The following is a 72,089-nucleotide window of genomic DNA, read 5'->3' on the forward strand; positions in this document are numbered from 1 at the left end:
TGACAGGAATACTGTAGTAATCATTGCAATGGTTTAACTGTATTTTTCAATTTATTAATTTATTCATTTTTAGTTGTCAACATTCACTTCCATAAGTTTTGAATTTTCTCTCTCCTTCCCTCATCCCTCTCCAAGACAACATGCAATCTTATGTGTACTCTACACACACATTCCTTTCAAACACATTTTCACATTAGTCGTGTTACATAGAAGTATAGCGAATGAAGAGACCATAAGAAAGAAAAGACAGAACGAACCAAAAAGGAGAGTAATCTGCTTCACTCTTCATTCTGACTCCACTGTTCTTTTTCTGGACTTGGATGGAATTTTCCATCATGAGTCTTGTGGAATCATTATAAGATTGCTGAGAAGGGCCAAGTCTATCAAAAGTAGTCATCACACACTGTGGCTATTACTGTGTACAACGAGTTCTTGGTTCTGCTCACACTACTCAGCATTAGTTCATATGTTTTTCTAGGTTTTTCTGAAGTCTGCCTGTTCATCATTTTTTTATAACACTGTATTCCATGACTTTTATATGCATCCCCTTGTTCAGCCATTCCCCAACTGATGGACATCTCCTCAATTCCCAGTACTTGTCCACCACAGAAGAGCTGATGTTTTTATTTTTGTACATGGGGGCTCTTTTCCAATTTTTATTATCTCTTTGGGATACAGCCCTAATAGCAATATTGCTGGGTCAAGTGGTATGAATATTTTTGTAGCACTTTGGGCATAGTTCCAAATTGCTCTCTAGTATGGTTGAATCAGTTCACATTTCCACCAACAATAAATTAGTGTTCCAACTTTCCCATATCTTCTACTACATTTATCATATTCCTGTTTTGTCATGTTAGCCAATTCGATAAGTGTGATGTGGTACCTCAGAGTTGTTTTGATTTGTATCTCTCTAATCAATAGTAAGATTTAGAGCACTTCTTCGAATGACTATAGATAACTGTAATTTCTTCTTCTAAAAACTGCTTGTTCATATATTTGATCATTTATCAATTGGGGAATGACTCATATTCTTGTATATTTTACTCACTTCTCAATATATTTTAGAAATAAGGCCTTTCTCATAGACACTAGTTATAAACATTCTTTCCCTGTTTTCTGCTTCCCTCCTAATCTTGGTTGCATTGGCTTAGTTTATGCAAAAACTTTTCTATATAATGTCAACAAAATTATCCATTTTGCATCTTACAATGTTCTCTGTTTCTTGTTTGGTCATAAATTTCTCCATTCTCCATAAATGTGACAGACACACTATTTTTTGCTCCCCTAATTTGTTTATAGTATCAGCCTTTACACCTACATTGTGCCCTCATTTGGACTTTATTTTGGTATATGAAGTCAGACTATGCCTAGTTTCTACCATAGCATTTTCCAGTTTTCGAAGTAGTTTTTGTCAAATAGTGAGCTAGGGTCTTTGGGTTTAATAAATAGTAGATTGTTACAATCATTGACTACTGTATCTTGTGTACCTAATATATTCCACTAGTCTACTCCTCTATTTCTTAGCTATTACCAAGTAGTTTTGATGATTGCTGCTTCATAATACAATTTAAGATCTGGTATGGTTAGGCCACCTTCACTAGCATTTCTTTTCATTAATTCCCTTGATATTCTCTAACTTTTATTGTTCCTGATGAATTTTGATATTATTTTCCTAGCTCTATATAATAATTTACTGCATAAGAAATTAATTTAGATAGATTTGTCATTTTGATATATTAGCTTGGCCTACTCACAAGCAGTTGATGTTTTTTCAGTTATTTAGATCAGACTTTATTTATGTGAAAAGTGTTTTATAATTGTGTTCCTATAGTTCCTAGGTTTGTTGTGGCAGGTAGACTTCCAAATATTTTATAATGTCTAAATAAAATTTCTCTTTCTATCTCTTGCTGCTTCACTTTGTTCATAATATATGAAAATGCTGATGATTTCTGTGGGTTTATTTTATATTCTGCAACTTTGCTAAAGTTTTTTATTATTTCTAGTAGTTTTTGACTTGATCTCTAAGATTCTCTAAGTATATCATCATATCATCTACAAAGAATGATAACTTAGTTTCTCCTTTGCCTGTTATAATTTCTTCGATTTCTTTTTCTTCTTTTAATAGTTTAAACTTTTGATAAGCTCCCTCCTACTGTTCTTCAGTGTAAGATACAGGAAAAGACAGTAAAGAACAGTGTAATAAATTTAGGATTTGTTGAATCCTGAGAACTGAAATGGAGACAATAATGGCTCCTTGACCACTTTGAAGTCCACCTGTCCTAATCCCCTGCCTGCTAGTATTGCAGACACTGAAAAATAATTTTGCTTTTAATATTTAATATTTTATCTTCCCTTACAAGTATATATGTAGTTTCACCCAATAAAATTTGAGTCTTGATAGACATACTACTTTCTTTGTGTCTTAGAATACACAGAACTTACACTGGGCCTAGTGAATTTGATGTAATATTTTCACAAACTCCTAAATTGTGTACGTGATCATATTAGTTACAAATTGCTACATAAACAAGCCCAAAATGCTTCAAACATGTGCATGCTTGTGGTCACCAAAGATAAAAAGATTTGTAATAAAGTTGAGCAATTATTTTATTGCTCTGGCCTCAATTAAATTTTTTAAGCTCTAACTCCTTGCATTATAGTTGTGAACTCATAGAGACATTAAGAATGACTAAAGGGGAAACAACACACTAAATCATTTTAGCTTTACCCTTTGGAACTATTCTGGTTCCTAGTACATTGTTTAACAAAAGAGGTGCTTCATAGACATGTTTTGAATTTCCTGAACAAAGTGAATGGAAGCTCAACTCTGACCCAAATACCATGTATGGGCTGTAGTGGTATCTACAGTATGTACATTCGTCAAAACATTTAGAGTATCCCCTGACAATAATCGCTCTGATTTTCCTATTAGGTAAACGCCTATTGTGCTTACTGAAGGGAATCATGTGGTCTACCATGTATGCTGTACTGGCAACTATAAAATGTTTTAATGAATAAATGAATGATGAAGAAGAATTTATTCCATTCAAAGTGTTCTGTAAAGTGCCAGGAATACATACTGAAAGCAAAACAGCACCTGCTCTCAAGGACTTACATTGTAAACAGGGACAAGACACATATAGGTCGTTTCAGATGTATTTGTCATATATACAACCAAGCTGCATCAACAAAGCATTTTTCCATAGGGGTTACAGTCCTTGATAATATCTGAAAAATTACAATTATCAATTATTTCCTACATTAGTTTTGCAACAACAATATGAGTAGTAGCAGTTTCAGAGCAGAAAACAGCAAGGGTGAATTTGGAGTGGAGTAGAAAATTTGCGTCGGTGCATTCTCAGTGTCTTCTGTACGTCTGGAGTATATCTGTTCTGAATTTCCAAGAACTTATAGCCTGATCTGTCCTTTTCTGCCCTACCACTCCTTGTACTTCTGCTATTACCCCAACTTAATAAATGCCTGCACACACAAGCAAACAATAATCTTTTTTCAACATTTTTTCCTTTTTTCAAAGTATTTCATTTTTTCCAGTTACACTCAAGAAAATTTGTAACATTCAGTTTTTAAAACACTTGAGTTGCAAATTTTCTCCCCCTCTCCCTCTTCTTCCACACTCTCTAAGAAGGTAGGAATATTAACTAAGTTATATATGTGCAATCACATAAATATATTTTCATATTAATCACGTTGTGAAAGGAGGAACAGAACAAAGGGAAAGAAAAACATGAAAAAGATAAAGAAAGTGAAAATAAACTGCTTCAATGTACATTCAGACTCCATCATTTCTTTCTCTGGATGTGGATAGCATTTTCCCTCATGAGTTCTTCGAAATTGTCTTAGATCGTTGCTCAGAAGAGCTAGCTAAGTTGTTTAAAGTAGATCATCACACAATATTGCTTTTACTGTGGTACAGTATTCTCCTGGTGATGCGTCGAGCCACACACTTCTCTACCCTCCCCTTCTCTGTCTCCTCTGCTCTGCCGGCAACTCTTCAGGTTTGCCCCTCACTCTCTGAGAATGTACACCTGCACCAAGTTTATCTCTACCTCTGCCTTTGTGAGAAGCAGCTCTCAGCTGCTGAGTAGATCATTATCTGCAGTGGTGCTAAAACGGTCAGAGTTTCTGACAGATGAGAACCTCAGCATTTTGGCAGCATCAGGCCCCTTGACCTCACTTGTCTCCAGATGTGAATTACAAACTAGCGCTGTCTCAAGGAACATTGACACAGCAACCAAGTTCATTGTGGTTGGGGCTGCCACTGTGGGGATGGCTGGCTCTGGAGCTGGTACTGGGACTATGTTTGGAAGTATCATTGGTTATACCAGGAATCGTTCCTTGAGGCAGCATCTCTTTTTGTACGCCATCCTGGGCTTTGCACTGTCTGAGGTCATAGGGCTTTTTTACCTGATGATGGCTTCCCTCATCCTCTTCACCATGTGATGGAGCCATTTCTATCCCCCAGTGTTTCCGAATGCCTTCTTGTCCTCCTGGTCCTTCCACTTCTCTTGCAGTCTGTGAATACCACCCCACTCTCTTATCAGGTAGCCCTAGGTAAAGTCACAGGCTCAGGGTTTGACAGAGGGAAGATGAATAGATACTGTATTCATAAGCTATTTAAAAATATTCTCCTGGTTCTGCTCATTTCACTGTGCATTCATTTATATAACTCTTCTCAGGTTTTTCTGAAGTCTGTCTGCTCATCTTTTCTTACTGCACAAGCGTATTCCATTACATTCATATATCACAACTGTTCAGTCATTCCCCAATATACAGGCATCCCTTCAATCTCCAGTTCCTTGTAATGGCAAAAAAGAGCTGCTGTAAATATTTTTGTACATGTGGTTAATTTTCTCTTTTTATGATTCCTTTATGATAGAGATCTAGTAATGATATTATTGGATCAAAAAGTATATACAGTTTGATTGCCTTTTAGACATAATTCCCACTTGCCCTCTAGAGTGTTTTTTTCTGCATCGATTATAATAATCATATGATTTCTGTTGCTTTTGTTACTAATGTGGTCAATTATGTTGATAGTTTTCCTAGTATTGAACCAGTCCTGCATTTGTGGTATGAATCCTATCTGCTCACAGTGCATGATCCTGGTGACCTATTGTTGTAATCTCCTTGAGACTATTTTATTTAAAATTTCTGCATCCACTTTCATTAGGGAAAACATTCTAATTTGCCTTTCTCTCCTTTGATTCTTCCTAGTTTAGGTATCAGCAGCATATTTGTTTCATAAAAGGAATTTCTTAAGACTTGAAATAATTTATATATATTATTGGAATTAATTATTTGAATGTTTAGTAGAATTCACTGGACATTGAGATTTTTGTAAGGAGCTCACTAATGCCTTGTTTGATTTTTTTCTAAGTGGCGTTATTTAAGTATTGTATTTTCTCTTCTGTTAACCATCACATTTTATATGTCCATTTCATCTAGATTGTCAAATGCATTGTCCATTTTTGTCCATTTCATTTAGATTGCCAAATTTATTGGCATTTACTTGGGAAAAAAGTTTTTAAGTATTGATTTAATTTCTTCTTCATTGATAGTGAATTCACCCTTTTCATTTTTGATACTGATAATTTTGTTTTCTTGCCTTTTTAAATCAAATTAATAAGTGGCTTATCTATTCTATTGATTTTTTTTCATAAAACTAGTTCTTAGTTTTATTTATTAGTTTAATGATTTTCTTGCTTTCAATTTGTGAATCATTTCTTTGATATGCAGTATTTTCTACTTAGTGTTAAATTGGGAATTTTTAATTTGCTCTTTTTCTAGCTTTTTTTGGTTGAAGACCCAATTAATTGAACTGTTCTTTCTCCATTTTATTGATTTAAGTGTTTAGAGATATAACATTTCCCCGAAGTAATGCTTCGGATAATTCCCATACATTTGACATGCTATCTCATTGTTGTCATGCTCTTTGATGCAATTTTTGATTGCTTCTGTGATTTGTTGTTTTACCCACTTATTCGGTTTTTACTTTAAGTTATTTTCCCCAATTACATGCACAATTAGTCCTAACATTTGTCTTTCAAATTTTGAGTTCCAAATTCTTTGTCACATTCCCCTCCTCCCCTCATTGAGAAGGCAATTAATGTGACATAGGTCATACATGTTTCATCATGCCAAATATATTTCCATGTAAGTCATGTTGTGAAAGGAAACACAGACAAAAAATCCAAAGAAAAACAAAGAAAGCAAAGAAAAAGTATCTTCACTCTGCATTCAGTCTCCACCAGTTCTTTCTCTGGAGATTGACAACATCTTTCACGATAAGTCCTTCACAATTGTCTTGGATTCTTATATGACTGAGAATAGCTAAATTATTCAAAGTAGATATTCATACAAGAGTGCTGTTTCTGTGCACAGTCTTCTCCTGGTTCTGCCCATTTCATTTTATATCTCTTCATGTAAGTCTTCTAAATTTTTCTGAGAGCATACTCTTCATCATTTCTTACAGCACAATAGTACTCCATCACAATCACATGCACCAAATTGTTCAAACATTCTCAAGTTGATGGACATCCTCTCAATTTCCAATTCTTTGCTACCACTAAAAGAGCTGCTATAAATATTGAGGCTAGAGGCCTTATTTGTGGCCCACTGAGCAGCTGGCCTGCTGAGCCACAACCATGGGACCTTAGCTGCTAATCTGTGCTGATGTACAGGCCTCTGGCTGGGTTGCACCAATACCTTCTGCACTGGGCTACCCTTTTCTTTTACTCAAATCAGACAGATCTTTCCTGCAGTCCTTCTAAGTTATCTTGGACTGGAAAACTGTTTCACCCCACTGTTTGTGGTTTCTGTTGCTCCAGAATTTGTGTTGAGGCATGATTTGACGTTCTTTCAGGGGAAACTTGGGAAAGCTCCGGCAAGTTCCTGCCTATTCTCCACCATCCTGGCTCCATCCCGTGTTCTTCTAACCTTCTAATGTGATCATCACCACTACTGCCTTTGAAAAAGCAATGGATAGCCCTATATAAGATCAAGCACTCTAGCACGTTCAGGATGACCTGCTAGCACAGATTCTTGGACTGGCTTGTCTCAAGGAAAGCAATTTTAAAGGGGTCAACAATCTTATTTAATTGCATTCAATAGTTCAGGGGAAAAGTCAGCACCCTGGACGTCAGAGAAAATACAGAGAAAAAAAGGAGATAAATTAACATAAAATCCAAAAGATAGTGTTCTGTCTGCCTGATTCAATGCAACATTACTGTACACTTTACATACACAACTAGATCTAGAGAGTTTTTATATCTGAGCAGTTGGACTGTCCTAAACATAAGGCTTCTCAGAGGCTCAATGAGGAAATCAAAGGGTCTTTCTCATAAGTGAACCCTCAAAGCAAAATACGAACTCATAGTACATTATATATATACATAGGCATCACAACCCTAGTGATTCAGTGCCTAATCAACTTAGTACCTAAAGGTGTGGAAGCCTTTATAAACAAGCCTCTCTCTAAGCAAGCTCCTCCTTAGTCAATTCCCTCCCCCTATAGCACCAATGCAAGATTCACAGCACCTACTGTCATCATGAATATCCCAGTGCAATTCTGAATCACAAAATACCAGACTCTCCACGTGGAAGGCAGAACCAAAACATTTATTCAGACAACAGAAAGCCAAATCTCCATCATAACAAAAATCTTTACACAATAACAATGCAGAGAACAACATCATCCCCAAGCCTTTCACCCAATAAGTTTCCCACAAACCAAGTCCATAAACAAATCACAAGCCAGTTTCCCTTAAGCAAAATCATTCATGCTACCTAGGAGTCTGCACACTTCTTAGCTGACTGCTCTCAAGACTAACTTCCTCTCAGCTCTGCTACAGTTCTGCCTCTTTCTGCTCCACCCATTCAGCAAACTCCTCCCACCACAGACTCCACATGACCCTGGCAGTCCACATGGCCCTATTAATGAATATGGAAGATCTCTCCAATTAATTTAAGACTACACCCCCATTGGGATCCATATTAGACCTCTTAATGGGCAGGGAAGATCTTATTAATATTATTATTATTATCAACATTAATATTACACCCTATATTTCCACTCATTATTTCTATAGCCTCCCAGAACAGATTATTCTTCTCTGGTCACCACACCCCTCAAAGTGTTTTCTCCCTGCCACAATTATACTCAAATTGCACCCTTATATTTCTGAAGCAATTTACATTTGCCTCCTCATTAGATCTGAACAGCAACAAATAAGATGAATGGTATTATTTTCCTTATTTTAAGCATGAAAAGCACTAAAGCTGAGTGAGGTTAAATGACTTGACCAGGGTCACATAGCTACTTAATGACTATTGAAGGATGCAAAAGTGGATATCCTTGACTTCAGTTACAGATGTCTATCCTCTGTATGACCAAGCTGCTTATTGAATCATAAAGTTTTTGAAGACAGAGATTGTCTTGTTTTTGTGTTTATTTTCTTACTGCTTATATGTATATTTCCCTTTTGGGACTTTTGAGTCCTTTGTCAAGTGGAGGGTGTACTCTAAGGACCTGTAAGTTCTCAGTTCCTCCAAGGTGGCATGCTCAAGGAAGAGTTTACCCATCTCCTGGACTGTACTCTGGTCTGGGAGCAACCACAAGCTTTTCTGCCCATGATCTGTGAGTGGGAATAGCTCTCCAGAGCCTCCACCAACTCCACCTCACCAGTGCTCCTCTTCACCCCAGGACTACCACTCAGGACTGAGACCCACATCAGCTCCTCAATTCTCCCAGGGTCTTTGCGCCGAGGACTCCAAAAATGGACACTGCAGCTACAGTGGTGTCACAGCGCTGGAAATGGGACTGGGGCTAGACCTCACTCCCTTCTCACCCAAGTGAAAGAGCTTTCTCGCTGACCTTTGAAACTATATTTGGTGTTTGTGGGTTGAGAAATCTGGGAACCACAGTTGCTATCTGTGATTCTATACCCTGAAACCTGATCCACTCCTGTCTGTGCTACTAGACCAAGAATGGGTAGGCTCCTCTCCAAGCCTAGTGAAATACATCTTTCTTGTCAGCCTTCCAGGTGGTCTTGGGCTGGAAATTTCTTTCACTCTGTCATTTCATGGCTTCTGCTGATCTAGAGTTTGTTTAGAGTCGTTTTTTACAGGTATTTTATGGGCTGTGGAGGGAGAGCTACATCAGGTCCATCTTTCTACTCCACCATCTTGGCTCCACCCCCTCATGGAGGTTATAAAGTGATTAAACACTACGAAATAAGTTGATCTCATTTAATTAATGCAGAAAGATATTAATATTTTAAATATACCTGAATATCCTGATAATTTCATATTACATTTAAAACTTGTTGGGGCAGTGGTGGGGTGCTTGACTTTTTTATGTTTTGCATTCCACATTCCTGATGACATGTGAGGATTTAGACTAACGAAGGAAAACGTTTGCTACATTCCAATAGGGCCCCAGTTATCTGGAAGCAATAGTATTATGTAAACATCAGGCCAGAATCACAGAATTTTAGATTCAGAGAGCTCCCAGGGGTCATTAAATCTAATCCATGCTTGAAAGTTACATGCAATAAGTATTTATATGTTGGGACTGGAAGCTCAAATCCTTGTGGACAGTCTCGGGCAGGTAAAAGTGGGACTTCTAAATCTTAGAGTCTTACGAGGCCCTCCATGAACAGCGGGGGTTCGAGAAGGTCAGACCGAGCTAGCTCGGCTAGCTCGGGTATTTCCGCCTCTCCCCCGGAGATACCTGATGGGTGGAGTCTCCCTGCCCTCGAGGTCGTCCCGGATTGGAGCACACCTAGTTACCTAACAGCACGGTATTGAGATGCAAACTGTGTGGCTGAAGATTAAGTAGGATTGAGGAAGCCTAAAAGCTCTCTTAGCACGTGTGGAGCCAAAGAGAAAAGTAGGGCTCCGCTTCTTTTCTTTTCTCTCTCCCCTCCCCCTCTCTCCCCGCTTGTACTTCTACTTCCAATCCCTTAAGCTTAGCCTCCTTAGGAAATCTCCCCCTCTTCGTCCTAAGAAAGAAGATCCCCCTGCACTTGTAACCGAAACCCTGTAATAAAGCTCAACCCCTGTTTGACTCTGGAACATCCTTTCTCTCATACGTGCATCCGGCGTGGCCAGCCGAAGACCTCGGGAGGTGAGGTAAGGAAGACTCGGGTAGCCCAATACAGGCCTCTAGGCTTGGCATTTATATCTCATAAAGACCCAAAGAACAAGAAAATTCTTCTGCTAAGTTTAAACAGGATCATTTGTTTGGAAAATTTTTCCTTGCATTGAGTCTAAATTTAACTCTGAAGATTCCAGTCTTTACTCCCTGTTCTCCCTTCTAGAGCTAAGCAGAATGTTTCTAATCCTTCTTCCACAAGGTATATCTTCAAGTACTTCACCCACCAACACTTAAATTTTCATTCTCCAAGATGAATATACTCAGTTCTTTAACTGTTCATCATGCAGAATGGTATCCAAAATATGAGCCCCTGAGGACAGAATAAAATATTCAATTATATTCTGAAAAGGATAGCAATATAATCACCTCCCTCATTTGGGGCAAAACATTTATCAATCTGTTCATGTATGGCATTAATATTTTTGATTTCGAGTACCCCTATTGATTAGGATTATACTAATAACCCATTAATATCAACTGACCAGTTTTTCAGATGAAACATGCCTTCTTAATAGCAACCTAAGACAAGTTGATTTGACTTCAAAACAATTAAAAGCCCAAAGGGAGAAGGTATGGAGTTGGGGAAGGAGTACCAAATACTTACAAGAGCCCTTCATGCCCCACTCTGGACTCAAATGAACCAAGTTAAATCCTAAAAATTGATTTGCACAAAATTATTTATTTCTCTCTTATTAGCTTATTATTGCCACAAAAAAATCTACAATAAAGAGAAAATGAGACCCAAAGATTTGAACACAATAAGTTTATTAGCAAAGCCAGTAACAGTAAATAAAAGGAGTGTAAGAATGGTCATTAGCCAAGTATTTATGTGACTGTCAAAGAAACTCCTTTAAATAGTTGGTTACATAAGGTACCAGATGCAGTCCAGTTATGGAGACCTAACTAAGACTGCTATTGGTCAGGCAAAGATTAATGATGAGTTTTGCTTAACTCAACTGAGAGCAGGAAGATCCATAATCCATAGGGAAAACAACATTGACTATCATCCCCTGGAAAATCTGGTGGTTGGCAAGAAGACTATAATCAGATTGATTAATCTACCTGGAAGGTCAATAAAAGTTCACAGATTTGAGTCTTTGTGGATGGACTTTAGGTCATACGACCAGGAAAATGAGAATCTCGCATTTTTTTTTTAATACAAATTAGGGCTCCACAATTAAGTCTAAATTTTTACAAACTAGGGTTTCATAACTAAGTCTAAATTTCACACACATGAATTGATTCTAGTTATTAGATTCAATTCTCAATAAATAATTTATAAATAATATTAAATAAAGTGGGGTATCAAGGGCTATACAAATGAAAACATCTGAGATAATATTTAAGTTCATGTCTCTCCTTAATTCACTTCTATGACATTTTCTCCCATGTGATGCTCCCTCCAAAAACGTTTGAATTACACTTCTCTGTGCATAAGTAAAATACAATGACTTGACGGCTGGAACCCAGAGTGGAGAAAGTACATACTTGATTTTCTCTCTAAGAAAAAAGATGATCTAATTGAGGTGGTTTTCCTCTCACAGCTTTCCTGAAAGCATTCTTGACATCGTTGTTCCTCAAACTATATACTAGAGGGTTCAACATGGGGATAACCATGGTGTAGAAGACTGACACCATTTTATCCGAGTCCATTGAATGGCTTGCACTAGGTTGAAAATACATGAAGATGATTGTCCCATAAAATATGGACACTGCTGTGAGATGGGAAGCACAGGTGGAGAAGGCTTTCTGGCGGCCTTCAGTAGAATTAATCTTCAGGATGGTGATGAAGATTAAGAAGTAGGAAGCAAAGATGATAAGAAATGGGAAAAAGGCAGTGAATGATGCTATGATAAAGACTACTGACTGAATGAAGTGAATATCAGAGCAAGAGAGAACCAGGAGAGGGAGAATATCACAGAAAAAATGGTGGACTACATTAGATTTACAGAAGGAAAGGCTAAAAGTGTTTCCTATGACTATGGAGGAGGCTAGAAAGCCACATATATGAGCAGTACTGGTGAGATACACACATATTGTTGGAGTTATGGTAGTGGTGTAATGCAGGGGCTTACACACAGCTGCATGGCGATCATAGGCCATGGAGGCTAAAAGAAAACTTTCAGTAGAAGCAAAGGCCCCAACAAAAAACAACTGTGTAGCACATCCTTTGTAAGAAATAATTTTGTCCCCTGTGAGGAACCCAGCCATTACTTTGGGAGTAACAGCAGAGGAGTAGCCAAAATCCACCAAAGACAGGTTACTGAGGAAAAAATACATGGGAGTGTGGAGGTGGGGATTCCAGGAGATCAGAGTTATTATTCCCAGATTTCCTACAAGGGTGATGAGGTAGATGAGGGTGAACATGATGAAGAGAGGAACCTGAAGCTCTGGGACATCTGTTAATCCGATAAGGATGAATTCATTCACTTCAGATCTATTCTCCATATATGTCATTTGAGAGTGATATCATTCACCTGCAACAAAAGCGGAACCATTAGAAAAATCTATTCTACATTATGGATGACTCCAAGACATAAAATATGAGCAGAGACATAACTTATGTGAGGGGCAGAAATAAGGGATTATTGAACCAAAAGAATAAAAAAGAGTTGTCACTGTAGTGACTCAATTTCCTCAATATCCATTGATCCAGTTTCTCCTAGAATCCTTTGTGTATTAATTTCCCCTTATTTTCTGTCTATTACAAACTTAATAGTCTCTAAAATAGTATTTCTGACTTCAGGAAAAAAAGATGCTTTCTTATCTATCAAAAATCTGCATAAGAAGGTGACTTAGGATTGGAGAACTAGCAGTTATGAATATCCTTCACTCTGTTAATAAGCATAAAGACTAATAAAGGGCAAAAGGGAGCAATAAGATAAGAGGAAAGTTAAAAGACAAAGAGAAGAGAGGAAAAGATCAAAGAAAGTTGGCTTAGATTTCCTGGAATTCCACTAAGTCTGGGTTTCATTGTGGCTGTACGGTCTATATGGTGGACTGAAGTTACATGTTCCTGAAGTAGAACAGTTACTGATTAACACCAGTTGAAAAGTTGTGGGAATCACTTGCCCAAAAGGCCATTGGTGGATCACTCAAAAATATGTGTGATTTCTAAATCTGTTTCCTTCACACAGCTTATTCCCTTTTCAATTCTCCACCACTGCCACCATGGAAGCAAAAGGTGACCACAAACAGGGACACTTTGTCCTTTCATTCACTATGTGATTTTCTGGGTCCCAGAGAAATTGTTGATCTTTGGTTTTGACTCTTTAAAGGCTGACTTAAAACCTCACCTACAGGATGCCTTTCCTGATCCATATCAACTACAGGGCCTTTCCTCTTTTGATTACCTCTAATTTATTCCTTGATATAATTTGTTTATACATAGTTATTTGAATGCTGTCTAGTGATGTTGAGCACCTTGAATGCAGGGATTCCGTTTTTACTTTTCTTTCTATTCTTAATACTTACTATGGTGCTGGGCATATAATAGGCATTTAATACATGTTCAAGTGCTCGCTGATTATCCACTAGTAACCCTCCCTGTCTTAAATAAGCCAAGATGACCTTTGGGCATCTGACAAATGCACAGTCCCTCAAAACATACCACCACAAGCCCTTACACCTTGAAAGGACCTGCCACAGTTATGTTTCATTAATCTAGATTTAGAATACTTAATTTCATCTCTACCACCATGAGACTTGAGAAGAAAGAAATACAGCCTAATTTCACTCATGTGTCAAAAGATAGTAAAATTCATAACACCTACATAATAGTGGTCTTTCGATAATAGGACATAAGTCTGTAAATTGCTCTGAAATTTCTTTTCTACATTTATAAGTAGGCTACCATATGTTTTCTGTAGTAAGTTGTATCTCAAAAAAAGAAACAAACCTGTAGAAAACAACACCAGAGAATCTGAATTCATGATGGTTCTTCAGAGGTCACCTTCCTCAACTCACATTTGACCAGAAGTCACTTCTACAAGTCTCTCATGTCATGTTAGATTGGAAAAAGAGAAGAACATTTTAAGGAGGAATGAAAGGCAAGAGTTGTGTAAGTCTAGTAACCTATTTGAGTCTCCCATGAATTATGTCTAATAAACAAGATGAACTAGAATCTCTCATACAAAAAAAAACACATCAAGTTGGCAAATTAACATTTAGACTAGAGGCATGGGACTCAGGGAAAACAGAATTCTGGATAGGTTTCTCCCTTATTTGAATGAAAAGAGATAGGTAAAAGAAGGTTGTTCTAGTTTTAAAGAATGACCTCTATGAGGAATGTGTTATATGTATGAATGAAAAGGAGGGGAGAGTCCTAACTAGAGACAAAATGGATCTAATTCTCATTTTATGGGAAATTTGACACCTAGCTCTTCTTTATTTTCACTGTGACCATGGGAAAATCTCTTCACCTCTGAGCCTAATTTCACGCATGTGTCAAAAGACAGTAAAATTCATAACACCTACATAACAGTGGTCTTTCGATAATAGGACATAATTCTGTAAATTGCTCTGAAAACCTTAAAGCTCTTTATAAGTTGTTTTACTATTGTTGTTTTAATTACTAATTCTACTGCTACTGCCAGTATTCTTTGTCAGAAATCCCTTTGAGGTCTTTTACTCATAGAATGCCATGGACTTCAGTTGCTCATCAATAAAGAAAAGATATTAGACTAGATTACTTCTGAGATACTTTCTAGTTCTAAATATAATTTTAACCTGTATTGATTTTAAAGTTATTCATTAGTCTTCATAACACTACAATAAAAGAATCCTTTTTTTCCAATACAGTTTATTTGGGACTTCTAGGTAAGAACAAAATGAATAATTACAACTTTACATCATGGACTATTAGAGAAGTAGAAATAAAATCTATTGTTTCGACTAACAACAATGAAGACTTTCTTTTAACCTAACAGGCGTTATACCAAATAGAATACAAGCAACCAAATTCTCTCTGTCTCTCTCTCTCTCTCTGTCTCTCTCTGTCTCTCTGTCTCTCTGTCTCTCTGTCTCTCTGTCTCTCTCTCTCTCTCTCTCTCTCTCTCTCTCTCTCTCTCTCTCTATATATATATATATATATATATATATATATATATATATATTAATGTTAGTCTCACACATGGTAATCATGAGCCATTTTGACAGTCAGTACTATTGAATACTTGTAGATATATTCTATGTCTCTGATAATCCTTCTTACTGATGTGTTCCTTGTTGAATCCTCCTGATGTTCCATGTCTAAAGAGAGTCTTTATGATAATCAGGGCAGACAAGTGATTTTGGTTCTATTCAGAAAAGCCTAAGTGTTGCTAGAGGGTACTATTTTGGAAAGAACACTTGATTAGGAGACTGAAGACTTGGGCTCTTATGTTGCTTGAATTTGAATTAATTTTCTCTGTGATTTCAAAAAGTCAATTAATCCTCCTGGGTCACTGTCTCATTTGAAAAATGAAGTATTTGGGCATAATGCTTACACATAGTGAATGTAAGGGAAATGTTTGCCAAGAATCAAGCGATAGATATGTGAGAGTTACCATGATTGGCACAGATTATTGAACTTGTTCATGAAAATGGGTGAGTGGATGCTCTGAGAAACAAGATATAGAGAAAAGAGGACAGAGGTGTTACCATAATACAAAGTACTAATGTGGCAACGTGGTGTAGTGGAAAGGGCTTGGATCTTTGAGTCAAAAAGATGTAGATTTAAATCCCATCTCAGATCCTTATCAGTTCTATATGTCTAGACAAGATACTTAAGTAATTTAGCCTCAAATTACTTACCTGTAAAATAACGTTAGTAATATTTATGTCATGGAGTTCTTTGGAGATTAAAGGAAGAAAATTGATGTAAAGCTCTTTGCAAATGTTTCAGTCCCATATGAGCTATTATCACTGAGGACAAGGACTATATCTCATCTAAATTTTGTTTTCAATGCTCTCAAGAATTTAATTCAGTGCTCTTTACACAATATGCCATTAATTAATATTATTTAATTAAAGTGTTTATTAGAACGATACACTCGTCCGTCCCTCTTACGAGTTATTAAGTTACTGAAGGACGGAAAGTTCCAAGTAGAAAAAAATAACTGATGTTTAAAGATCACTTGCATATTTCAACACATTTTCGGTACATGACAACTCTGTGAGAGAAATACCACAAGTTTAATTATACACATTTGATGAAGAAATCAAGTGACTTACCCATGGAGAAACAGTGAGTTGGTGACTGACACAGAGAAAGTTTTTCTCCAAGTCTTCCTGCCTCCAGGTCCTGAGATGTTTCCACTGAAGGCTTGTACTGGGTATCCTAGAATCTAGCTGACTTGATTGACATGGAGAAAGGTGGTCAAGATTCCAAAGGGGAAAGTTAGTCAAGAACTTAAGATTCAAGATTTGACCTTGAAGTCCCAAGTCTAGGAACCAAGAGATGCTATTGGAAGAACTCTTTATTCATCACTGGGACAAGGAGTTCAGACGTTCCTAGTAGTAGAGATATAGCTTCTGGCCATTACTGCTTTATGGATAACAGTAGACTTTATAATGCCAACCTTTGCCCTCTATTTAGCTCAGCACCACGAAATAGGAAAGGAACTGGATAAACAAATGAATGACTCAGGGAATTTGACCCACAAGCTAGTTACCCAGCATTGAGGCCTATAATGAAATGCTTTGATATCAGTAGTCAGAGCCAGGGAAAAGGCTGGGACTTTATGCAGACCTGGGAGCCCTGCAGCTCTTGGGAGATGCTGTTCCCTTAGAGACACCTGGCAGCTCTGCTGCCAACTCATGAGCAAAGCAAGCCATTAAAATCTGCTCTGATTATGAGAAAAGAACGATTTCCTCATAGGTACTTTGGATTTCTTAGCTTTTTGTTAGCAAAGTAAGGAATAAATGGGTCAGGACAGGGCAACTGACAAAAACTGGATGCTAGTCTTGCTTCTATCACCTTTTAGCTATGTGACATTGGACAATTAATTGAACCTCTCCAAGTTTCAGTTTATTCATTTTGTACATGGGTATAGTAACCTCATTTCTGAATATAATCAAAAAGTTTTCATGAATATCAAATATGATTCTACACATGAGAGATAAGGTACTGATCTTTATGATGTGGAGTAGTGAAAAGATCTCTGAAGATAGTGTTGGAAAATTGTTATGGAATTGTTAGTCATTGTGAAACTTTAGGCAAATCACTAATCCTGTACAACTTTGATTTACTCATTTTAAAATTGCAAATAAATATATTTTCATGCTCCAATTCTCAGGACCATTGTGAAAATAGTAATTTGTAAGTTATAAAGGATGCCCTTATCGTAAATATTACTGTTTCTTTAAACTACTTAGAACTGCCAAATGACCTGTCTCCCTAAACAAAATCTTGTCCTGTCTCACTCTGCTTCTTAGTTGTGGTCCCTGAGGATCCATGACCTACATATTATAGTTAAATGGTGACTGGTGAGAATACAGTGATAATCTTTTGTCATGGTTAAACCTTTTGACAAGTTACTTCCTACTATTTTTCAATGTAAGACACAGAAAGAGAGTCAAGAGCACAGTGTGATAAATTCAGAATTTGTTGAATTCTGAGAACTGAGAGGGTTATAATAATGACTCCCTGTCCACTTGGAACCCTGACTGTGATCAGTGCCCCAAAACTGAAAAACAATTTTGCATTACTCTTAATATTTTGTATATTCATTTACATGTGTATATATAGTTTCACCAAATAAAAATTGGCTCCCAATGGATGCACAACATTTTTGTCTCAGTATGGCCAGAACTTGCAGTGGAGCACTGGGTCTAATAGGTTTGATGTAATATTTTCACAAATTCACAAATTGTGTACATAGTCACGTCAGTTTCAAATTGCTGCAGAAACAATTCTAAAATGCTTCAAACATATGTATGCTTTTGGTCACCAAGGACAAAGAGATTTTCATCGAAACTGAGTAATTATTTATTGCTTCTGGCACCAATAAAATTTGGCAAGCTCCAACTTGTTTGATTATAATTGTGAACCACAGCAGAAGTTGAGAACCACTAAATGGAAAATGGCACACTACATCATTTTAGCTTGGATCTTTGGAACTATTTTGACTTCTAATCCAGTTTTTAAGAAAATAGGTACTCCATTGACATTTGTTGAATGATTTGAAAAAAAATGAATGGAAGCTCAACTGTGAACCAAATGCTCCATGTATGGGTTGTAGTGATGGCTACAGAATGTACCTTCTTCAAAACATTTAGATTGTCTCCTGATAATAATGACTGTGGTTTTCCTGTTAGTAAAAGCCTATTGTGTTTAACCGAAGGCAATTTTTTGGCCTACCATGTATGGGGTACTGGCAACTATAAAATATCATAATGAACAGATCAATGAAGTAAAATCTTTTATTCCATGGGAAGTATGATGCAAAGTGCTGGAAATACTTATTGAAATCAAAACAGCCTCTGCTCTCAAGTTCTTACATTCTAAACAAGGACATGACACACATAAGTCATTTCAGATGTGTCGTATAAAGGACCAGGTTTCAACGAGAAAACATTTTTCTGTTTGGGAACACATCATTTTCCACAGGAGTTACACTCCTTGATAACATCTACAACATTACTACTATTAATTATTTCATAAATTTGTTTTGCAACAACAGAGCAGAAGCTATTTCAGAGCAGAAAATGGCAAAAGTGTATTTGACCTGGATTAGAAACTGTGTAGGTGCATTCTCAGAGAGCTTTCAGTGTGTCAGGGTAACTAAGCTACTCTGTTCCAACTTCCAGGAACATGCAGCCTCATCTACACCTCTGTCATTTTCTCCCTTTTCTACCCTGCCACTACTTCTACTTCTGCTATTGCCCCAACCTCATAAATGCATGCATGCATAAACACCCAATCTTCTTTCAACCATCATTTTCACTTTTTAAAATAATATTATATTTTTTCCAGTTCAATGTAAAGACAGTTTGTAACGGTCATTTAAAAAATTGAGTTCCAAATTTTCTCCCTTTCTCCCTCCCCTTCAACCCTAAGAAGTTAAGAATTAAAAACAAATTATATATGTCTAATCACATAAAACATATTTCCATATTAACCACGTTGCAAAAGAAGAAGCAGAACAAAAGAAAAAAGCATGAGAAAGATAAAGAAAATGAAAATAATATGTTCCAATGTACATTCAGTTCTTTCTCTGGGTGTGGGTAGCATTTTCCATCATGAGTGCTTTGGAATAGTCTTTAATCATTGCTTAGAAATGTTAGCTAAGTTATTTAAAGTACATCATGACACAATATTGCTGCTACTTGGTATAGTGTTCTCATGGTTCTGCTCACTACACTTTGCATCAGTTTGTGTAAGTCCAGGTTTTTCTGAAATTTGCCTACATATCATTTCTTACAGCACAAATTCCATTACATTCATATATCACAACTGTTCAATAATTCCCCAATAAATGGGCTTCACCTCAATCTCCAATACTTTGCCACCAAAAAGAAGAAAAGAGCTGCTATTTTTGTATATGTGGGTCACTTTCTCTTTTTGTGATCTCTTTATGATACAGACCTAGTAGTTGAATTGTTGGATCAAATGCTATGCACGGTTTGATTGACCTTTGGGCATAATTTGGCATAATTCCAAATTGCTCTCCAGAATGGCTTTTTCTGCATCTATTGAAATAATCATATAATTTCTGTTGATTTTGTTACCGATGTGGTCAATTTATGTTGATAGTTATCCTAATATTGAACCTTCTCTGCATTGCTGGTATGAATCCTAACACTGAACCAGCTCTGCATTCCTGATATGAATCCTAACAGGTCGTAGTGTATGATTCTAGTGACATATTGCTGCAATCTCCTTGCTACTACTTTATTTAAAATTTATTTAAAATTATTTATTAATTATTAAATAAATTATTTAAATTAAATACTTAAATATTAATTATTATATATCAATGTAACATGCCATATGATATATAATTAATTAATATGATATTCATAAAAGTAATAATTTCATAAGGGAAATTATTATGAAGTTTTCTTTCTCTCCTTTGGCTCTTGATGGTTTAGGTGACAACAGCATATTTATGTCAAAAAGAAATTTGATAGGACTCCTTCTTCACCTATTTTTTAAAATAGTTTTTATACTACTGGAATTAACTATTCTTTAAATGTTTGGCAGAATTCACTTGTGAATCCATCTGGCCACGGAAATTTTTTGTAGGCAACTCATTAATGGCTTATTCAATTTCTTTTTCTAAAATGGGGTTACGTATTCTGTTTTCTCTTTTGTTATTTGGGAAATTTATATTGTAAATATTCATCTATGTCACTTAGATTGTCAGATTTATTGTCAAATTGTTGCGAAACATCCTTTTAAATTATTTCTGTAATTTCTTCTTCGTTGGTGGTGAATTCACCCTTTTAATTTTTGATACTGATAATTTATTTTTTTTTACTTTTTTAAATCAAATGGATCAATGGTTTATCTATTTTATTGATTTTTCATAAAACCAGCTGTTTGTTTTATTTATTATTTCAATAATTTTCTTAGTTTCAACTTTGTGAATCATTCCTTTGATTTTCAGTATTTCCAATTTTGCTTTTAAATGAGGATTTTTAGTTCATTCTTTTTCTGGCTTTTTTGGTTGAAAGCTCAATTCATAGATCTATTCTTTCTCAAGTTTATTGATGTGTTTCTGGATAGAAACTTTCCCCCAAAGACTATTTTGGCTGATTCTCATATATTTTGGTGTATTTTCTCATTGTTGTCATTATCTTTCATGAAATTAGTGATTTTTTTAAATTTGTTGCTTGACCCAGTTATTCCTTTTTTTTTGCTTTAAATGAAATATTTTATTTTTCCCAATTACATGTAAAAACAATTTTATTTTTTATCAAATTTTGAGTTCCACATTCTTTCTCACCTTCTCCTCCTTCTCTCATAGAGAAGGCAATTAATTTTACATAAGTTATACCAGTATAGTCATTCAGAACCCATTTCCATGCAATCATACTGTGAAAGAAAACACAAAGAACCCCATGAAATATAAATAAAATAGAGAAAAAAGTACCTTCAGTTTACATTTAGGCTTCACCAGTTTTTTTCTGTAGAAATGGATAGAACTTGTCATGATAAGTCTTTCAGAATTGTCTTGGATTATTGTATTGCTGAGAGCAACTAAGTTATTCAAAGAAGAACATCATGTTGTTGTTACCATTTAAAATTTTCTGCTTGTTCCTCGTTTCACTTTATGCCAGTTCATGTAAGCCTTTACAGATTTTTCTGAGAGCACCCTGCTCATCATTTCTTTTAGGACAAGAGTATTCCATCACAATCATATATGACAACTTGTTCAGCTATTCCCTAATCTATGAACATCCACTTAACTTCCAATTCTTGCCAGTACTAAAAGAGATGCCATAAATATTGAGGTTAGAGGTCTCACTGCTGGCCCAGTGAACAGTTGACCTGCTGAGCCACAAATGTGGGGCTTCAGTTGCTAATCTGTGCTGGGTACTGGCCTCCTGCTGGGTTGCTCCAACACCTCCAGCACTGGACTACATTGTCCTTTTACCCAAGTGAGACAGATCTTTCCTCTAGTCCTTCTAAATTATCTTGTGTTGGAAAATTGTTTCATGCCATCTTTTGTGGGTCCTATTGTTCCAGAATTGGTTTTGATTTAAAAATCTTCCAGGGCAAATTTTGGGGAGCTCAGTCAAGTTCCTGCCTGTTCTTCAGCATCTTTTCTTCTGCCCCATCTTTTTCCAACCTTTTATTCAGTTAATCACCATTACTGTCTTTGGAAAAGCAATGGATAGCTCTATTATTCTACTCGTTATATCTAGGATCTTCCAGAATAAATCATTCTTTTCTGGCCACCACATCCCTCCAAGTGTTTTCTCCCCCCTACAATTACACTCAAATTGCACTTTCATGTTTCTGAAGCACTTTATATATACCATCTGATTAGATCTAAAAAATGACCATATAAGACAGATGCTATAATTACTTTAATTTTTCAGATGAAGAAGCTGAAGTTGAGAAAGTTCAAGTGACTTGACCAGGATCACACAGTTACTGAATAAGTATTTTAGCATTCAAGCTTTGGCATCTTTGACTGCAATTCCTAATCTCTTTCCTCTATATGACCTAGCTGCTTATTGAATCATAAATTCTTTCAAGCCGGGGAGTGTCTTGCTTTTGTATTTATTTTCCTACTGCTAAGCATAGTGCTTGGCATTTAAGAAATAGTTAACCAATGTACCTTTATTCATTCATCAACTGTGAAGCAAGCATGGTAAGGGCTGGGAAATCAGAAGGAAAAGTCCATAGACTCCACTCTTCATGGAGGGTATAAAGAAATAACACTGAGAAATTAATTGATTTCATTAGATTAATATACAAGGTTATTAATATTGAAAATATATCTGAATATCCTAATCATTTCACATTCCATTTCAAACTTGCTGAGGTAGAGTGCTTTACTTTTTTATCTTTTGTAACCCATACTCATAATTGTGTGTGAGTATTTAGACAAATGAAGCAAAAAGTTTTCTGTGTTCAAATAGAGCCCCATGTATGTGGAAACGATAGTATCATGTAAAGACAAGGTCAGCCACCAAAAGCTCAGGGGGAAATCTTGAGAGTGATAGAGTAAAGAAATCACAGAATTTTAGAGCTATAGAGGCTTCTCGGTGGTCATTATATCTTATCCAGGCCTAAACCTTACATGCAATAAGTATTTACTTCATATGAAGACCTACAGTGAAGGAGAATTCTTCTGCCAATTTTTAATAGCATCGTTTGTTTGGAAAACTTTTTCTTACATTGAGCCAAAGTCTATTTCTGAAAATTCCAACTATTACTACCTGTTTTTTCTTCTAGGGCCAAACAGAATAAGTCAAATCATTCTTCCATAAGATACATCATCAAGTGCTTCATCCACATACACTTAAATTTTCATTCTCCAAAGTGAATATATCCAATTACTTAACTGTTTTTCATGTACAATAATATCCAGTACACATTCTTTGTCCAAAATGTAACCCCCCTCTCTCAGTACTGAATAAAATGCTCCTATGTACTCTGAAACATATAGCAATATCATTACCTACGTCATTTCCATCTATATATATATGACATACATATATGTATATGTGTGCGCATATATATGTAAGTATATACATATATATGGTCATGGATGGCATTACTATTTTTGCTTCCAAGTCATACTACTGACTGGTATTATGCTAGTAGTCCACTTATGTTAATTGAAGTTTTTTTTTCAGATAAATCATGTCTTTTTAGTAGTAACCCACGGCAAGCTGATTTAAGTTCAAAATAATTCAAATCTGAAAGGGAGATAAAATGGAGTGGGGAAAGAAATGCCAAAGACATACTAAAGATCTTCATGCCCCATTAAGACTTCTAAGCTTACATGGACCAAATTTAATCCTAAAAATTGATCTGCACAGTACAATTTCTTTCTCTCTTATTAACTCATTACTATCACAATAAAAATGGCACAAAATTTTGAACACAATACATTTATTGACAAGGCTTACAAAAATAAATGAAAGGTATGCAAAAAATAATCATTACGCAACGATTCATCTGACAGAGAAGCTCTTTTATATGGTTTGTTACATACGATACCAGATGCAGTCTAGTAACTCAGACTAAACTAAGACTGTTATGGGTCACGCAGATTAATGATGGGTGTTACTTAACTTGGCTGAGAGGAGGAAGATCCATAACCCAGGCAACAGGGAAACCAATATTGACTAACATCCACTGGATAGTCTGGTGTTTGGGAAGCATCCTATGACCATGTTGACTAATCTACCTTAGAGGTGAGTAAAAATTCACAGATTTGAGTCTTTGTGGCTGGATGCCATAGGAATATGGAAATTAAAATTAAAATCTTACAAAGTTTTTATAAACTAGGGTTACACAATTAAGTCTACATTTGATATGCAGATATTGATTTTGGTTAATAGATGCAGTTCTCAATTAATATAGTATAAATAATACAAAATAAAGGGGGGATATCAATTTTCCATTCCACTTTACCCTTAAAAAGAACTGTTCCTAGAAAATTAGCTTACTTCTTACTAGTGTAGTATGTTGCTAAGGAATGAAGATGGCCCCTCCAGCTCCTATAATTCAGATTAACAAATAACAGAGAACCTTTATTTCATCCCAGAGAAAAATCACAAACTTCTTTAAAAATTCTCACAAAAGCTCTCTATACATACACACATAACTAAAGCATCCAATAACCTGTTAACTAGAATGCAATTGATGTTAAGGTGAACATCAGAATACTACATTAATGTTGCAGTAAAATACTTCTTTCCTACATTATCAGAGTTCTTTCCAGGCTCTAAGAACCACACTGGTTTGTATTCCTTCCTAAAGGCAGACATTCTACAATTATGTTCTGGAGCCATCTCCAAGTGGCTCACAAAGAGATCATTGTATTTTAAGTGGGAATATTTAGACCATATAAATCAGTAAATTCTATAAATCAGCAGTTATTTTATTGTTTTGTTGATGATCTAGATTTTAGGGAGTGATGGAGAAAATAATAAGGCAGGTTACATTTCAAAGTATGTCATGGCTACATTTTTTTCCCAGTCAGCTTGCTCTTAAACATTTAATAACACACCTCTCATTTAGGGGATGCTAAATAAGCGATGATCATTAATATCAAAGTTACACCTTCTAAAAAAACTCAGTGGATTTTCTCTCCAAGTACTAAGTTGTTAAAAAAAAAAGATGGAACTGATCTTCCTCTTTCTAGAAGGGTATCAGCGAGCATCACAACATTGCACTTAGATGTACGTGTGTTGACCTAAATACTTATCATTAATTCCACATAGCAATCTTATAAGATAAGGGATAACATTAAGACACTTTAAACATGAGGAAACAGGCTGAGACTTTAAGTGATTTACCAAAGGTTATATAAACAAAAATAACTGAGAAAGAATTTATATTCATGTCACTCCTAATTTCAAATCTATGACACTTCTGCTTTGCCATGTTCTCTCTGAAAAAGGTTTGAATTACACTTTGAATTACATAAGAAAAATATTCTGACTTGGCGGCTGGATGCAAGAGTGGGGAAAGTACAATTTAATTGTCTCTGTAAGAAAAAAGATGATCTAATTGAGATCTTTGTCCCCTCACAGCTTTCCTGAAAGCATTCTTAACATCTTTGTTCCTCAGACTGTAGACGATAGAGTTCAACATGGGGATGACCTTGGTGTAGAACACTGACACTATTTTGTCTGAGTCCATTGAATGACTTGAGTTGGGTTGAAAGTACATGAAGATGATTGTCCCATAAAATATGGACACTGCTGTGAGATGGGAAGCACAAGTGGAGAAGGCTTTCTGGAGGCCCTCACCAGAACGGATCTTGAGAATGGTGATGAAGATGAATAAGTAAGATGCAAAGATGACAAGAAATGGGAAAAAGACAGTGAACGATCCTATTATAAAGACTACTGACTGAATGAGATGAATATCAGAGCAAGAGAGAATGAAGAGAGGGAGAATATCACAGAAAAAATGGTGGACCACATTGGATTTACAGAAGGAAAGGTTAAAAGTGTTTCCTATGACTATGGAAGAGGTTAGAAAGCCACAGACATGAGCACCACTGGCCAGATGTGCACATACAGTTGATGTCATGGTACTGGTGTAATGTAGGGGCTTTCACACAGCTGCGTGGCGATCATAGGTCATGGAGGCTAAGAGAAAACTTTCAGTGGTAACAAAGGTCCCAACAAAGAACAATTGTGTAGCACACCCATTGCAGGAAATAATTTTATCCCCTGTGAGGAGCCCAGCCATTATTTTGGGAGTAACAGCTGAGGAGTAGCTAAAATCCACCACAGACAGGTTACTGAGGAAAAAGTACATGGAGGTGTGTAGGTGGGAATCCCAGGAGATCAGAACTACTATCCCCAAGTTTCCTATCAGCGTGATGAGGTAGATGAGGGTGAACATGATGAAGAGAGGAACCTGAAGCTCTGGGGCATCTGTTAACCCTGTAAGGATGAACTCATTCACTTCAGATCTGTTCTCCATAGTTGTGAGGTCATTCACCTGCAACAAGAGGAACCATCAAAAAAATCCACCCTACATGATTAATGTCTCCAAGACAAAAAAATATGTTCAGAGATTTATCTTATGTGACGTGCAGAAATAAGGAATTAAGGAATCAGAAGCATAAAAGTAGTTGTCATTACAATTACTCTAGTTCCCCAAAATCCATTGATCCATTTGTTCATAGAGTTCCTTGTGATTTAATTCCCCACTATTTTTTGTCTACTAAAACCTTAACAGCCTTCAAAATAGCATTTCCCTCTTTAGGAAAAAACAAATAATTACCTTCTTATCTGGAAAATTTCAGCACAAGATTGGGGGTTGTGACTGTTGCTTAAAGTTGGAGAGCTAACTCTTTCCTTATGAATACCCTTCACTATGATAGTGAGAGAAAAAGGAATAAAGGAGATGAGGGAGGAAAGTTTAAAGACAGAGAGGAGAGAGGAAAAGATCAAAGATAGTTGGCTGAGATTTCCTGGGATGCAACTTAGTCTGGGTTTCGTTGCAGCTGTAAGGTCTATGCAACGGACTGAAGTCAATTGTTATTGAAGAAGAGCAGATGCCAGTTAAGACCAGTCGCATATTTGTGGGAGCCTTTTGTCCAAAAGGCCTTTGGTAGATCACATAACAATATGTGTGATTTCTTAATCTTTTTCCTTTACACAGCTTTCCCCTGTTCAATTCTCCCCCACTGCCACCATGGAATCAAATGTGACCACAAACAGGGATCCTTTGTTCTTTCATTCACTACATGGTTTTCTGGGTCCCAGAGAAATCATTGATCTTTGATTTAGACTCTTTCACGGTTCAGCTAAAATTCCACCTACAGGATGCCTTTCCTGATCCATCTCATTTCCACAGATTCCCTCTTTGAGTCATATTCTTATTAATTCTATGTGCCCAGACAAGTTACTTAGTTCATTTAGCCTCGAGCTACTTATCTGTAAAAAGGGAATAATATTAGTAGTATTCATTTCATGGAGTTGTTGGAAGACTAAAGAAGAAAATTGATTAAAGCTCTTTGTAAATGTATCGGTCCTATTAAAATGTGGATTTTATATCTCATCTAAATTTTTTCTTCAATGCACTTTCAGAAATTTATTACTGTGTTCTACACACATTATCCCCTAAATAAACATTATTTACTTAAGTGTTCAATAGAACTATGCAGTTACCCATCCCTCCTCCAGTTACTAAAGGATAATGAGCATGAAAAGCTCCAAATAGAAAACAACAACTGATGTTTAAAGAGCACTTCTTTGATTGAAAACAATTTCCAGACATCATCTCATCTGAACCAAAGACAACATTCTGAGAGACATACCAGACATGTAATTATACACATTTGATGGATAACGAAAGAGAAGAACTCAAGAGACTTACCCATGGGGAAATGGCAAATTAGTGTAGGACAGAGAAAAAAATTTCCATCCAAGTCTTCCTCTGTATAGGTCCAGAGATGTTTTCACTGAAGTCTTGGACTGAATATGCTAGAAGCTAGCTGGCTTAAAGTGGAGAAAGGTGGTCAAGATTCCAAAGTGGAGTTAGGAACTTTATATTCAAGGTTTGGCTTTGAAGTCCAAAGCTTAGGAAACATGTGATCCTGTTAGAAAACTTCTTCATTAGTCACTGGGGCAAAATCTTCAAGGGTTCATAGAGGTAGAGATGTCACTTTTGGCCATTACTGCTTAATGGATGGCAGTAGAGTTAACAGTGCCCCACCCTTATCCTCCATTTAGCTCAACCCCAGGAAGTAGGAAAGGAACTGAATGAATGAATGACTTGGGGAATTTGACCCACAAGCTTGTTCCCCAGCACTGAGATCTATAATGAAATGTTTCAATGTCAGTAGCCACAGTCAGGGAAGAGGCTGGGACTTTATGCAAACCTGGAAGACATGCAGCTCTTGGGAGATGCTGTTCCCTCAGAGACACCTGGCAGTTCTGCGGCCAACTCATGAACAGAACAAGACATGAAGTTCTGCTCCGACCACTAGAAAAAATCCTTTTCTCATGGGCACTTTGTCCTTCTTAACTTTTTGTTAGCAAAATGAAGCAGAAAGGGGCCAGGAAAGGGAAATTGACAAAAGCTAGATAACTAGTCTTGCTTCTATCACCTACTAGCTATGTGACACTGACCAAGTCATTGAACCTCTCCAAGTCTCAGTTTATTCATCTTTTAAATGCATATAATTATCTCAGACCTGAATATAATCTTTAGGTTTTGTGAAGATCAGATATGATACTAAACGTGAAAGAGAGACCAAGAACTGAAAAGATCTCCTTGATGTAGGGTTGTGAAAAGTTCACTGAAGTTGGTGTAAGAAAATTTCTTATGGAATTGTTGGTCATTGTGAAACTAGGCAAATGTCTTATCCTGAATGAACGTTGATTTCCTGATTTGTAAAATACAAATGAGCTTTTTTTCACGTCCTAATTCTCAGGACCACTGTGAGAATAGTAATTTGTAATTTAGCTGATATTCTTATCATGAATATTATTGCTCTTATTTTAAAATTCTTAGAACTTCAAAGAACCTATCTTCCCAAACTGAATCTTGTCCTATCTCACTGCACTTCATAGTTCTGGTCCCTGAGGACGCATACCCTTAATGTTCTACTTAAATATTAACTGACAGGAATACTGTAGTAATCCTTTGTCATGTTTAATCTTTTTATCCAATTAATTAATTTATTTATTTTTAATCTTCAACATTCACTTCCATAAGTTTTGAATTTTCTCCGTCTCCCGCCCACCACCCCTCCCAAAGACAGCATGTAATCTGACGTGGGCACTATATGTACATTTCTACTGATACATTTTTATTAGTCCTATTGCAGAGAAGAATAACAAATGGGAGAGATCATGAGAAACAAAACAAAACAACCAAAAACTAGTCTGCTTTCTCTACATTCCGACTCCATAGTTCTTTCTCTGGATGGAATCGCATTTTCTATCATGAGTCCTTTGGAATTGTTTTAGATTCTTGAATTGCTGAGAAGAGCCAAGTTTATCAAAATCAGTCTTCTCACACTGTAGCTGTTAATGTGTACAATGATCTCCTGCATCTGCTCACTCCACTCAGCATCAGTTCATTTAAGTCTTTCCAGATTTTCTGAAGTCTACTTGTTCATCATTTCTTATAGCACAGTAGCATTCCATTACTATTCATATGCCACAACTTGTTCGGCCATTTCCCTATTGCTGGGCAGATGTCCTCAATTTCCAGTTCATGGCCACCACAAAAAGAGCTGCTATTAATTTAGGTAGAACTCTTTTTTATTATATTAGCTCAGTCTACCTATAAGCAGCTGAGGTTTTCTCGATTACTTGGATCTGACTGTATGTGTGTGAAAAGTGTTTTGTGTTGATATAGTTCCTGGGTTTGTTTTCGCAGGTAGACTCCCAAACGTTTTATAAGGTCTACAGTAACTTTAAATGGACTTTCTACTTCTATCTCTTGCTGTTGGTCTTTGTTGATGATATATAGAAATGTTGATGATTTACGTGGATTTTATGTCCTGCAACTTGCTAATGTTTTTTAAGTAGTTTTTTTTCTTGATTCTCTAAATATATCATCATATAATTTGCAAAGAGTGAAAACTTAATTTCTTTGTCTATTTTAATTTCTTCATTTTTTTTCTTTTTTTAATGGTTTAACCTTCCGACAAGCTCCATCCTACTATTCTTCAATATAAGATGCAGAGAAACACTATAAAGATCAAAGTGTAATAGATTCAGAATTTGTTGACTTCTGGGAACTGAGAGGGCTTCAATAATATCTCCTTGCCCAGTTGGGATGCCTCCTGTCCTAATCTTCTGCCTGCAAGCTTCGCGTGACACTGAAAAATAATTTTGCATTTACCATTTATGTAATTTATGTCCACTTACAAGTGTATATGTGATTTCAATGGGGACAGAACCACCATCCAGAGTAAAAGCAGGGACCTGCTAGAGCTCTCCCCCCAAACCCTTTAAAAAAACCTCTAAAAATAACTCTAAACAAATTCTAGAGCAGCCTAGCTCTCAAAATGAGAGAATGAAGCAAATTTCCAGCCCAGGACACTCTGGAAGGTCAACAGAAAGGATCTAACACACTGGTCTGGTAGTGGAGCTCAGTTAGGAGTGGGCCATGCCAGGCAAGAACAGAGTTGGAGCAGACCTTATGGGACTGAACTGTTATTGGCTGCTGGGGTTTTCAGACTTCTCAACCCACAAATGCCAAAGACAGCTTTGAATGTCGTTTGGAAAGGTCTCTTATCTAGCTGAAAGGAAGTGTGGCCCAGTCCCAGCTCAGGCCTGCCCATCCCTGGCCCCGGCCCCAGGGTGGTGGCAGCCACTGCCACAGCTGTCCAGCTTCTGGAGCCCTCCACTTAACAAAGAACTCAAAAATCAAGTAATTGATTCAGAAAATGAGAGAACAAGGGGAAAAGAAACAGATTATAGATTCTTTCTAGAGGAAGAGGTATTTACTTAAGTCGCTGATGACTAGCATACAATCAAAAGAAGACAAAAAAGCAAAAGCTCCTTCATCCAAGGACTCCAAGAAAAGTATGAATTGATCTTTGACCATGGCAAAGATCAAAAATATTTTTTTAAAATCAAGGAAGAGAAGTAGAGAAAAAAATGGGAATAGAAATGAGAGTGATGCAAGGAAATCATGACAAGTCAATAGTTTGCTAAACTCACCAAAATGCTGCAAAAAATAACACCTTTAAAATTAGACTAACCTAAGTTGTAAAAGAAGTCTAAAAAAGAGAAGAATGCCTTAAAAAGCAGAATGAACCAAATGGAAAAAGAATTCTAGAAGGTTGCTGTATATGTAGTTTCACTCAATAAAATTTAGCTCCTAATGGACACACTATTTCCTTTTTTTCTTAGAACTGGGCCTCGTGAGTTTGATGTTATATTTTCACAAACTCCTAAATTGTGTACATGATCATGTAGTTACAGAAACAAATAGAAAATGCTTTAAACATGTGCATGCTTGGGGTCACCACTGAAAAAGAGATTTGTGACAAAATTGAGTAGTTATTTATTGCTTCTGGTACCAATAAAAATCCAACTCCTTGTATTACAATTGTGAACCCCTAGAGAGTTTGTGAATGACTAAATGGGAAGCAGTGCACTAAATCATTTTCGCTCTACTCTTTGGAACTCTGCTGGCTCTGGCTCTGGCTCCTAGTCCAGTTTTTTACAAAGTAGATGCTTCCTGGACACTTGCTGAACTTCTTGAAAAAAAAATGAATGGAAGCTCAACTCTGACCCAAATGCCCCATGTGTGGGTAGTAGTGATGTCTCCAGAATGTATATTCTTCAAAACATTTGGATTGTCTCCTGATAATAATGATTGTGATTTTCCTTGTAGGTAAAAGCTTATTTTCTTTACTGAAAGCCTATCATGTATGCTGTACTGGCACATATAAAATGTAGTAATGAGAAAAGAAATGAAGAAAAACGCATTTATTTCATGCAAAATATGGGGCCAAGTGCGGGAAATACATATCGAAAGCAAAACGTCCCCTATTTTGAAAGGCTTACATTCTAAACAGGGACATGACAAATTACGTCATTTCAAATATGTGTATCTTGTGAAGTACCAGGCAACATCTCCAAAGCATTTTTTCCCATCTGGGAACATATCTTTTCCACAGGAGTTTCACTCCTGGATAATATCTTAAAAACTACTATTATTAATTATTCATAAATTAGTTTTGCAACAACAGCAGTGGTAGAAGCAGTTTCAGGACAGAAAATATCAAGGGTGAATTCAGACTGAATTCAGGTGTGTGTAGGTGCATCCTTATACAGTTTTTAGTATGTCAGGGTGAGCTAAACTACTCTGTTCTGAACTTCCAAGAACATTCAGCCTCATCTTCTCCCCTGTCATTTTTCTCCCTTACCACTGAAGCTACTTCTGCTATTGCCCCAACCTAATAAATTCATGTACACACAAACCCCTGATTACCTTCCTTCAATCTTCTTATTTTTTTCTTTTTTTCTAGTAATTTATTTTTCCAGTTACGTGTGAAGGCAATTTGTAACACTGATTTAAAAAAATCTGAGCTACAAAATTTTCTCCCTCTTCTTCCCGGCTAAGAAAGTAAGAATTTTAAATAAGTTATGTGTGTGCAATAACATAAAATATATTTCCAGATTAACCAGGTTGTGAAAGGAGAAACAGAAGAAAAGGAAAAAAAAACATGAAAATTATAAAGAAAGTTAAAATAACATAGTTCAATGGACATTCTGACTCAATCATTTCTTTCTCTGGATGTGGATAGCATTTTCCATCATACATGCTTTGGAATTGTCTTGGACAATTGCTCAGAAGAGCTAGCTAAGTTATTTAAAGTACATCATCACATAATATTGCTGTTACTGTGTACAATATTCTCCTTGTTCTGTTCATTTCACTTTGCGTCAATTTATGTAACTCTTTCCAGGTTTTTCTAAAATCTGCCTGCTCATCCCTTCTTTTTTGCGCAAGAGCATCCATGACATTCATATATCACAACTGTTCAGTCATTCCCAAATAGACAGGCGTACCCTCAGTCTCCAGTTCTTTGCCACCACAAAGTAAAGCTCTGCTATATTTTTGTACTTGTGGGTGCTTTTCCTTTTTTTATGACCTCTTTGGGATACAGACCTAGTGGTGATATATATATTTTAATTGATTTACTTAACTTTTAACATTCAGTTCCACAAAGTTTGGGGTTCCAAATTTTCTCCCCATTTCTCCCCTCCGCCCACCCCAAAACGCCAAGCATTCTAATTGCCGCTATCACCAATCTGCCCTCTCTTCTAACATCTCTCCCTTCCCTTATCCCCATCTTCTCTTTTGTGGGGCAAGTAGGGCAAGATAACTTTCTATACCCCACTACCTGTATTTCTTATTTCCTAGTAGCATGAACAGTACTCGATAGTTGTTCCTAAAACTTTGAGTTCCAACTTCTCTTCACCCCTCCCTCCTTACCCATTCCCTTTGGGAAGGCAAGCAGTTCAACATAGGCCATATCTGTGTAATTTTGCAAATGACTTCCATGATAGTCGTGTTGTGTAAGATTAATTATATTTCCCTCCATCTTATCCTGCCCTTCATTGCATCTATTCTCTTTTTTGATCCTGTCTCTCCCCAAGAGTGTTGACTTCAAATTGCTCCCTCCTCCCATTGCCCTCCCTTCAATTATCCCCCCCACCCTGTTTATCCCCTTCTCCCCCACTTTCCTGTATTGTAAGATAGGTTTTCATACCAAAAAGAGTGTGCATTTTATTCCTTCCTTTAGTCGAATGTGATGAGAGTAAACTTCATGTTTTTCTCTCACCTCCCCTCTTTTTCCCTCCACTAAAAAGTCTTTTGCCTGCCTCTTTTATGAGAGATAATTTGCCCCATTCCATTTCTCCCTTTCTCCTCCCAATGTACTTCTCTTTCACCGCTTAATTTCATTTTTTTAAGATATGATCTCATCCTATTCAATTCACTCTGTGCTCTCTGTCTCTGTGTGTGTGCGTGCGTGTGTGTGTGTGTATGTAATCCCACCAACTATCCAGATACTGAAAAGTTTCAAGAGTTACAAATGTTGTCTTTCCATGTAGGAATGTAAACAGTTCAACTTTAGTAAGTCCCTTATGACTTCTCTTTGGTATTTACCTTCTCATGCTTCTCTTCATTCTTGTGTTTGAAAGTCAAATTTTATTTTCAGCTCTGGTCTTTTCATCAAGAATGCTTGAAAGTCCTCTATTTCATTGAAAGACCATTTTTTCCCCTGAAGTATTATACTCACTTTTGCTGGGTAGGTGATTCTTGGTTTTAGTCCTAGTTCCTTTGACTTCTGGAATATCATATTCCACACCCTTTGATCCCTTAATGTAGAAGCTGCTAGATCTTGTGTTATCCTGATTGTATTTCCACAATACTTGAATTGTTTCTTTCTAGCTGCTTGCAATATTTTCTCCTTGACCTGGGAACTCTGGAATTTGGCCACAATGTTCCTAGGAGTTTCTCTTTTTGGATCTCTTTCAGGAGGTGATCTGTGGATTCCTTGAATACATATTTTGCCCTCTGGTTCTAGAATCTCAGGGCAGTATTCCTTGATAACTTCATGAAAGATGATGTCTAGGCTCCTTTTTTGATCATAGCTTTCAGGTAGTCCCATAATTTTTAAATTGTCTCTCCTGGGTCTATTATCCAGGTCAGTTGTTTTTCCAATGAGATATTTCACATTCTCTTCCATTTTTTTCGTTCTTTTGGTTTTGTTTTGTGATTTCTTGGTTTCTCATCGAGTCATTAGCCTCCATCTGTTCCATTCTAATTTTGAAAGAACTATTTTCTTCAGTGAGCTTTTGAACCTCCTTTTCCATTTGGCTAACTCTGCTTTTGAAAGCATTCTTCTCCTCATTGGCTTTTTGAACCTCTTTTGCCAATTGAGTTAGCCTATTTTTCAAAGTGTTATTTTCTTCAGCATTTTTTAGGTGTCCTTTAGCAAGGTGTTGACCTGCTTTTCATGCTTTTCTTTCATCTCTCTCATTTCTCTTCCCAGTTTTTCCTCCACCTCTCTAACTTGATTTTCAAAATCCTTTTTGAGCTCTTCCATGGCCTGAGCCCACTGAATATTTATTTTGGATGTTTGGGATATAGAAGCCTTGAATTCTATGTCTTTCCCTGATGTTAAGCATTGTTTTTCCTCACCAGAAAGGATGGGAGGAGATATCTGTTCACCAAGAAAGTAACCTTCTGTGGTCTTATTTTTTTCCCTTTTCTGGGCATTTTGCCAGCCAGTGACTTGACTTCTGAGTGTCCTCTCCACACACCTCGCCTCCAGACCTGCCCAGCCAGAACTTGGGGTCTGAGATTCAAATGCTGCTCCCTAGCCTCAATGTTTTCGGAGCGGACAGGGCTGCTATTCAGTGTGAGATTAAATTTAGATGCTCAGGTGGGCTCAGGGCCGCCACATGGGGCTCAGTTCCCTCAGGGTGTTTATGTGGAGACCTTCAACAATGGATCTGAGCTCCTGCCTGCTTTGGTAGCCCTTGTCTGCTGCCGCCTCTGCTGCTGCCTCCCGAGGGGGCCTGAGTCGTTGGGACACCCCACTCCCCTCTCAGCCAACCCAAAAGATCCTCTCACTGACCTTTGGCACCTGTGGGTGGAAGGAACTGCGTGGCTGCTGGAGATTCTGTTCCTGGAGCCTGCTCAGATCTCCTCTCCTCGGTGCCACGTGGCCAAGGCAGGACTGGTCTCTGCTCCGGATCCAGTGCACAACTTACCTTTCAGGTCAGTTTTTCAGGTCTCTCTGGAACAGAAATCTCCTCTGCTCCATTGTTCTGCGGCTTCTGCTGGTCCATGATTTGTTAGAAGTTCTTCTTTACAGCCATTTTATGGGCTGTGGGTAAGGAGCTAGCATATGTGTATCTTTCTATTCTGCCATCTTGGCTCCTCTCCCCCCGAGTAGTGATATTGTTGTATCAAAATGTATGTATAGTTTAATTGTCCTTTCGACATAATTCCAAATTGCTCTCCAGAATGGCTTCGGCGTCTATTAAAATAATCATATCATTTCTGATGGTCAGTTATGTTGATAGTTTTCCTGATATTTAACTGACCCTTCATTCCTAATATGAATCCCACCTGGTCATAGTGTATGATCCTGGTAACATATTGTGGCAATCTCCTTGTTATTTTTTTATTTTAAATCTCTGCATCCACTTTCATTAGGGAAATTATTCTAAAATTTTCTTTCTCTCCTTTGACTCTTCCTGGTTTAGGTGCCAGCAGCACATGTGTATCATAAAAGTAATTTGGTAAGACTCTTTCACCTATTTTTCCAAATTGTTTGTATGTATTGGAATCCCATATTCTTTGAATATTCAGTAGAATTCACTTGTGAATCCATCTGGCCCTAGAGATTTTCTGTAGGCAACTCACTGATGGCTTATTCATTTCTTTTTCCTAAAATGGTGTTATTTAAGTATTCTGTTTTCTGTTAATCAGGGAAGTTTATATTGTTGTAAACATTCATCCATTTCACTTAGATTGTGAGGTTTATTAGTATAAAGTTGGGAAATAGTTTTTAATTATTGATTTAATTTCTTCCTTACTGGTGGTTAATTCACCCTTTGTATTTTTGATACTGATAATTTTGTTTTCTTTCTTTTTTAAACCAAATTAATCAGTGGTTTATATATTTTATAGATGTTTTTTTTTTTCAAAAAACCAGCTCTTAATTTTATTTATTAATTCAATTGTTACTTTCACTTTTGTGAATCATTCCTTAAATTTTCAGTATTTCCAATTTGGGCTTTAATTGGGTATTTTTAATCTCTTCTTTTTCTGGTTTTTTGGTTGAAGGCCCAATATAATGATCTGCTCTTTATCCACTTTCTTGATGTAAATGCTTACAGTTACAAATTTTCCCCTAAGAAATGCTTTGCCTAAATCCTATCTCTTTGCATTTAGTGACTCACTGTTGTCATGCTCTTTGATGAAATTTTTTATTTTTTCTATGACTTGTTGTTTGACTCACTTACCCTTTTGTTTTTACTTTAAGTTAAATATGTTATTTTTCCCAATTAAATGTATAAACAATTCTACAATTTTTTTTCAAATTTTGAGTACGAAATTCTTTCTCACATTCCCTTTCTGCAAAACTCCTTTTCATGTAGCTCATGCTGTGAAAGAAAATACAAATAAAAAACCAAACAAGAAAAATAAAGAAATATAAGAAAAGTATCTTCAATCTGCATTCAAGCTCCACCAATTCTTTCTCTGGAGATGAATAGTACCTTTCATAATAAGTCCTTCGTAATTGTCTTGGATCATTGTATTGCTGAAGATAGCTAAATTATTCAAAGTAGATATTTATACAATATGACTGCTTCTGTGTACAATCTTCCACTTCTGCTAATTTCATTTTATATGAATTCATGTAAGTCTTTCCAGATTTTTCTGACAACATCCTGCTTATCATTTCTTGTAGCACAATAGTATTCCATCACAATCATATACCACAACTTGTTCACCCATTCCCAAGTTGATTGGCCTTCCCTCAATTTTCAATTCCATTGTCACCACTTCAAGGGACAAACTATCTGGCTTAGAGGCCTCACTTTTAATCACTGAGCAATTGGCTTGCTGAGCCACACCAATGAGTCTCACATACTAATCTGTGCTGGGAGACAGGCCTCCTATTGGGTTGCCTCAATAATTCCTGCACTGGGCTGCACTCCCCTTTTCCCAAGTGAGATAAACTCAAGTAAACTTGGGCTTGAAAATTGTTTCACACCATCTTTTGTGGGTGCTGTTGCTCTAGAATTTGTTTTGAGACATGACTTAAAATGCTCTTTCAGGGGAAACTTGGGAGAGCTCAGGCTCCTTCCTGCCTGTTCTCCACCATCTTGGCTCTACCCCATCTTCTTCCCAACTTCTAGTCAGATCATCACTACTACTGTCTTTGAAAAAGCTTTGGATAACTCTATTTTTCCACTCATTATACCTACGATCTCCAGAAGAAACCATTCTTTTCTGGCCACCAGACCCCTCAAACTGTTTTCCCCCCACAATTACACTCAAATTGCACTGTTACGTATTTGCAGCAATTTACATATGCCATCTCATTAGATCTGAACAATAACTGTGTAAGATGGAAGCTATTAAACTCATTTTACAGATGGAGAAACTGAAGATGAGCGAGGTTAAGTGACTTAACCACGGTAACAGAGTTATTCAATAACTATTGTAGCATTCAAAGTCTCCTTGACTACAATTTGAGATCTCTACCCTCTACATGACCATGCTACTTAGTGAATCATAAACTCTTTGAAGACATGGACTGTCTTGCTTTTGGGTTTGTTTGTTTATTTATTTTACTGCTAAGCAGAGTGCTTGATACTTGAGAAATAATTAATATGTTATACATTCTTTTTTTTGAAGCAAACATGGAAAAGAGTGGGAAATCAGAAACAAAAATTCGTAGAACCTGCCCTTCATGGAGGTCTTGAAGAGATAGACACTAAGAATAAGAAATAAAGAAATAAGTTTGTCTCATTAGATTAATCCATAAGGATATTTATATTTTTAAATATCCTAACTATTTCACATTTCGTTTCAAACTTGTTGAGACAGAGTGCTTTACTTTTTATGTTTTGCAATCCATATTCATAATGACAAATGAGGATTTAGACAAATGAATCAAAGAGTTTACTATGTCCCAATAGGGACCCAGATATGTGGAAGCAGTAGTACTATGTAAACACAAGGCCAGGCACTAAAAGTCCAGAGGGAAATCTTGGAGGGGTAGAGTGACAGAATCACTGAATCTTAGAGTCTGAAAGCTCCCAGTAGTCATTAAATCTAATCCATGCCTGCAAATAGAATGTAAAAAGTATTTACTCCTCATGAAGACCTGCAGCGAATGAAAATTCTGCCAATTTTAGATAGCATCATTTGATTGAAAAAGTTTCCTTGCATGGAATCAAAATTTATGTGCGATAATTCCAGCCATTGCTCATTGTTTTGCCTTCTAGGGCTAAATAGAATATGTCTAATCATTCTTCCACCCATCTTCAAGTATTCCATCGACCGATACTTAAATTTTCATTCTCCAAGGTATATTCAATTCCTTAACTGTTCTTCATATAGAATAGTAAACATTCTCTATCAAAAATGTGACACCCCGCCAGGATTGAATAAGATGCTCAGATCTACACTGAACGGGATAGCAATATAATTATCTACCTCTTTTAGGGCAATATATTTATCAGTGTGGACATATATGGCAGTATTATTATTCCTTTTGAGTACCACTATTGACTGGCATTATACCAGTAGCCCTCTAATATTAATGAACTTCTTTCAGATGAAAAGTAAAAGTAACCTAGGGCCAGTTGATTTGAATACAAAGCAATTCAGATCCCAAAGGGAGATGGTATGGAGTAGGGGAAGGAATACCAAATACATACCAAAGTCCTTCAACCCCCAACAGGCCTTCTGGGCTCACAAGGACCAAGTTTAATACTAAAAAATGATCTTCGCAACATGATTTCTTTCTTTCTTATAAGCTCATTACTCTCACAATAAAAATCTGCAGTAAAGAGAAAATGAAGCGCAAAGGTCTGAGAACAACAAATTTATTAGCAAGCTCAGCAACAGTATATAGAAGGCATGTGAGAATCCTCATTAGCCAAGGATTCATCTGACAGTCAGAGAAGCTCTTTTATATGGTTGGTTACATAAGATACCAGATGCGGTGCAGTAATTCAGACTAAACTAAGACTGTTATTTGTCACGCAAAGATTAATGATGGCTTTCTCTTGGCTTGGCTGAGCTGAGGCACATCCAAAGCAGAAAAAACATCTTTGACTAACGTCTTCTGGAAAGTGGTCGTTGGCCAGCATCCCATGACCCTGTTGACTAATGTACCTACAACGTCAGTAAAAGTTCACAGATTTTGAGTATTTGTGGTTGGACTTTAGATCATAGGAATAGGGAAATTAAAATCTTACAAATTTTTACAAATTAGTGATTCACAATTAAGTCTAAATTCGTTATACATATATTGATGCCAGTAGTTTTCAATCAGTAATTTATAAATACTACAAAATAATGAGGGTATCAATTTTCAATTCCACTTTACCTTCAAAGAGAGTTGTTCCTAGAAAATTAACTTACTTGTTGAAAGTATAGTGTGTTGCCAAGTTTCTCCTAGTATGTTCAGGATGGCTCTCCAGCTCCTATAATTCAATTTAGCAAATATTAAATAGCCTTTAGTTCATCCCACAGAAAGATCAAAAGATTCTTTTAAAAACTCTCACAGAATCCTTATTTAGACACACAAACACATAAAGAACCCAAGGACCTGTTAACTACAGTGCAATTGATATTGAGGTGAATATCAGGATGCTATGCAAATATAACAGTACAATAACTCCACAGTATCAAAGTTCTCTCCAAGTTTGAAGGACCACACTGGTTTATACTCCTTCCTAAAGGCAGCCATCCTGAAGTAGTGTGTTGGGGCCACTACCAAGTGGCTCACAAAGAGATCATTGTATTTTAAGGAGGAATATTTAGACCATATAAATCAGTAAATTGAAAAATCAGGCGTAATTCAGCAATGTTGGAACTGATCTTCCTCTTATGATATTGCACGTGTGTGTGCATGCCTGTGTGGGTGTGTAGACATAAATACTTACATAGCAAACTTATGAGATAGGCAATATTCTTAAGGCCCTTTAAACATGAGGAAAGAGGCTGAGACTTTAAGTGATTTACCAAAGGTTGTACAAATGACAGTATCTGAGACAGAATTTAAATTCATGTCTATCCTAACTTCAAGTCCATGAAACTTTTTAATATGTGGTGTTGCCTCTGAAAACGATTTAATTATACTTCTCTGTGCGTAATAAAATGTACTGATTTATGGGTTCAATTGAAGAGTGAGGAAGGTAGAGATTCAATTTTCTAAACTAAAAATGATCTAATTGAGGTGGTTTTCCTCTCACAGCTTTCCTGAAAGCATTATTGACATCTTTGTTCCTCAGACTACATACTAGAGGGTTCAACATGGGGATAACCATGGTGTAGAACACTGATACCATTTTGTCTGAGTCCATTGAATGGATTGAACTGGGTTGGAAGTACATGAAGATGATTATTCCATAAAATATGGACACTGCTGTCAGATGGGAAGCACAGGTGGAGAAGGCTTTCCGGCAGCCTTCAGCAGAATGGATCTTCAAGATAGTGATGAAGATTAACAAGTATGAAACAAATATGACAAGAAATGGGGGAAAAGCTGTGAATGATGCTACGATAAATATTACTGACTGAATGAGATGAATATCAGAGCAAGAGAGAACTAGGAGAGGGGGAACATCACAAAAAAAGTGACGAACCACATTGGAGTTACAGAAGGAAAGGCTAAATGTGTTACCTATGACTATGGAGGAGATTAGAAAGCCACAGATATGAGAAACACCGGCCAGATGTACACATGCAGTTGATGTCATGATAGTGGTGTAATGTAGGGGCTTGCAGATAGCTGTGTGGCGATCAAAGGCCATGGACGCTAAGAGAAAACTTTCAGTAGTAGCAAAGGCTCCAAAGAAGAACAATTGTGTAGCACATCCATTGTAAGAAATAACTTTGTTGCCTGTGAGAAGCCCAGACATCACCTTGGGAGTAATAGCTGAGGAGCAGCCAAAATCCACCAGAGAGAGGTTACTGAGGAAAAAGTACATGGGGGTGTGGAGGTTGAAATCCCAGGATATCAGAGCTACCATAGCCAGGTTCCCTACCAAGGTGATGAGGTAGATGAGGGTGAACATTATGAAAAGAGGAACCTGAAGTTCTGGAACATCTGTTAATCCTTTGAGGATGAAGTCATTCACTTCAGATCTGTTCTCTATAGATGTTATTTGAGAGTGTTGCCTGTCGTTTACCTGAAATAAAAGAGGAAACATCAGAAAAATTCACTCTATATGATGAATGAGTCCAAGTCAAAAAACTTGGTATGTGAGGGGCAGAAAAAGGAATTAAGGGACCAAAAGAATAAAGCCAGTTGTCATTGCAGTTACCCTAGCTCCCCAAAATCCATGGATTCAGTTTCTCAGAGTTCTTTGTGAATTAATTCCCCAGTATTTTCTGTTTATTACAGTCTTAACAGTCTGCAAAGTGGAATTTCCCACTTCAGGAAATAAATCCCTTCTTGTTTGCCAAAAATGGGAATAAGAGGGGGAAAAGCCAAGACGGCAGAGCAGAAGGACAGATCTGCTGTACCTCTCTAACCATAGCTCATAAAATACCTGTAAAAATGACTCTAAACAAATTATAGAGCAGCAGAAGCCACAAAACTACAGAATGAAAGAGATTTCCAGCCCAAGGCAGCCTCGATGGCTTATAGGAAAGGTCGATCTAAGCTGAGTGCAGCCCACTGAACGCAGTCTAGCCTTGCCCACACTGCGCAGCATGGACAGGACCAGAGCAGGACTCAGTGCTCAGAATCACGGGCAGCAACTGTGGTTCCCAGATTTCTCAACCCACAAACATCAACGACAGCTTCAAAGGTCAATGAGAAACCTCTCTTACCTGGGTGAAAAGGGAGCAGGGTCCTGCCCTATGCCCAGCCTCAGGTGGCCCCAGGTAGTGACAGCATCCATTTTTGGAGCCCTAGCCCTAAGGTTTCTGCGGAAATTGAGCTGCTGAGATTGATCTCTGTCCTGAGTGGTGGTCCTGCAGTGACAAGGAGCACTGACTGGTGGAGCTGGTGGATGTTTGAGAGAGGAAATTCTACTTGCAGGAGAGGAGTAAACACCTCTACCTTGATTGTGCCATGGTCGAGGAATTGCGAATACATAGGTCCTCAGAGTATACCCTCCATTTGACAAGCAACCCAAAAGTCAAGTAACTGACTGGAAAAATTCCCCAAAATGGAAAAAAATAAAACTACAGAAGACTACGTTCTTGGTGAACAGGTATTTTCTTCCATCATTTTTGATGAGGAAGAACAATGCATATAATCAGAGAAAGACATAAACGTAAGGCTTCTGCATCCAAAACCTCCAAAATAAAAATATAATGGTCTCAGGTTATGGAAAAGGTCAAAAAGGATTTTGAAAATCAAGGAAGAGAGGTGCAGGAAAAACTGGGAAGAGAAATGAGAGTGATGCAAGAAAATCATGAAAAGCAAGTCAACAGCCTGCTTAAGGAGACCCTAAAAATGATGAAGAACCTAACACCTTTAAAAACAGACTAACTCAAATAGCAAAAGAGATCCAAAAAGCTAATGAGGAGAAGAATGCTTTAAAAATCAGAATTAGCCAAATGCAAAAGGAAGTTCAAAAACTCACTGAAAAAAGTAGTTCTTTGAAAATTAGAATAGAGCAGAAGGAAGCTAATGACTTTATGAGAAACCAAGAAATCACAAAACAAAACCAAAAGAATGAAAAAAAAATGGAAGAGAATGTGAAATATCTCATTGGAAAAACAACTGACCTGGAAAATAGATACAGGAGAGACAATTTAAAAATTATGGGACCACCTTAAAGCCACGATCAACAAAAGAGCCTAGACACCATCTTTCATGAAATTACCAAGGAAAACGGCCCTGTTTTCTAGAACCAGAGCATAAAATAAATATTGAAAGAATTCACCCATCATCTCCTGAAAGAGATGCCAAAAGAAAAACTCCTAGGAATATTGTAGCCAAGTTCCAGAGTTCTCAGGTGAAGGAAAAAATATTGCAAGCAGCCAGAAAGAAACAATTTGAGTATTGTGGAAATACAATCAGGATAACACAATATCTAGCAACTTCCTCATAAAGGGATCAAAGAGCTTGATTATGGTAGTCCAGAAGTCAAAGAAACTAGGATTCAGACCAAGAATCACCTATCTAGCAAAACTGAGTACAGTATACTTCAGGTCATTCAATGAAATAGAGGACTTTCAAGTATTTTTGATGAACATAACAGAGTTAAATAAAAAAAGTTGACTTTGAAACATAGGAATCAAGAGAAGCATGAAAAGGTGAACAGGAAAGAGAAATGATAAGGGATTTACTGAAATTCAACTATTTATGTTCCTACATGAAAGATAATATTTGTAACTCTTGAAATTTTTCTCAGTGTTTGGTTAGTTGGAGGGATTACATACATACAAACAGACAGAAGGCACAGGTTAAGTTGAATAGGAAGAGATGACATCTGAAAAAGTAAAATTAAGGGGTGGGAGAGGAATATATTGAGAAGAGAAAGAGAGAAATGAAATAGGGCAAATTATCTCTCATAAAAGAGACAAGAAAAAGAAGGGAAAAGGGTGGGAAGAGAGAGGGAAAAAACATCACATTTGGCTTAAGGAAGGAATAACATGCACACTCAATTTGGAATGAAAATCTATCTTACACTACAGGAAAGTAGGAGAGATGGTGATAAATGAGGTGAGGAGAGGTGATAGAAGGTAGGGCAAATGGGAGGAAGGAGTAATTAGAAGTATATACTTTTGGGAGGGACAAAGTCAAAAGAGAGAATAAAATAAATAATGGGGGGCAGAATAGAATGGAAGGAAATATAGTTATTCTTTCACAAAATGACTATTATGAAAGTCTTTTTCATGGCTATACATGCATGGCCTATGTTGAATTGCTTGCCTTCTCAGTGGGGATAGGAGGGAGTAAGGAAGAGAAGATGGAACTCAAAGTTTTAGGAACAAATGTTGAGAATTGTTTTTGCATGCAACTTCGAAATAAGAAATATAGATACTGGGGTATAGAAATCCATCTTACCCTAAAAAAAAGAGAAAAGATGGGGATAAGGGAAGGGAAGGGCGTGAAAGAAGGAAGGGCAGATTGGGGGAAGGGATAATCAGATTGCATGGTGTCTTGGCGCGGGAGTCGGGGAGAGATGGGGAGAAAATTCTGAACTCAAAATCTTGTGGAAACGAATGTTCAAAACTAAAAATAAATAAAGTTTAAAAAAAAATCCACATAAGAAGGGGGCTTATTGTTGCTTTGGTTTGGAGAACCATCATTTTCTCATGAATATCCTTTATTCTGATAATTAGAGAGAAGAAGAAGAAAGGACAAGAAGGAAAAATAAAATAAGAGGAAAGTTAAAAGAAAGAGAGAAGAGAGGAAAGTATCAAAGAAAGTTGGCTGAGATTTCCTCGGATTCTCTTAGGTTGAGTTTCATTGTTGTGGTAAGGTCTATACAATTTACTGAAGTTACCAGTTCCTGAAGAAGTACAGCTTCCAGTTAAAACCAGTTGCATGGTTGTGGGAGTCATTATTCAGTAAGGCCATTGGTGGATCACATTACAATATACATGATATCTAAATCTGTTTTCTTCTTATAGTTTGCCCTCTTTTTAATTCTCTCCCATTCCCAGCATTAAAACAAAAGTTGACCATAAACAGGGACACTTTGTCCTATTCACATGCTTTCTGGGTCCCAGAGAAATCTTTGATTTTTGGTTTAGATTCTTTCAAAGCTCAGATAAAATCCCACCTACAGAATGCCTTTCCCGTTCTTTCTCCTTTCTTAGGCCTTGCATCTTTTGATTAACTCCAGTGTACTTCTGGATATAATTTGCATGTTGTCTAGAGATGGTGAACACCTTGAACATAGGGATTCTATTCTGATCATTCTTTCTCTTCTCGGTGCTCAGTATGGTGCTGGACATATAGCAGGCATCTAATAAATGTTTATGGGCTCACTGATTAGTCAATTGTAAACTTTCCTTTCTGAACTAAGCCAAGGTACTTAGATGTGAAAAAATACTGCAGTAAGGGAAAAAGGAGAGATAACCAATGATGAATGCTAAAGCAGAACTGAACTTAAAATAATAGAGTCAGAAGAGTGCCAGGGCTCAGGATGAGTTAAGGGAAGTCCAGACAGCTAAAGATTATCAGATACTGGGGTTTTTGAAATTGCCAATTTGGGGATTAAAAGATAATCAAATAGGAACTGGACTAATTTTCCAGATGGACAGGACTAATACAATACATATGGAGAAAAGGCAAAGATGTTAAATTTGTATTTGCTTCTATTTTTTGTGAGAAGGAGAATGTTTTTTTTGGATTTAGAAGTGATCAACTGTGATTTGGAGGGAGTTGATACTATAGATAATAGGAACTGGCACTGATATTAGTAAAAAAGAAGGGAAAAAGCATTTATATAGTGTCTGTTAAATGTCAGTCTATGAAACATGGACAGTCTACCAGCGCCACACCAGGAAACTGAATCGCTTCAATTTGAACTGTCTTAGGAAGATCTGAGGATCACCTGGCAGGATAAGGTATCAGACACTGAAGTCCTTGCTCGAGCTGAACTACCAAGCATTCAAACTATGCTTCAGAGAGTGCAACTCCCATGGGCTGGCCAAGTTGCTCCAATGCAAAATGTGGGCTTGCCAAAAAGACTATTTTACATAGAACTCTCATAGGGCAGGCGATCACATGGTGGTCAGTAGAAGAGATACAAGGACACTCTCTAGGTCTCTCTCAAGAACTTTGGATTGACTGTGCAACATGGGAGACACTGGCACAGGACCACTCAACATGACATGCCCACGTCAGACAGACAGGAGGAGCAAAGCAGAATTGAGACAGCACAAAGTAAATGTTTGGTGCCCAAATTTGGAGTACCTACCCCCAAAATTCATACGGACTATTTGTGCCCAACCTGAACTCGTGTTGGTCTGATCAGCCACAGGTGGACACACTGAAACTTCACTTTATCATGGTGATGTCATTTTGGTCCTCTTCGAAAACGAAGGACAACAACAAACCAACTATTAAATGTCAAGGACTGTTCTAAGCATGCCCCTTAATAACATTATCTCATCCAATTATTACTACAACCTTCCAATGTAGGTGTTTTAGTTATTTCCATTTTAAAGCTGATGGACCTGAGTTAAACACGGCTTGAATGACTTGATTAGCGTCACACCCTAAGTATCTGAGGCTAAATTGGAACTCAGGACTTTGTGCCTCCAGTGCTGTATCTCCTGTACCTGAGGTGCCTCTTCAAAGTTTGTCAAGTACTTTAAAATACTTTGAATCCCACAATCCCCACAACAATTTTGTGACATACATGGCTCATAAGAAAACGGATCTGACCTTATACTGAACAAAAGGCACAACATCCAGTCATATAGAGATAGTCCACTGTGCTGTGCATTTGAAGCAACATGTTCAGTTGTCACTTCCACTCTTCAGAATGGATATTGATAGACTAGAGATTTTCCACAGGAATTCAGCCAGGATGGAAAACGACTTGGAAATCTTGTCATATTGGATTGGTGGAAAGAACTGAAGGTATTTAGTTAGAATTAGTTAGAAAAAAAGTTAGAATTAGTTAACTTCAAGTATCTGCTGGGCTGTCACAAGGAGGAAGATTTTCAATTTTTCTATTTGTACCAAAAGGAAGAACCAAAAGCAAAGTGCAGAGGTTAAGTAGGAACAAATTTAGGTTTAATGTAAGGAATTTTTTCCTTATATTGCTATTCAGAAGAGCAAGGGGCTGCCCTAATATGTACTGGATTTCCCATCACTTAAAGTCTTGATGGAAGGGCCACTTGACCATTTAAAAATATATATAATTTGTATTTACACATATGTTACATATGTACACCTACACATTTGCACATATGCGCACAAGTGTGCATGCATTTGTACATACATGAATATACATAGATTCATACATGCATTCATACATACACACATATACATATGCACAATGCACACACATATAAACATGTACATACAAACATATACACATATGTGTATGTGGGTGTTTGTATATATTTGTGCATACACATATACGTAGATGCATGAATAATATACATATAACATATATACATGCACACATTATATGCATATGCACACATACATGCAATGCACGTGTATACACATATGTGTGTATACGTACATGCATGCATACATATGCATATATTCACACATATCCATGCATCTATCTATATCTTTATGTTATTTCCATATCTACCTATCTCTATCAGTATTTCTCTCTTTCCCTTTCTCTCTCTCTCTAAATTACAGAAAATAGAGATACTGAACAAGAGACAAAAATGTCTATTTCTCATTTTAACAGAAATTTGAAATCTAGCTCTTCTTTATTGTCACTGTGACCATGGAAAATCACCGTACCTCTGAGCCTAATTTCACTCACATGAGAAAAGACAGTAAAATTCATGGCACCTACATAATCGGGCTGTTCTGATCATAGGAGATAATTCTGTAAATTGCTTTGAAATTCTTAAAGCTCTTTATAAGTCATTTTCTTATTATTATTTTAATTAACAACACTAGTGCACCTATATTATCTATCCAAAATCTCCTTGAGGTCTTTTACTCATAGGATACTAAGAACTTCAGTTTACTCATCAGTAAAGAAAATATTTTAGACTAGATTACCTCTGATATCCTTTCTAGTTCTAGATAAATGATGTAGTGATATTTTTAACCTGCATTGATTTTAAAGCTTTTTATTTGCCTTCATAACTCCAAAATAAAAGAATCTTTTTGTCTAGTGTAGTTTATTTGTGAATATTAGGTATGAACAAAATAAATAATTAAAGCTTTAAATTATGGACTAGAGAATTAGAAATAAAATCTATTTTTCCAACTAGCAACAATGAAGACTTGCCTTTAACATAGCAGGAATTATACTAAATAGAATACAAACAAACAACTTTGAGTCAAGACTCACACATGGTAATCATAAGCTATTTTTTTCACTCAATACTATCAAATCAAATATTTGTAGACATAGACTATGTCTGTGATAATTCTTCTTCGTGATGTGCTCAATGTTGAGGCCACTTGATCTTCCATTTCTAGAGAAAACCCTTGTCATCATCTGGCCAGAAAAAAAGTAATTTGGTTTCTATTAAGAAAATACTCAGGTGTTAATAGGCAGTACTATTTTTGAAAGAGCATTTGATTAGCATACTGAAAACTTGGGTTCTTATGTTGCTTGGATTTGAACTGATTTTCTCTGTGATTTCAAAAAGTCAATCAGTCCTTCTGGGTTATTCTCTCCTTATTTGAAAAATGAAATTAATATTTATTTTGGCAAAATGCTTACACATAGTTGATGTAAGGGTTTTCCAAGAGTCAAGTGATATAGATGTGAGAGTTACCTTAATTAGCATAGGTTATTGGACTGGTACATGATCATGGATGAGTGGGTGCTCTGAGAAACACAAAAACATACAGAAAAGAGGAATGACGTGCTACTAAAATGGGGATGTGATGTAGTGGAGAGGATTTAGATCTTTGAGTCAAAAAGATGTGGATTTAAATCCCACCACACATCCTTATGAATTCTATATGTCTAGATAAGTCACTTAGGTCATTTAGCCTTAAGTTATGTACCTGTAAAAGGGGAATGATATTAATAGTATTTATGTCACAGAGTTGTTGAGAGAATAAAAGAACAAAATTGATGTAAAGTTCTTTCCAAATGTTTCAGTCCTATAAAAAAAATACGAGCTATTATCATTGTGCCCTGTCCCAAGAATTTAGTACAGGGCTCTGAACCCAATATCCGCTTAATCAACATTAATTAAATATTCATTAGAACTATATAGTTGCCCATCCCTGAAAATGCTCCTTCAGTTACTGAAGGATGATGAGCAAGAAAAACTCCAAGTAGAAAATAACTGATATTTAAAGAGCACTTGTATGTTTGAACACAATTTCCATACATGATCTCATTTGAGCCCCAAGACATCTCTGTGAAAGAAGTGCCACGAGTGCAACTGTACACATTTGATGGATAAGGAAAAGGAAGACGTCAAGTGACTTCTCCATGGGGAAAGAGTGAGTTGGTGACTGACACAGAGAAAGCATCTATCCAAGTATTTCTACCTCCAGGACCAGAAATGTTTCCATCCAGTCTCAGACTGGATCTACTACAATCTAGTTGAATTGATATGGAGAAAGGTGATCAAGACTCCAAAGGGGAGAGTTAATCAAGAACTTTGCATTCAGGGTTTTTCTATGAAGGCCCAAGCCTAGGAAGCATGTGATCATGTTGGGGAAAAAAACTCATTAGAAACTGGGGCAAAGAGTTCAAAGATTCCTAGTGACAGAGAGATCACTACTTACCATTGATGTGGCACAGATGGCAGCAGTCTTAGCAATACCTACCCCTACCCTCCATCAATCAGCCTCAGGAAACAGAAAAAGAACTGAATGAATGAGTCAATGACTCTGTTAATTTGACCCACAAGCTGGTTCCTCAGCACTGAGACTGTAGTGGAATCTTTCAGTATCAGTAGTTGGAGTCAGAGATGAGGCAGGGACTTATGCAGACCTGGGAGCCCTGCAGCTCTTGGGAGATGATGCTCCCCTAGAGATCCTAGAAGCTCTGTTGCCAACTCATGAACAAAATGAACCATTAAATTCTTCTCTGACTATGGGGAAAGAACCATTTTCTCATGAGCATTTAGTCAATCTTAGCTTTTTGTTAGCAAAGTGAGGAAGAAAGTCACTTGGACAAGGCCACTTACAAAAGTTGAATACTAGTCCTTTCACTGTTTCTTAGCTATGTGACATTTACCAAGTCCCTGAACATCTACAAGTCTCAGTTTATTGATCTTTCAAATAAGCATACTAATCTCATCCCAATCGACAGATTTTGGTGAAGATCAAATGTGACAGCTAACATGAAATAGATAGGGCTCTGTGACAAAATCTCCACAAAGTGGGGTATTCAAAAGATCCCTAAACTTGATGTTAGAAGATCTAAAATGGAATTAGAGGTTGCTGTGAAACTCTAGTCAAGTAACTTATCCTGGATGAACTTTGATCTCATATCTAAAATTCAGATAAGTATATTTGCATGCTGTAATTCTCAGGACCACTGTGAGAATAGTAATTTATAAATCATAAATGATATGCTTATTATAAATATTAATGCTGTTCTTAAGAAAAGAAAAAAAGCTACTCAGAGTTCTCAAGTGACCTGTCTCCACAAACTACATCTTGTCCTGTCCTGCTCTGCTTGGTAGCTCTGGTCCTTGAGCACACATCCTCTAAAGGTTCTGTTTCAATAATAACTGGGGAGGAATACTGTAGTAATCATCTGTCATGATTTAACCTTTTGACAAACTCCTTCTCAGTATTCTTCAATATAACATGCAGAGAAAGACAGTAAAGAACACTATGATAGATTCAGTATCGATTGAATACTTAGACCCAAGAAGGATTTAACAATGCTTGATTGCTAACTTCAAAGATGGTCTCTCTTAATCCCCTGCCTATGTTTATCTCCCCCACAGTGAAAACTCTTTTAGCATATACTATTTATATAGTTTATGTTCATTTATATATACATATATATGTATATGTATATATATGTATATATAGATATATATATATATATATACCTATAGTGTGTGTGTGTGTGCGTGTGTGTGTGTGTATAATTTGTCTCCTAATGCACACACTATATCCTTTTTGTCTTTTTATACCTAAAATTTGCGCTGGGTCTAGTGAGTTTGATGCAATATGTCCACATACCCGCAAATTCTTGCGTACATGATCATGTCAGTTTCAAATTGCTGCAGAAAAAGATCCTCAATGCTTCCTTCGTGTGCATGCTTGTAGTCACAGAGGAAAAAGAGATTTGTGATGTAATTGAGTAATTTGGTGCTTGTGGTATCAATAAAATTTGTTGAGTTCTAATTCCTTGACTTATCATTTTGAAACCCAAAGAGTCTGTGAACTGTTAAATGAGAGGCACTACCTCTGCTCTTTAGAACTGTTCTGGTTACTACTTCAGCCTCTACCAAAGTAAATCCTTAGTAGATATTGGCTGAATTTCTTGAAAAATAATGAATAGAGATTAAACCCTGGCCCAAATACTCAATATATAGGGTAGTAATGATGTCTAACAAATATATATTCTTCAGAAACTTCAGATTCTCCCCTGACAATAATGACTGTGATTTTCCTCTTAGATAAATCCCATTATGTTATTGAATGGAATCTTGTGGCTTATCCTTGTATAGTGCACTGGCAACCATAAAATCTAATAATGAATAGAGGGATGATGAAAAAGCATCAGTTACAATCAAAGTACTGTGCAGGGTGCTGGGGATACATAATGAAAAACAAACCAGTCCTTGCTCTTGAGGATTTATTTCTGATCAGGGAGATAACACGGATAAGTAATTTCAAATATAAGTATCAGGTGAAGGACTACCATTCGTTTACAGACCATTTTCCCATTTGGGAATACATCTTCTCCACAGGGATTATATTTATGGATAATGACTGCATAATCCATAATACAAATATTATAAATATTTATAATTATTATTTTACTAATTATTTCTTAAATTAATTTTGGGGCAACAGCAACCATAGAAGCAGAGTCAGGGCTTAAAATTCCAGTTAATTTGAGTAGAAAATAATTCAAATCTCAAAGAAAGAAGTTGTGGAGTCAAAGTAGGGGAGGGAGGCACCAAAAACTTGCCAACGTCCCTTATGCCTCACGAAGACTTTTGGTCTTACATGGACCATGTTTAATACTAGAAAATGACTTACAAAAAGGTTTTTCTCTTTCATGTTAGCTCATTATTGTCACAATGAAAATCTGTGATAAAGAGAAACTGAAGCAGAATGGTCTGATCACAATTTATTAGTAAGGCTAGCAATTGGCAGTAAAAGGGATCCAAGGCCAAGCATGAATCTGACAGATTTTATAGAAGTTTTTATAGAAGTTGACATATAATGTACCTTTTATAGAAGTTTTATAGAAGTGATTCAAACTAAACTGAGAGTGACTGGCCACACAGAGATGAAGATTAGACTTTTCTTGGCTTGACGCAGAGTAACAATTTCCATAACCCAGGGCAAGAGGAAAAATAGTTGACTAGCATCCCTTGAAAAGTCTCATGGTAAACAAACATCTTGTGTCCAGGATCACTCATCTCCCCACATGGTAAGCAAAAACTTAGAGATTTGAGTCTTTGTTGTTTGATGTTAGACTACAGCAATAGGGAAGTTAAACTCTTATAAATTTTGCCGATGGGATCTATACCATTATGTCAATATTTGATGCACATACATTAATACCAGGGATAAGATATAATTCTCAAACAATAATTAATAAATAATACAAAATAAAATGAGGGATCAATTTTCAGTTTTTGTTCTTACAAAATCAACGTGTTCCTAAGTTTCTTCCAACATGGTCAAGATGGGTCTCCAGCTCATATACGGTAATTTACATTACCAAATATCAAATAGCTTTTGTTTCAACCCACAGAAAAATCAAAATATGCAAAAAAATTAAAGCAACCTCTTTTTAGACACAGAAACACATAAAACATCTAAAGAACCTATTAGATGGAAGGGAATTGATATTGAGGTATTACAGTGAAATCCAACTTTCCTACAGGATCATTTAAAGTTTCTTCCATGTCATTAGGACAACCCTATGGTTTATATCCTTCCTGAAGACAGTCATACTCCATTTTTATGCTGGGTGCAGCTCCCAATGGGCCACAAAAGGATTGTTAAATTTTGATTATGAGTATTTAGACCATAGAAATCAGTGAATGATGCAAATCACGACTTAATTTATTGTTTTGGTGATGATCTGGAGTTCAGAAAGTGATAGAGAAAATAATAATTATATTAAATTTTAATGTGTCTCATGGATCTTTTTTCCCCAAAAAAGCTGGTCCATAAGCACTTAACATCACACCTACTGTTTAAGTTATCCTGAAAAGGTAATGTCAATAACATTAAAGCTATACTTTCCAAACAACTCGGTAGCTTTGCTTTTCCAGTATGATACTCTGTAAAATGATGTAAATGGTCTTTCTCTTTCTGGAAGGATAATAGTCAGATTTGTTATATCATACTTGTGTGTGTTTGTGTGTGTGTGTACACATACATCATTCATTCAACACAACATTCTTATAATACAGGAAATAAAATTAAATCTCTTAAATATGAGAAAACAGGCTGAGACTTTAAGTGACTTTCCTATGGTAACACCATATGAAAATATATGAGACAGAGTTGAAATTCAGGTCACTTGTAACTTCAAGTCTTTTCTACAACATACTGCTACCTATGAAAAAGTTTCTTTCCCACTTCTCTATGCAAAAGAAAAATAGCCTGAATTGGGGATTAGATTCCAGCATGGGGAAGGTACATATTGGATTTTCTTTCTAAGGAAAATGGTGATCTAATTGAAGCTGTTTTCCTTTCACAGTTTTTCTAAAAGCATTCTTAACATCTTTGTTCCTTAAGCTATAGACCAAAGGGTTCAACATGGGGATGACTGTGCTGTAAAACACTGACACCATTTTGTCTGAGTCCATTGAATGGCTTGAACTGGGTTGGAAGTACATGAAGGTGATCGTCCCATAAAATATGGACACTGCTGTGAGATGGGAAGCACAGGTGGAGAAGGCTTTCTGGAGGCCTTCAGCAGAATGGATCTTCAGGATGGTGATGAAGATTAAGAAGTAAGAAGCAAAGATGACAAGAAATGGAAAAAAAACAGTGAATGACCCTATGATAAAGAATACCAACTCGATGATGTGAGTATCAGAGCAAGAGAGAACTAGGAGAGGAGGAACATCACAGAAAAAGTGATGAATTACATTGGATTTGCAAAATGAAAGAGTAAATGTGTTTCCTGTGACTATGGAGGAGGTCAGAAAGCCACATATGTGACCCCCACTGGCTAGAAGTGCGCATGCTGTTGAAGTCATGGTAGTGGTGTAGTATAGGGGCTTACACACAGCTGCATGGCGATCATAGGACATGGAAGCCAAGAGGAAACTTTCAACTGTGGCAAAGTCCACAAAGAAGAAAATCTGTGTAGCACATCCATTATAGGAGATGACCTTGTCACCTGTGAGAAGTCCAACCATCACCTTAGGAGTAACAGCTGAGGAGTAGCCAAAATCCACGAGAGAGAGGTTACTGAGGAAAAAGTACATGGGAGTGTGGAGGTGAGACTTCCAGAAGATCAGAGCTACTATGCCCAAATTCCCTACCAGAGTAGCGAGGTAGATGAAGGTAAACATGATGAAGAGAGGAACCTGAAACTCTGGGGCATCTGTTAATCCTATAAGGATGAACTCATTCACTTCAGATCTGTTCTCCACAGATATCATTTAAAAGTGAGGTCATTCACCTGCAATAAAAGAGGAACCATCAGAAAAAAAATATTTTGCATGTTGAATGACTGCAAAACATAAAAGAGGGCCAGAGACACATCTTATGTGGCTAGAAATAAGGAATCAAGGGAACAAGAATATCTACGTAGTTATCATAACAATTACACTAGGTCTCCAAAATTCAATGATTCATTTTCTCATAGAGAGTCCTCATCATTTTTCAATCTACTAAAAATTTATCAATTATCAAAGTGACATTTCCTTCTTTAGGAAAAGTAAGTGTCTTATTCTCTGGCAAAAATCAGCATTAAAAGTGGGATTGTTGTTCGTCTGAGTTGGAGTTGGAGAACTATGAATATGCTGAACTCTGATGAAGAAGAGTGAAAAGAGGAATAAAAGAGAAGAAAGAGGAAACAAGATGAAAGTTAAGCCTGAGAGAAGGGATCAAATAAAGTTGGCTAAAATTTCACCAAGCTCCATCTTTGTCCTGGAATCCCTGTAGCCACAAATTGTACTCTACACAATAGACTGGAGTGATTATTTCCTGAGGAGGAACAGTTGGATACCACTTGTAAAGCTGTGGGAGTTATCTGTGGCAAAGACCACTGGTGGATCATGGAACAGTAAATGTATGATTTCTAAATTTATGTCCCTACCACAGCCTTTCCCTTTTTCAATTTTCCAGCACTGCCATTGTGGATACAGAAAGCGGCCACAAACAAGGACATTTTGTCTTTTCATTCACATTTCTGGGTCTCAAAGAAATTGCCAATCTTTGATTTTGACTACTTCAAGTTTGAGCTACAATCCAACCTCTGGGAAGTCTTTGCTGATCCATCTCAGTTACAGTGAATTCCCTCTTTTGATTATTTACGATTTATCCTGGATATTTCTATTTGTATAGTTATTTTCATGTTGTCTAGAGATTGTGAGTTCTTTGAGGGCAGGGATTATATTTTACCTTTCTTTGTGTTCTCAGTGCTTAGTGTGGTGCTGGGCACACAGTAGACATTTAAATGTTTATTGGGCCATTTATTAAAGTGGCAACCCTTTCTTTATGAACAAAACTAAGGTGTACTTTGGGCTTCAGTTAAATACATAGTCCATCCACAGACTCCACTATAAGGTTTTACAATTTGGAAGACTTGCCACAGTTATGTTTCAGTAGCTTGGAGTTTAGTTTGGAGTTAGTTCCATCTTTAACAAAATGAAACATTGGAAGAAAACTTTCAAAAAGAAGTTACAAGTAGAATGCTATAAGTTATCTATATTATCTATGATATGTTGAAAAATTATAGCAAATGTAATTAGATAATTTATATGTGTATATATATATATATATATAGTTATAGTTATAGTTATAGAACAATATAGTTCCTCAGAGGTCACTACCTCAGCTCACCTCTGACCAGAAGTCACCGACAAAAGTCTGCCAAAAGTCATAGAAGGTTGGAAAAGGAATCGAGCTGGTTAGGTAAGAAGAGTGAAATATAAATATAAATAAATAGATATTTTTTAAAAAGACTCTAATAACTTTTTGAGTCTCCAAGAAATTATGCCTAATAAGCAAAGTGAACCAAAATTTCTAACACAAGAAATCAAATCTATCTAACAAGGTAATATCTAGCCATGAGCAAAGAGACTCATAACTGGACTGTATATAGTTAGGAGAAAAGTTGTTCCCTTATTTGAATGAAATGGGATAGGAAACAACAAACTTTTCTATTTTTTTTTCACAGACTATATATTCATATGAGGAAATCCAGGAACCAGAGGGAGGAAATATGATGGAAAGCATTTATACTAATGTTACCATAAAATATACTGTTACAAATAGCTATTGGAAGAGAAAATGAATCAAGAATTACTAAACATTTAAAACATTGGCAAGATGGAATGGTATTTTAGTGGTGGGGGACTTCAGTTATCTGGGCATCTGCCTGAATGTTCATTCTCATATTCTCTCTCTGTCTCTTTCTCTGTCTCTCCATATATAAGTATATATATATATATATATATATACACACACACATATATATATATACACACATATATATATATGTACACACACATATATATACATAAGTACACACATATACATACATGCATATATATATATATATTGTCTTTGTATCCATCTGCAGACTTGCTGTCTGTCTTTTCTGTTTTCCCCTTTATATCTGTCTGCCTGTTATTTTCTGGCAATCCGCCTCTCTCAGTCAACCTGTTATCTATCTACTATCATTTGCCTATCTACTTTATGTGTTTCTCTATCTCTCTCCTCAAAGAATAACTACTGATTTCATGATGACAAAGACATTTTCATACATCAAAATTTCAAAAGTGAAGGAACAAGCATGAGGAAATTCTAACTTGTTTTTTTTTTTTTAAGGCATGATGAATTGTTAGTTAAGATAAGAATAAATGAGTATATTATAAGAATAAAGGAAAAGTAATTAAATCAGACTTAGTTTTGAAATAGATAAAGGAAAACTAGCAACTATCAGACATGCATATTAGGCTTGGGAAGAATCAGTTCCAGGCATTCCAAAGGAAGGATAAAGTAGCCTCTTAGGGATTAATTCTTTAGGAAGTTTAAACTTGAAAGGATAGAAGGATTTGAAGAATGAAAGTTTGAAGATACAAGAATAAAAATTGACAATCCAAAAAACCGGAATATGAAAAAAAATCTGCTGGAAAAAATGAGAGGTAACCAAAGATACATGCCAAAGAAAATCTTTTCTTACAGTAATAGAGTTAGAGGAGTGCCAGAACTCAGGATAAGGGAAGCCCAGAAAGCTTAAATCTACGAAGAGATGTGATCTTTTAAAGTGGTCATTTAGCGAAACAAAGGATAATCAAATAAGGAATTCCACTGATTCTTAATGTTGATAAAACAAGTACAATGAATTATAAGTGAAGGCAGAGATGCTCAATTTGATTTTTCTTTACATTTTCCCTGACAAAGAGAATGACTTTTGAGATTAGAATAGCACAATTTTAAGAGAGAGTTAATACTACAGATAAAATGTGCCAATACCTCTATTAGTGGAGAGAAGTGAAGAAGCATTTATGTAGTATGTATTATTTGCCAGTCTATGTGCTAAGCACTATATTATCGTATTTTATTTTTACAATGACTACGTAACATAGATTTTTAAATTTCTCATTTTAAATTGAGGATATTGAGGTTAAGTGACTTGCTCAGGATCACCCTGTAAGTATATGAGGCGGGATTTGAACTCAGGACTTCCTGACTCCCATCTCTGTGCTCTATGCACTCTACAAAAACTGCATCTTTAATATTTGTTAAGTACTTTGAAAGTGTTGATTCATTTCATCCCGACAACAACTTTGTGACATAAATGTCTAACAAGAAAACCAATTACATCTTACAAAGAATGGAGATGAACAATATCCAGTCATACAAAGGAGGTCCTCTATACTCAGCATTTGGAGCAACATGTGGGTTTCGCACTTTATGAAGGACATTGATAGGCTAGAAAGTTTCCAGAGAAGTTCAGTCAGGATGGAGAAGGACTTTGAAATCTTGCCATGTTGGGACTGGTGTAAGAAACTGAGGATATGTAGCCTAGAGAAGATGAAAATAGGTGTCAAGGCAAGGCTTGGGATTAAATTAATCTTCAAGTATCTGAAGGTATGACATATGGAAGAAGAATCTGGTTTGTTTTATTTATACCTAAGGGGAAGAACCCAGAGGAAAGGTGAGAACGTTAAATGACTCAAACTGAGGTTCAACATAACGAAAATTTTCTAAAATAATGTTAAACAGATGTGGAAGGCACTGATTTGATATATGTTGCATTTCCCCTTGCGTGAAATCTTGAAGGAAGGGATAGTGGTCCACTTGTTATGTATATATCGCCAAAAATTAAGTGTTATGAACATAAGGATTACCATATTCAGCAGAGGTTATTGGTTTGTACATGATATGCGCACATACATACATACATACATATATATACATATTTTGTGTACACACACACATATATATATGTGTGTACATATGTGTATATATTATAGAGGGGAGGAGAGACAGAGAACAAGAAGATTTATGTCTCATTTTATTGGAAATTTGGACTCCTAGCTCTTCTTATTGTCACTGTAACCATGTACAAGTCACCTCACCTCAGCGCCTCTGTTTACTCATAAATCAAAAGATAAAATGAATGGCATCTACATAGTAGGATTTTTCTGAGCAAAGGAGTTGATTCTGGGAAGTGCTTTGCAAACCTTAAAGCTCTAGTTAAATATTCTCTACTGGTGTTCTTTTTGTTAGTAAAACTACTGCCAGTGCTGCTATTCTCTTTCACAAATCCCTTAAAGTCTTTTACTCCTAGGATACTATGGACCTCCATTTGCGCATCAATAAAAAAAAGATATTAGAATAGATGACCTCTGAGATTCTCTCCACCTCCAAAGTGATGATCCTATAATATTTTTAACATGTATAATTTGAAGATACTTTGATCTCTTCATAATATTACAGTAAAAAGAATATTTTTCTAATGTGATTATTGTGGAACTTATAAATAAGGACAATGTAAATAATTAAGACTTTATGTCATAGATTTTTAGAAGACAAAAACATTTATTTTTACAATGAATTACATCACGAATTTTCCTCTAAGTGAATAGGAATAACATTAAATTGAATACAACCAGTCCTCTTAGTCAAGATTTATAGCATATTTGTCTCATCCATGATGCTTTTGAACCATTTTGGTAATTAGTACCATTGAATTAAATCTGTGTAGACATAGTCTATGACAATCTTTCAAATCGATGAACTCGAGTTTGGTTATTCTTATATTCCCAAGACTAGAGAGAACACACAGGGTGGATGAGAGAAAAGTGGTTGCCTAGAATAAAGTGCTATAGACATGAGAGTTACTGTCATCAGCATCGATTATTGAGCTTTTACATGATCGTGGATGAATAGGTACTATGAAAAACATAAAGAAATGGAGAAAACAACAAAGAGGTACTACTCCACTCCAAAGTACTGGTGTGACAATGTGGTTTAATGGAGTGGAATTTGATCTTTGACTCAAGAATTTGTGGATTTAAATAATTGTGTTATGTCTGGAGAAGTCACAGAAGTCACTCAGCCTCCAATTACTTAACCTGTAAAAGGAGGCAATAATAATGGTATGCATCTCACACAATCTGGGGGAGATTCAAATGAGAACATTTTCATGAAGAATTTTGAAAATGCTGAAGAACTATATTTTTATTATTCAGTAGTATCCAACACTTTATGATCACATTTGTATCTAAATGGGGGCGAAAATGTACCATACTCAATTAAACTTTGTTTTCAATCCGCTCCCTCAAGAATTTAATAGTGTCCTGCACATAGTATATCCTTAATCAATATTTTGTAAGTAAGTGTTCATTAGTATCACAGTTGCCCATACCTTGAACTGCTGCTTCAATTACTGAACACTGATAAGCTTGAATGTTTATAGAACACTTGGATGTTTGAATGCAGCTTCCATACATTATCTTATTTGACTCTGAAGACTACCCTAAGAGAGCAGTACCATAAGTGTATTCTGCACAGTTTGGGGATAACATAATGAAAGTCAAGTAACTTACCCATGAGGAAACTGAGTTAGCATCTGAGATAGAGAAGGTTTTTATGCAGTTCTTCCTGCCTCCTGGTCCAGCAATGTTTCATTATGCCAAGTTACTGTCTATATGAGCACTACAGTCTTGAATTGGACGTTCTACAACCTAGCTGGCTTGATATGGAGAAAGGTGGCCAGGTCACCAAAGAGGAGAATGAGCCAAGAACTTTACATTCAAGGTTTGGCTTTGAAGTCCCAAGCCTAGGAAGCATGTGATGCTATTGAAAAATCTCTTCACTAGTATCTAGGGCAAAGAGTTCAAAGAATCCTAGAGGCAACGTGATCACTCCTGACCATTGCTGTTGCATGAATGGGAGTACAGCTAGCAATACTCACTTTACCCTCCATTCAGCTCAGCCTCAGCAAACAGAAAAGGAATTGCATGGATGAGGGAATGACTCACTGGATTTGATGCCCACAAGATGGTACCACAGCACTATACCCTAGAATGGAATGTTTCAAAGTCTGTAACTGGAATCAGGGAAGAGGCTGGAACTTTATGCAGACCTGAGACCATTGCATCTCTTGGGAGATGCTACTCCCTCAGAGACACCTGGCAGCTCTGCTGCCAAATCATGAACAAAACAAGCCATTAAATTTGGCTTTGACCATGGAGAAAAAACATTTTCTCATGTATACTTTGTCGATCTTAGCTTGTTTTTAACAAAGCGAGGTAAAAAGGGTCCTGATAAGTCCATTGAAAAAACTGGATGTTAGTCCTGCTTCTACCATCTCCTACCTCGGTGAAATGGACCAAGACACTGAGCATCTCCAAGTCTCATTGAATTCATTTTTCAAGCGGCTGTAATAATGTCAGACCTGAATACAATCAAAAGGTTTCGGTGAAGATCAAATGTGAGACTGAACTGAAAGAGAGATAGGATAGTGAAAGATCCCTGAATTTGGTGTTAGAAAATCTGGGATTGAATTGGAAGTCACTGTGAAAATTGAGGCAAGTCATTTATCCTGGTTGAACCTTGATTTCTTTATTTGTAAAATGTGAATTTTTGCATTTAGAGTATTTGCATACTCTATCAAAATCCATCAAGATTGTAATTTGTGAATTATACATGATCCTATTATTGTAAATATCGCTGCCCTTTTTAAAAAAAAAAATTACTCAGAGCTTTCAATTTACATATTTCCTCAAATTCCATATGATCCTGTCCCACTCTGCTTTGTAGATCGGGTCCTTGAGGACCCGTACCCTTAAAATTCTAGTGCAATGGTAATCAGGGGAATATCATATACCTATTTTTGTATGTATGTGTATACAGATGTATGTATGTATATAGACACATAAACATATATGTGCATATGCACACATATATGAATGTATACACATATGCATATATATGCATGTACACACTATATATACAATTGTATATGTACATATATACATATATGTGTGTACACACACACACACACACACACACACACACACACACTATGGATTCCTTTACTAAGTTGCTATTCTTTCCTCGGTCAAAGGTTATGCACATTTTTGTAGCCCTTTGGGCATTGTTCCAAATTGCTCTCCAGAATGGTTGGATCAGCTCACAGCTCCACCAACAATGAATTAGTCTTCCAACTCTCCCACATTTTCTCCAACATGTATGATTTCCTGATTTCTTATGTTATCCAACTGATAGGTGTGATGTGCTACCTCTGAGCTGTTTTGATTCGCGTCTCTCTTATCAATAGTCATTTAGGGTACTTTTATCATATGGCGATAGATGGTTTTAATTTCTCCCTCTAAAAGTCAGTTATGATATTATTTATATTCTTTATACATTTTATATATGTTTATATTCTTTGACCTTTTATCAATTGGGGAATGGCATGCACTGTTGTAAATTTGAGTCAGTTCTCTATATATTTTAGAAATGAGGCTTTTGTCACAGACACTAGTTGCAAAAATTCTTTACCAGATTTCTGTTTCCCTCCTTATCTTGGTTACATTGGGTGTGTTTGTGCAAAACCTTTTCAATTTAATTTAGTCTTTCAAGTTGTTGATGAGCCATTGAATCCTTCTTGATTCTAAGATTTTAAAATTCTGAAACTGCCACACTGGGCTCTTTATGGTCTTTCTCTGGATCTTGTCCTCAAGAATAGCAGTAAGGAACTGGTCACAGGCTCTACTTAAATGTTGACAAATAATTACTACAACCTACCCATATGTACATTAAACCAAAATTTTAATAGTATATTAGCAAAAAAGATTACAGCAAATTATCACTAGAGAAATATGTTTGGATCAGGTAAGATTTATACCAGGAATGCAGGGCTGGTTCAATACTAGGAAAACTATCAGATTAGTTGATCATATCAAGGACAAAACAAACAGAAACCGCATGATTATTTCAATAGATGCAGAAAAAACTTTTAACAAAACACAACCCCCATTCCTATTGAAAACTTTGGAGAGTATAGGAATAAATTGAGCCTCTCTATAAAATAATAAGCAACACAAACATATATATTTATATATATGTATATATATCATATTATATATTTATATATAAACTAATCTTCCTAGGGAATTTCTTCAGATATTACTCTGTTCTCTTAAAGGCAACTTATTTGCACAGTGGATAGAGCACTGGGCTCATTGTATGACCCTGGGCAAGTCATTGAACCTTCTGCTTCAATTTTTTCCACTGTAAAATGGAAATACTAATAGCACCTTTCTCCCAGGGTTGTTATATGGGTCAAATGTGATGGTATTTGTAAAGCACTTAGTCAAGTCCCTGGTATATGATAAGTATTATATAATTGCTAGCTATCATTGATATCATCATCATCATAATCCTAGTACTAGTGCACTAGCTATACCTCCAGAGAACCTCTATTGAATTCCTGGCCATTGTTACAACCCAAGTCATCTGAGAATTTTCCAAGTTAAGGACTAATCACATATGTAGAGCACAAGTTGAAATTGGAAAATTTCAGCCTTAATACTGAATAACAGGCAACACAAGCTTAGCTTGGGCAGAAGTCTTCTAATGGTCCATGATGGTTTCAAGAAGCTTGGAATGAGCATGCCAGTAAACCTGTTTTCCAAGTCTCCTGATGATTTGCCTTTAATAACACAACTGTTGATATCATCTTTGTAATGTAACACCATGCCAATTCACAGCTAATTATATAGTCTTTCATGGTAACAGTAAGAAACAATGGAGCTACTCTGGGACATTGAGCAGAATGAAAAGTAGGGAATTCACTTATGGGTGCAAAATCCATTGAGAATCAGTTTGCATTTGAATATAAGACCTTTGTGATATTTTGGAAACAATTTGAGAAATTGAAAAACTGAAAGAAGCCCTCACACTTATGAGAAGCCTAAGAGTTGGATGTAACATTTACATATGCCCTCAAACTATGCACATGATCATGAAAGTTTCAAATTGCACAGAAGCAAGCCTAAAATGCTTCAGATATGTGCTTGCTTGTCACAGAGGAAAAAGAGATTTGTAACATAAATGAGTAATTATTTACTGTTTGTAGCATCAATAAAATATGATTAGCTCCCATTCCCTGGAATATTATTGTGAACCCCCAAGGGTTTGTGAGCCACTGAAAGGAAAACAGGGCACTAAACCATTCTACCTGTAATCTGTAGAACGATTCTGACTTCTAGACCAGTCTTTCACAGAGTAAGTCCTTAGAAAGTATTTATTGAATTTCATTTTTCAAAAAAAAGTGAATGGAAGTGCAATTCAGACCCCAGAGTCCCATGTGTGATGATATCTACAGAATGTAAATTCTTCAAAATGTTGATATTCTCCCCTGACAATAATGACCATGATTTTCTGGGTTGGTCAAGTCTTGTTTATTGAAGGGAGACATGTGATTTACCTTACATTAAATACTGGCAAAACATAGTAGAAATGTACTACATTGCATTTTAAAATGTAGTAATGAGAAGGGGCGGGGTCAAGATGGCAGCTTAACAGCATACACTTGCTAGGGCTCTACCCCCAAATCCAGCCAAATATCTGTAAAAAGTGACTCTCAGTAAATTCTGGAGCTGCAGAACCCACAGAATGACTAAGTGAAGCAAATCTCCAGCACAAGACAACCTGGAAAATCAATGGGAAGTGTCTATCACTCTGTGATGGAAATAGAACACAATCCAGTTTGGGCCGCACAAGTACAGTCTGGACTTGAGCAGGCCTCAGTGAGACTGAGTCTCAGGGACCTGTGAGGGTTTCAAAACTTCACAATCCCAAAATGCCAGTGACAGATTGGAAGGTCAGTGGAGAAAACCTGTGAAACCTATGTAAGAGAACAGAGTGGTCCAGTCCCAGGCCTAGGGTGGCAGAGGGGGCTAGGGAGCCTACAGCAGCCTCAGCAGCAGCAGGGGAAGAGAGAGTGACTGTTTCTGGAGCTCTAGTCCTGTAGATTGCTGGGGGATGTAGCAGCTGACAGTATACCCCCACCCCCACTGGAAGCAGAGAACTACCTTGACAAAGAGCTCAAAAGTAAATATTTGGGGAAATGAGCAAAAATCAGAAAAAGAATCAGACTATAGAATCTTATTTTGGTGATAGGAAGAGCAAAACATACAAACAGAAGGAGACAACAAAGTCAAAGCTCCTACATCCAAAGCCTCCAAGAAAAATATGAACTGGCCTCAGGCTATAGATAAGCTCAAAAAAGATTTTGAAAATCAAGTAAGAGAAGCAGTGCAAACATTGGGAAGAGAAATGAGAGCAATGAAAGAAAATTATGAAAAATGAGTCAACTGCTTGCTAAAGGAGACAGAAAAATGCTGAAGAAAATAGAGCAACTTTAAAAAATAGACTGACCCAAATGACAAAATAGATCCAAAAAACCAATGAAGAGAAGAATGTTCCAAAAAGCAGAATTGGCCAGTTAGAAAAGGAGGTCCAAAAGATCATTGAAGAAAATAATTCCTTAAAGATTCCAAAGGAACAGATGGAAGCTAATGACTTTATGGAAAATCAAGAAATTATAAAACAAAACCAAAGGAATGAAAAAATAGCAGACACTGTGAAATATCTCGTTGGAAAAACAACTGACCTGGAAAATAGATCCAAGAGAGACAATTTAAAAACTATGGGACTACCTGAAATCCATGATAAAAAAGAGCCTAGACATCATCTTTCAAGAAAGTATCATGGAAAACTACCCTGATATTGTAGAATCAGAGAGAAGTTGTAACTCAAAGTTTTAAAAATTATTGTTAAAGTTGTTTTTACATGCAACTGGGAAATAAGATATTCAAGCAATGAGATATAGAAATCTATCTTGCTCTACAAGAAAATTAAAGGGATGAAGATGAGAGAAGGAAGGGGTGTGACAGAAGGGAAGGCAGATTGTGGGAAATGTTAATCAGAATGCACGCTGTTTTGGGGTGGGAGGAAGGGAAAGATAGGGAGTAAATTTGGAACTGAAAATATTGTGAAAGTGAATGTCGAGAACTAAAAATAAATAAATAAATTTAAAATATAAAAACAAAAAAATGTAGTAATGAATGAGTGAATGATGAAAAAAGTACATTTATTCAGTGCCTATTATGTGTTAATTAATTTGTTGTGGATACACAATGAAAAATAAAACAGCCCCTGCTCTCAAGAACACACATTCTAATCAGGATGATGATACATATAAGCCATTTCAGATGCATGTGTCTCATAAAGGAACAGGCTGCTTTAATAAAGCAAATAAGAATGCATTATCCTTCATATCATTTCCATTGATATTATTTTCCATTTGTATTTTCATTGATAAAAACTATATAAATGTCTAATGACATTGCCAATTGTCTAAAGACATTTGATGTTGCCAGTATCTGTGGTGGCAAGAATATTTCCCCCTTGGTCTTCAGTAGCATTGGCTTCAGAAAAAGCAGGGAATGACAAATTGGAGAAACAGTTGCAAGATTACATCTTTACGCGAGCTCTTTCCCTGGATGACAGCTTCAGTGAATGTGCTAGAAGCAGAGTGGATAGTCTCAGAATTTCCACTATTGCCAGGACCTTTAGCTTAACTGTCTTTTAATGGCAATTATTTAGTGATTGGTGTTAGGAATGAGGGAGATAGCAGTCTTCCTACCTCCCAGGTAGGATATACCTTCTAGGATTGTTATGAGAATAAAATGAAATAAATTTATAAAGCACTTTACACAATGCCTAGCATGTAGTAGGTGCTATGTAAAAGTTATCTAATATTATTTTTTAGTCAGAGCAGTTGTTGTTGAAGGTAGTAGCAATCCTGTTCTCCGCACAAGTATCTTCTATCAATTATGAATGGTAGGCAAAGGCTTGATACTGGACTCTAGTTCATTGACTGTTTCCACCAGGTTCTGGGGGTGAGGGGTGTTCAGGATGGTGATAATGGGGGTTTGACTTACTTGGTACCTTTGCTCTCCTCCTCAGGTGGCCTTCTTGCTTCTAGACACCTGGTTACCAGTTTGTTTTCAGGGTGATAATAGAGAGGTTATAACTCTATAGGAGTTATACTCCCAAATAAGTGCTGTGGAAGCTGGACTGGTAGTCTAGGGAATACTTCTTGAAGTAGGTTTCTAATACATTAGATTGTTGTTGTTCAATTGTTTTAGTTATGCCTGACTCTTCCTGATTCCATTTGTAGTTTTCTTCATAAGAGTCATTGAGAGGTTTGCCATTCCTTCTCCAATTCATGTTACAGCTGAGAAACAGAGAGGCAAATAGGGTTAAGTGACTTGCCCAGAGTCACACAGCTAATAAATATCTGAGTCTGGATTTAAACTCAGGTATTCCTGACTTCAGGCCCAGCACTCTATCTGCTGTGTCACCTAGTTGATCTCATCATTGTTATGCATTGGAAATGAGATTTCAACCCATGTCTCCTAGTCAAGTATCCTATGCACACTACCACACAGCCCCATTTTATATATGATGGAATTGAGACTCAGAAGTTAGTGACTTGTTTATACTCATGAAGAAAAAGCAAGAGATGAGATTTACATTAACATCTAGTGATACTGAGCTCAGTCCTACAAACTGAGTCTTCTTTCTTGATAGATAATTAATTGCCTTCATTTTGTGTTAAGCAAAAGCTGACTGAAACTTGTACAATGATTCTTGTTCATGCAAGCATTGTTCTAAATGAATTTTAACGTCCCTTTCAATTTTGAGATTCTGTGATTCTTTTTGTGAGCCACCACATTTTTTTGTTTAGTCTATTTTAGTCTATTAGTCATGTATGACTCTTTGTGACCCTGTTTAGGATTTTCTTGGCAAAGATACTGGGGTAGTCTACCATTTCCTTATGTAGTTCACTTTACATATGTGGAAACTGAGACAAACAGGATTTGATCAAGATGACAGCTAGTCAGTGTCTGAGGCTAGACTTAAACTCCTCAAGATGAATCTGCCTGATCCCAAGCTTGGTGTTCTGTCTATTGTGCCACTTAGCTATCCCACCAATAAATTATTTAACTCCTAATATGGAAGGTTAATGGCAGAAATTGAACAAAATTTTACAGGATGAGAAGGCATGAGTGTGTTCCTATCTGTATTTATAGAGAGGGGATTCTCAAGTTATGAAAAAAATCAAAGTAATTTTTTAGATGAGGATATGGTAAACCAATTCAGCATCTTTGCCAAGAAAACCTCGTGAACGATGTCCTTAGAGTCACACAAAGTTGGACACAATTGAATTACTAGAAAACAATAAAAACTCTGAAAAGGGCAGAGGATAGCAGTACTATCATCCCCTTCATTTGGGACAAATGGTTTCTCAGTGTGATCATATATGGCATTAACATTTTTGCTTCCAAGCATACTATTAGCTGAAATTATCCTACTGGTTCACTAATAGTTATGTACTTTTGCAGATGAACCATACTTTCTTCACAGTGATCTAGTGCCAGTTGATTTGAGCCCCCTAAATTGCAATTCACAGATGGAGAATGGGTAGTGTTAAAGGGCAGAAAAAATACCAAAGACCTACCACATATTTGAGTCTCAGTTGCCTTGTATGTGAAATCTACAATTGCTTTCAATTTCAAATTCAGCTATAATCCATTTCAAAGTCGATCATTATACACCAAGATTTTTGGGTTCACTTGGACTGTGCTTAATCCTGGGAAATTACATACAAAGAAGATTGTGTGCTCTCTGTCTCTCTCTGTCTCTATCTCTGTGTGTGTGTGTGTGTGTGTGTGTCTCATTTATCATACCTGAATAGAGCTGTCACTGAAAAAATCAGCTTACATGCTGTTTGTGTAGTATGTTCCTAAGTTTGTCCTAATGAGGTCAAGATGGGTCTCCAGATCTTATGATCTAATTTCATTTACCAAATGTTGACCAGCATTGATTTCATCCAACAGAAAATCAAAAGACTTTTTTTAAAAAGTTCAGAGACCCTTATTCAGACACAGAAATATATATATATATATATATATATATATATATATATATATATATATATATATATATATATATATATATATATCAATCTATCTATATATATGTATATGGAGAGAGAGAGAGAGAGAGAGAGAGAGAGAGAGAGAGAGAGAGAGAGAGAGAAGAAAGAAATAGATATAGATAAAAATAGTACCAAAATAATCTATTAGCTTGAATTGAATTGATATTGAAGTTGGCATCAGGATATTGCACTGAGATTGCAATGAAATATGTCTCTCCCACAGGATCAAAGGTCTTTCCAGGCCATTAGGACCATCCTATGGTTTATATTCCTTCCTAAAGGCAGCCATATTGTCGTGGTAGTCTGGAGCCAACTCCAAGCAGCTCATAAACAGATAATACATTTTGAATCTGAGCACCTGGGCTGTAGAAATCAGGACTTGATTTAATATTTTGTTGGTGATTCATATTCCTGAAAGTGATGGAGAATATAACCTAGATTAAATTTTGAACTTTGTCAGGTACACATTGTTTTTTCCCTGAAAGACTGGTTCTTAAGCATCTCTCATTTAAGGGCTACTGAATAAACAATGCCATCAGTATGAAAGTGATACCTTCCAGCAACTCAGTGATTTTGCTCTTGATGTACTAAATTGTTAAAAAAAAAAATATGTAGCTGATCTTCCTCTTTCTAAAACAGTTGCTACAATTGTTTTATTGCCCTTAGGTGTGTGTGTGTGTGTGTGTGTGTGTGTGTGTGTCTGTGTGTGTGTGTGCATACATGTCTGTGAGAGCATCTAGATGGTGAAGGGGAAAGAGCACTGAGCTTGGAATCAGGAGGAGTCACCTTCATGAGTTCAAATAGAACCTCAGTCACTTGCTAGTTTTGTGACTCTGGGTAAGTCTCTTAACCCTGGTTGCCTAGTTTCCTCATCTCTGCAATGATCTGGAAAAGACAATAGGAAACTACTCCAGTATCATTACAAAAGAAACCCAAAATGAGATGATAAAGAGTCAGACACAATTGAACAACAACAAGAAGATGACACACATATTATTCATTCCATATAACAGTCTTATAAGAGAAGGGATACTGTATCTTTTAGTGGTAATTAATGGTAATTAACTATGAGGAAACTGAAATTGGGATTTTCAAAGGGCTTTGCAAAATGAAAGTGTCTAAGAGAATATAAATTCTGGTCTCTCCTACACCAAGTATATGGCACTTTTTACTAGAAAATGTTTTCTTGGGAAAGGTTTGAATTATATTTCTGTGTGCATAAGAAAAATAACTTGACGTAGGGGTTAGATCCCAGAATGTGGAAGGTGCAGATTGGATGTTCTCTCTAAGAAAAAAAGATGACCTAACTAAAGTCGTTGTCCCCTCACTATTTTCCTGAAAGCATTTTTGACCTCTTTGTTCCTAAGACTGTACACTAGAGCGTTCAACGTAGGGATGATCATGGTGTAGAAAACTGACACCACTTTGTCTGAGGCCATTGAACTGCTTGAGCTGGATTTGAAGTACATAAACATGATTGTCCCATAAAATACGAACACTGCTGTAAGATGGGAAGCACAGGTGGAGAAGGCTTTCTGGCAGGCTTCTACAGAATGGATCTTCAGGATGGTGATGAAGATTAACAAGTAAGAAGTAAAGATGACAAGAAATGAGAAAAAAGACAGAGAATGACTCTAAGATAAAAAATATACTGACTCACTGATGTGAATATCAGAGCAGGAGAGAACTAAGACAGAGGGAACCTCACAGAAGAAGTAATGGATCACATTGGACCTACAGAAGGAAAGGCTAAAAGTATTTCGTATGATTATGGAAAAGATCAGAAAGTTACGAATGTGAGCACCACTGGTCAAAAATGTACATACTGTTGACGTCATGGTAATGGTGTAACATAGGGGCTAGCAGACAGCTGCATGGCGTTCATACGCCATGGAGGCTAAGAGGAAACTTTCAGTACCACTAAGGCTTCAGAGAAGAACAACTGTGTAGCACATCCATGGTAGGACAAAATTTTGTCTCCTTTGAGGAGCCCAGCCATCACCTTGGGAGAAAACAGCTGAGGAGTAGCCAAAATCCACTAGAGAGAGGTTACTCAGAAAAAAGTACATGGGTATGTGGAGGTGGGAATTCCGGGAGATAACTATCACTATCCCCAGGTTCCCAACCAGAGTGATGAGGTAGATGAGGGAACATTATGGAAAGGAACCTGAAACTCTGGAACATGTGTTAATCCTAGAAAGATGAACTCATTCTCTTCAGATCTGCTATCCATAGATACAACTTGGGACGGGGCAAGGACAGGGAGATTCACCTGTGACAAAAGAATAAAGAAAGATATAAAGAAAGAAATAATAAAAAGGTTAACTCATTGTAATGAATTAATTGAAGTAATTACAATGAAGTAATTCATTGTAATGAACTACTCTCAAAAAATAAATATTTGTGCCTCACTACCAAAAACTGTGGGACTTCCTACAAGTCTTTCCTAATCAAATTCCCCTTAATGATCAGGCCCATTAATGGGTGGGGAAGATTTTTAATCACATTAACAATATAAATATACATACTCTTTCTGGTTAAAGAAAGTCTTTTAAAAAGAAACACTTGTTTCTGTACTTTACTCCTAGTAAAGATTCTTATTTGATAAAGGCAAGATTCAATCAGAGACGTTTAATTATACTAAAACAAAAGCAGCAAAAGATTCTACTTCGCTTGTCCTTACAATGTCACAAAAAATCTAACACAACTGAAAAACAACAAGAAGACAACACACACATATTATTTATTTCACATAACAATCTTATAGGATAGATGATACTATTCAGATCTCTTAATCATAAGGAAACTGAATTTGGGAGTTACCTCCATCTGTGACATGAAAGTGCCCAAGGCAATATAAATTCAGATCTCTCCTAACACCTAATCTATGATAGTTTCTACAATATATTGCCTTCAATAAAATTTTTTATTATACTTCTATATGTATAAGAAAAAATAACCTGATTTGGGGGCTGGATCATAGAGTTGGGGAAGTGCACATTTTATTTTCTCTCTAAGGAAGAAGATGATG

The 72,089-nt window shown here is 36.5% G+C and overlaps 3 protein-coding genes and 3 pseudogenes across 3 annotated transcripts; 1 reads left to right on the top strand and 5 right to left on the bottom strand.

Annotated features, from left to right (window-relative positions):
• The first annotated feature begins 4,026 nt into the window (after window positions 1-4,026).
• Window positions 4,027-4,461, top strand: LOC140523345 (ATP synthase F(0) complex subunit C2, mitochondrial pseudogene; annotated as a pseudogene).
• Window positions 4,462-11,677: 7,216 nt separating this feature from the next.
• On the bottom strand, window positions 11,678-12,634 carry LOC140523346 (olfactory receptor 5B2-like). Its single transcript, XM_072638265.1, has one exon. The coding sequence runs from the start codon at window positions 12,632-12,634 to the stop codon at window positions 11,678-11,680; it is 957 nt and encodes a 318-aa protein (XP_072494366.1).
• Window positions 12,635-25,325: 12,691 nt separating this feature from the next.
• Window positions 25,326-26,303, bottom strand: LOC140522061 (olfactory receptor 5B12-like; annotated as a pseudogene).
• Window positions 26,304-40,762: 14,459 nt separating this feature from the next.
• On the bottom strand, window positions 40,763-45,470 carry LOC140522062 (olfactory receptor 5B2-like). Its single transcript, XM_072637106.1, has 2 exons — window positions 45,300-45,470; window positions 40,763-41,737 (listed from the first exon to the last, which is right to left on the bottom strand). Exons 1-2 carry the CDS (start codon window positions 45,468-45,470, stop codon window positions 40,763-40,765), a joined length of 1,146 nt encoding a protein of 381 aa, XP_072493207.1.
• An 8,532-nt stretch (window positions 45,471-54,002) lies between these two features.
• LOC140523347 (olfactory receptor 5B12-like) lies at window positions 54,003-54,959 on the bottom strand. Its single transcript, XM_072638266.1, has one exon. The coding sequence runs from the start codon at window positions 54,957-54,959 to the stop codon at window positions 54,003-54,005; it is 957 nt and encodes a 318-aa protein (XP_072494367.1).
• A 17,112-nt stretch (window positions 54,960-72,071) lies between these two features.
• Window positions 72,072-72,089, bottom strand: part of LOC140523349 (olfactory receptor 5B12-like) — a 944-nt pseudogene continuing 926 nt past the window's right edge.

This window comes from Notamacropus eugenii, chromosome 2, assembly GCF_028372415.1.
Source record: "Notamacropus eugenii isolate mMacEug1 chromosome 2, mMacEug1.pri_v2, whole genome shotgun sequence".
Taxonomy (NCBI): domain Eukaryota; kingdom Metazoa; phylum Chordata; class Mammalia; order Diprotodontia; family Macropodidae; genus Notamacropus; species Notamacropus eugenii.

Bases quoted from the DNA above. Each gene is read 5' to 3' on its own strand.
- LOC140523346 (XM_072638265.1), bottom strand. From the start codon at position 12,634: ATGACATATATGGAGAATAGATCTGAAGTGAATGAATTCATCCTTATC.
- LOC140522062 (XM_072637106.1), bottom strand. From the start codon at position 45,470: ATGTCCAGCACCATACTGAGCACCGAGAAGAGAAAGAATGATCAGAAT. The intron at 41,738-45,299 runs GTAGGTGGGATT...CTTTTATTTCAG, and splicing joins AAGAACGGGAAAGGCATTCT to GTAAACGACAGGCAACACTC.
- LOC140523347 (XM_072638266.1), bottom strand. From the start codon at position 54,959: ATGATATCTGTGGAGAACAGATCTGAAGTGAATGAGTTCATCCTTATA.